General features: G+C 47.2%; 4 protein-coding genes across 8 annotated transcripts in view; 3 read left to right on the forward strand and 1 right to left on the reverse strand.

Annotated features, from left to right (window-relative positions):
• Positions 1-12,043: 12,043 nt before the first annotated feature.
• MPP3 (MAGUK p55 scaffold protein 3) lies at positions 12,044-35,924 on the forward strand. 2 transcript variants are annotated; one of them, XM_072939244.1, is made up of 20 exons: positions 12,044-12,126; positions 12,434-12,515; positions 13,320-13,382; positions 13,578-13,696; positions 13,887-13,964; positions 15,099-15,179; positions 15,418-15,555; positions 17,795-17,876; positions 19,328-19,413; positions 20,791-20,865; positions 23,695-23,891; positions 25,692-25,756; positions 27,079-27,099; positions 27,647-27,688; positions 28,793-28,957; positions 29,053-29,133; positions 31,498-31,591; positions 31,802-31,910; positions 33,325-33,447; positions 35,478-35,924. In XM_072939244.1, exons 3-20 carry the CDS (start codon positions 13,358-13,360, stop codon positions 35,652-35,654), a joined length of 1,758 nt encoding a protein of 585 aa, XP_072795345.1. In that variant the 5' UTR covers positions 12,044-12,126; positions 12,434-12,515; positions 13,320-13,357; the 3' UTR covers positions 35,655-35,924. The 2 variants fall into 2 exon arrangements, with proteins under 2 accessions (XP_072795345.1, XP_072795346.1); XM_072939245.1 differs by lacking the exon at positions 12,434-12,515 and having other exon boundaries at positions 12,075-12,126.
• CFAP97D1 (CFAP97 domain containing 1) lies at positions 32,657-48,222 on the reverse strand. The gene is made up of 7 exons (XM_006217430.3): positions 48,023-48,222; positions 47,413-47,483; positions 47,010-47,128; positions 45,940-46,063; positions 45,382-45,438; positions 44,752-44,880; positions 32,657-32,893 (listed from the first exon to the last, which is right to left on the reverse strand). The coding sequence occupies exons 1-5, from the start codon at positions 48,144-48,146 to the stop codon at positions 45,382-45,384; spliced, it is 495 nt and encodes a 164-aa protein (XP_006217492.1). The 5' UTR covers positions 48,147-48,222; the 3' UTR covers positions 32,657-32,893; positions 44,752-44,880.
• Positions 48,223-48,280: 58 nt separating this feature from the next.
• On the forward strand, positions 48,281-59,029 carry DUSP3 (dual specificity phosphatase 3). 4 transcript variants are annotated; one of them, XM_072939246.1, is made up of 4 exons: positions 48,281-48,412; positions 49,773-49,935; positions 52,919-53,145; positions 57,940-59,029. In XM_072939246.1, the coding sequence occupies exons 1-4, from the start codon at positions 48,343-48,345 to the stop codon at positions 58,143-58,145; spliced, it is 666 nt and encodes a 221-aa protein (XP_072795347.1). In that variant the 5' UTR covers positions 48,281-48,342; the 3' UTR covers positions 58,146-59,029. The 4 variants fall into 4 exon arrangements, with proteins under 4 accessions (XP_072795347.1, XP_072795348.1, XP_031541339.1 ...); XM_072939247.1 differs by lacking the exons at positions 48,281-48,412; positions 49,773-49,935 and adding exons at positions 50,900-52,236; positions 52,568-52,742; XM_072939248.1 differs by lacking the exons at positions 48,281-48,412; positions 49,773-49,935 and adding exons at positions 52,273-52,414; positions 52,568-52,742.
• Positions 59,030-68,000: 8,971 nt separating this feature from the next.
• The window catches only part of SOST (sclerostin), a 4,726-nt gene continuing 3,337 nt past the window's right edge, over positions 68,001-69,389 (forward strand). The window contains exon 1 of the mRNA XM_006217479.3: positions 68,001-68,244. Coding sequence (XP_006217541.2) covers positions 68,028-68,244 — 217 coding nt within the window. The 5' untranslated portion in view covers positions 68,001-68,027. The remainder of the gene's footprint in view (positions 68,245-69,389) is intronic.

Consider the following 69,389-nt stretch of genomic DNA (forward strand, 5'->3'; position numbering starts at 1 on the left):
GGTCTGTGTATAGAATTCAGGGAGTCCATGAATCTGGGTGGGAAAATACTACATCTTAACTGTAATTAACCTTTAAGTAACGTTTATCTTTTCCTTATGAGTGTAGTGTTCGCAGCACCGTGACTTTGTCACCAATAAAAACCACAGACACTAGAATATCCAGTTGTCACTGGTAGCTTGAAATACCGTGTACGCACCTCACTACTTGGATGATCATTAGTTATTAGACCTGCCACTAGCATTGTTATCTAAAGCAATAATAAGCACATGTATTACAGTATTACACAAATATTTTGATAACCACTTCAATACTGTTGGTTTTCTTTTAAGCATGTGTACTTTATTTTATATGCTCAAAAGGCCATTATTCTGAGACGGAGTCCATAAGCTTCACCAGACTGCCAAGTGGTCAATGGTACAGAGGTTAGGGGACCCAGAGACAGCGCTCACTGCCCCTCCTTCCCGTCGCCTCCCGGAGAGCGCAGTACCGGCCTCGGCCACAGGGCGGCGGTACAGGCAGGGGTGAGGGAAGCCGTTCTCCGGGGCTGATCCGGGTACCCGGAGCCTCTGGCAGGCCCCGCGAAGAGGCTGGACTCCGCAGGTGTGCTGAGTTGTCGTGGCCATTTAAAAAGTGAGTTAGCGGTTTTCCACCTCAGAACTGAATCCTTCTTGAAAGGAACAAAACAAACAAGCACACTAGAGGTAGCCGTGACATACTGTTTTTTCCAAAACAGCTCTGTCTGTCGTTTTTTCTGATTGTAAAGGTTATACAGGTTGTAAGCAAACTTACACAAGGCAGAAATGTTAAAAAAAAAAAGGGGGGGGGATGTGGAAGGTGGGGAACTTTTCCTGTTCTTCTCCTTCTCTCTTAGAAATATTTTGGCATATATACTTCCCTAGGTACAGTTGGAATTTTTACCCACTTGCTGGGCTGATATTTGAAGCGTTAACTCAGTGGTTCTAGGAGGGGAGATTGTGTGTGTGTGGTGGGGCGTGGGTGGGTGTGATTCTGGTGATGTGGGAGATATGTCTCAACTTCACAACTTTGGGGGTTGCTGCTGGCATTTAAGCAGACAGGGGTTCACGTGGGTGAAAACTCTGATCTCAGCCCAGGACCCGACTTCCCTTTCGTACACAGACTACAAAAGGTAATCAGTTTTTGTAGTTTTAAAAACACAGATTAAAGTAATATTTATTCTAGTGCTTAATAGTATTATCTCTGTTCTTTGTTCTGTCCTTATACAGAATAATTTCTGACCTTCTTACTTTTCTTAAATCCGAACTTATTTATTATAAGCAGAGCAAGCATCTGGCACTTTAGCCTGTTTTCTGATGGGAGAGCTGGGGTGGGGTGGGGTGGGGAGTGCAGAAGGACCAGTGGGCTTGTGGCAACCTCACCACATCCTCTTGACATCCATGTGCCCCTGGTTTGGCCATATCTGGTGGTACCATGGCTGGAATGAGGAGCTAGGGAGCCAGTGGGTGGGGTGAGGAAACACTGGACCACAGGAAGTCGGAGAGCCCAGTGGATGCTAGCATGGGCAGACAAAGAGGAAGGCTGCCTCCTACTGCTGTAAGCCCAGATGGTGAATAAAGACCTCCAGGAGTTAGAGCTCCCTTAGGGAGGAGGAAGGAGCAGGGAGAACCCTTCAGGCACTGAGTTTACTCTGAGTCAGCTGAGAAAACCCAGACTGAAAGCCACGTCCCAGCCATGGGGCAGGGTATAGAAAGGCCTATTGGTAGGACAGACAAAATCTGGCTCCCAAAGGGCCTAGCTTGACAGGTACCACTTTGTCACCCCAGTTCATTCTCTTCTGGTTTGGACTTGCTTGGACTAAGTCAATTCTGCTGATCTAAGATGGTCATTTGTTCCACTTAGATCAGGGTTTCTTAGTATCAGCACTATTGCCATTTGGAGCCAGATAATTCTTGCTTGTGGGGGCTGTCCTGTGTATTATAGGATGTTCAGCAGCATCTCTGGCCACTGCTTCCTAGATGCTGTCATTCTCCTCTCTGCCCTCCAAGTAGTGGCAATCAAGCATCTCTGTAGGAGATTTTTGTCCTGGGAGGCGAAATTACTCTAGGTTGAGAACCACTGCCTTGGATGATGCATGAATCTTTGGGGGAAAAAAGTGTAAGTTGTGTTCACACAGGTGCAGTAACCAGATTTTGGATACGGGAAAGTGGGCTTCCTAATCCTGACCCTCAGAGTTAGGCAGACTTTATGCATCGCAGGCAGCACAGGACATACTCTCTGCAGGCGAGCCAGCTCCCACGAGAAAGGGAAAAAAAGACGGCTGGGAGACATACCTTGTTTCTCCTTCCACTTCATCAATCATATAAGCCAAGGCGTGGAGAGAGACCAAGGGTGTTACATCCAACAAAGATGAGTGAGCCACAAGCTGGAAAGAGCCTGGATCCCTGAGTCATGCCTTGGAAAAGAGTTGCCTCAAGAGCTACCAAGCCAGCAGCAGACTTGGTGTGAGCAAGAGATAGACTTTTTATGGGTTTGGGCACTGAGATTTTGCAGTTTGTTTGTTTCCGAGGCATAACCTAAGCTACCACAGAGTGTTTTGTTTTCTCATATACATTCCATCCTCTCCTCCACCTACTGCTCCCCCAGCCCCAGCCAGTGGCAAACTCAATTGTTCAGCTTCTTCCACAGAAACAAACTTGAAAACTGCGCTCAAGTGTTTTATGTTGACTCTTTTAAGGATTTTTTTACTTCTAGGAATGCCAGTGAAATGATGGGGGAGGGCAGCAATGTAAGATGGAGTAATTAGGACCATCCTCCCTCGGAAGCTGGATGAAACAGACATATATTTTAAACTATTCTCAAATACATTGACGGCTAAATGCAATGTGGTATCTTGGATTGGATCCCAGAACAGAAAAAGGAGATTATAAAAAACTAGTGAAATACTAATAAAAGTCTGGAGTTTAGTTCATAGTAATATACTAGTGTTAATTCTTTAGATGTGACCAATGTACATGGTTATATAAAATGTTAACATGAAGGCAAACAGACAGAGTGAAGGATGTCCAGGGACTTTCTGTACTAACTTTGCAACTTTTCTGTAAATCTAAAATTATTCCCCAACATAAAGTTTATTTTTTAAAAAAAAGCAGGGGAGGGCTAACAAGAGCATGAGGGATTACCAGGCTGAAGTCTGCAAGCAGAAACCCAGAAAGCTGAGCTGAGTAGGCGAGGTGACTTTGTCGTTGGAAGCCTTTACTGATTCAGAAGAAGCAACTAAGGAGCTAGGCATGCAGGGCCCCCCAAGGGTGAGAAATCTGGTATATATGTATTTTTTTTTATCAGCTTAGGCTAGAACGCCTTAGGGCTGCACTTTGGGAGAGGGTGAACCACAGCTAAACCAAGCCACCACGGACCTCACGCAGCTTCCTGTCATTTGGGTGTCTCAGGCAACTTCAAACTTTGAACTTGAATTTGAATTTAAAATGGTCCTGATTTGGTCACACTCTCCTAACCCTTACCTCCAGGTACCATAAAGATACCAATGAAAAATACTTCCTGGAGGAAAACAGCATCAACCCAAGTCTTGAATTATTTTAAAAAATCAAAATTTTTCCAAATAAAGTCCAAAATACAATCAAAGATAACCAGACGTCTGAGGAGACCAGACGCCACCAGCGATACTGTGTAGACACAGGCGACAACAGAAACAGACCCCTGGAGACTCCAGGTATTGAAAATAGCAGGAACAGCCTTAATACAACTATTCTCACCATGTGCAAGGAAGTCAAATTCAAGCTGGAAATTTCTGGTGAGGAACTGGAAAGTATAAAAAAACAACAACAACAGTAGATTTGAAAAAGAACGGTATAAAATTCTAGAACTGAAAAAATATGATAATTAACATTAAGAATGCAGCAGATGAGTTCAGGTCAGACACAGTTGAAAGGATAATAGTGAACTGAAAGATGTATCAGAACAAACCATCTGGGATGAAGCACAGAGAAACAAAGGATGGGAAATAGAGACTCGAGGGAAAAAGAAATGGGGAATGAAGCGAGAATGTCCATCATATGCGTTATTGGAGACATAGAATGAAAGAAGACAGAGGATGCAGCAATGTTCGAAATATGAAGAAACACACTGTGTGTTCTTTAATACATTTATGTATGTGTGTGTGTGTGTGTGTGTGTATTTATATTATGTGGGATGCTGAATCCTGTAGCCTAGGGCAGGGACCCCTGTGCCCTGGGTCCAGGGGAGGTATAGTACGGACACTGGATGGATGACAAAGGTGGCACAGTAAAGAAGTGGGGGGAGGGTGGTCTTTTCAATGACAATTAGGTACCTACGTAGAAAAAATACGAGACCCGATCCCTGCCTCCCAGCCACCCAAAGCCAATTCTAGGGTGGCTTACAGAACTACATGTAAAAAGGCAAAATGATAAAGCTTATCAAAGATCATAGAGCATAACTTCATGGCCTTAGGGTAGGGGAAGAGTTCTCAAACCAAACACAGAAAGTACAGCCCACAGAGAAAAAGACTGATAAATCAGACTGCATTAAAATGAAAAAGTGTCCATTGAAAGATGACATGAAAGGGGAGAAGGTATAGCTCAGTGGTAGAGTGTGTGCTTAGCATGCACGAGGTCCTGGGTTCAATCCCCAGTACTTTCATTAAAAAAAATTAAAATAAAGAAATGAACCTAATTACCTCCTCCCTAATCCCCCCCCCCCAAGAAAAGGTTTAGAGGCAAATTTAAAAAAAGACATCCACAGAGTGGGAGAAAATATCAAGAGTGTGCATTACAGACAACAGATTACAGACAACATGGATAAATCATAAAAAAAGATAATGTTGAGTGAAAGAAGCCAGGCATGTAAAAGACTGATTCCATTTAGATGAACTCTGAAAACAGACCAAACGAAATGGCATTGTATTGTGATATATATATTTCGATGGTAAAACCAGAAAGCAGAAGTGATTCTGGTAAATGTCAGGGTAGTGGTTGTCTTTGTGGGAAGATGCTGTGATCTCAAGGGACGTACGAGGCTTTCTGTGGCTAGAAGTTTATTTCTTCATTGGGCTGGTGGCTACACAGGTGTTCCCCGTTTTATTAATCTGTGAAGTTGTCATGTTTGTGCTCACTTATTATGTTCATTTTCCTGTGAGCACATTCTGTATCACAAATCAAAACTTTTTTTTGAGATGTAGTAACAAAAATAACAAATAAGAAAAGTTATCAGAAATCTGAAAAAAAAAAAACAACCAAACCAGAGTTACAGGATGTTCCCTTGTTCTCACTGAGATGTAATAAACAGTCTGAGCCCATCCTTTCTTCAGACCTTCTGACTCACTCTCTTTTTTTTTTTTTGCTTTTAAGAAGACTTCAATATTTTATTGTGATTATTTAGACTTGATAGAATTTATACATTTTAAGGCATTTATAAAGATATTCTGATTCTGCAACAGAAAAATGTAGGTACATAAATACAGAACAGGCTTTTCAGTTTCTTCTGATTTCAAAGTTCTGTGGTTTTTGTTAGTCATGACTCACTCTCTTGATGGAAGTGAGTCCTTTTCTCCTCTTGGAATTATTCCCTGTTCCCTTCGGTGCAGGGACCTATAGCCTGAAGCAGATTCTTTCTGTCACCTCTGCAAGGATCAAGGATCATGATGCTATGTCTTTTTCAGAGCGTGCTTTCTATACTCTTCTGTCCCTGCGAAGATGGACCCCCAAGTCATTCATTCCTCTGGCATCAAGCTCATCTTCCTCTTCCATCTGTGGCTGCTCTGCTGGAACATCTTGACCAAGTCTTGGGTGGCTGAGGCGACCCTGCCTGGGCTTCTGGCCGTCTTGGCCAACTCTGCCCTGAGTCACCTTTGTCCTGGCGTGCAGCCCTCTCCCCAGCACTCCAGCTCTAAACTCGCATTCACCCACACATCTAACACTATGTCAGTTCCAGGTGTACAACGTAGAGATTTGATATTTCTATATAATCCAAAACTATCAGCATGCTAAGTCTAGTTATATCTGTCACCATAGAAAGTTACTACAATATTATTGTCTGTATTCCCCACACTGTACGTTTCATCTCTGTGACTCATTTATTTTGTACCTGGAAGTTTGTCCTTCTTAGTCTCCTTCACTTATTTCATTCATTCCGCAACCCTATCCCCACTCTGGTAACCACCTGTTTATTCTTTGTATCGATGAGTCTGTTTCTGTTTTGTTCATTTGTTCTGTTTTTTAGGTTCCAAATTCAAGTAAAATCATACAGTATTTGTCTTTGGCTTATTTAACTTAGCATAGTGTCACCTAGGTCCATTCATGTTGTTGCAAATAGCAAGATTTCATTCTTTCTTATGGCTGAGTAGTATTCCATTGTGTGTGTGTGTGTGTGTGTGTGTATACACCACATCTTCTTTATCTAATCATCTATTGATGGATACTTGGATTGCTTCCATATCTTGGTTGTTGTAAATAATGTTGCATTGAACATAGGGGGTGCATATATCTTTTTGAATTCATGTTTTTTCTTGTTCAGAAAAATACCCAGTTGCTGGATTGTGTGATAGTTCTATTTTTAGCTTTTGTAGGAAACTCTGTACTGTTTTTCATAGTGACTGCACCAATTTTCATTCTCATCAACAGTGCAAGAGGGTTCCCTTTCTCTACATCCTTACCAACACTTATTATCTGTTGTCTTTTTCATTTTGCTTTTTTTGGGGTGGAGGTGATGATAGGGGAGGTAACTAGGTTTATTTGCTTATTTTTAGAGGAGGTACTGGGGATTGAACCCAGAACCTTTTGCGTGCTAAGCACGTGCTCTACCACTTGAGCTATACGTTCTCCCTGTTGTCTTTTTGATAGTAGCCCTCTCCCAGGTGTGAGGTGATATCTTATCGTGGTTTTGATTTGCAGTTCTCTGGTGATAGTGATGCTGAGCAGTTTTTCATGTGCCTATTGGCCATCTGTATCTCTTCGTTGTAGAAATGTCTATTCAGGTCCTCTGCACACTTTTTTTAATTGGATTTTTTTGATGTTGAGTTGTACAAGTGTTTTTGGTATATTTTGGATAGTAACCCCTCATCAGATGTATTGTTTGCAAATGTAGTCTCCCATTCAGTAGGCGGCCTTTTTGTTTTGTTGATTGTTTCCTTTGCTATGTAAAAGCTTTTTAGTTTGATGTAGTCCCATTTGTTCATTTTTGCTTTTGTTTCCCTTACCTGAGGAGACATATCCAAAAAATATTGCTCAGATTGATGTCAAAGCCTTTGTTTTCTTCTGGGAGTTTTATGGTTTCAGGTCTCATAGTTAAGTCTTTAATCCATTTCAAGTTAATTTTTGTATAAGATGAAGAAAGTAGTCCAGTTTGATTCTTTTGCATGTAGCGACACTATTTTTTTTTTTTAGTATTTTCTCCCCCAACTTATTTATAATGTCATCTTTCTAAAAAGTTAAATTATCATATACATGAGGACTATTTCTGTACTTTCTGTTCTGTTCTCTTTGTCTAGCTGTTGATGGTTTCTTCTGTACTAAACTTTAAAAAAATTGTTTTCATACCAGAAACATTTCATATCTATAGGGCTAGCGCCACTGTACACCCCCCATCTCCCAGCTTGCTTCCATAACTTTTCTTTTTCAGAATTTTCTTGCTATTCACCAATGCTTATTTTTCCTGATGAATCTTAGTATCATTTAATGAGTTCCCTCTGCAAATCCTCTTTGTATTTTAATTGGGATCGCATTGGGTTTGGAGATTATTTTAGAATGAATTGACATGTTTACAGTATTGAACTGTCCTTTGTCCTTTTCCCTATGTGAGCTACAGTTTATTGTATATGTCCTTCACTAGTGTTTTAAAGGCCTCCCCTCCCCACCCATATAGCAATAGGTCCTTTACTGTTCCTATTCAGTTTATAACTTGGTATTTAATCTTTTGGCTGGTATTTTAATTTGGAATTTTTTTCTTTCATTATGCTTTATAATTATTTATTTTTGTTCATAGGAAAGTCATTGAATTTTAATATCAATTGTAACCCACCATCTTATTTAATTTTCTCATCATTTCTATTTCTACTTTCAGTCAATTGCCCTCGGTTTCTCGGTGTACCATGTATCATCTGTGTTGCCTCCTTCTTTCTAGTATTCATGGCTCTTTATTTCACATCTACTCATGTAGGAGTCAGGTGATGGTAGGCTCCTTGAGATATAATTATTATAATCATACATATTGAGGGTTGGTATGTTTTCTTTTTTTCTTTTCTTTTTTTAAATGGAGGTACTAGGGGTTGAATCCAGGACCTTGTGCATGCTAGGCATGTGCTCTGCCACTGAGCTGTACCCTCCTCCCCATTCATTTTCTTTTAACACATGTGTCTTTGTGTTTAAAATGAGCATATCCTAGCTAGCACATAGTTAAGTCTTTCTTTTTAAATCTAGACTGACAATCTCTGTCTTTTATTTGGGGGATTCAGACCATTTACTTTTTACAAAAACAACTTTGAGATATAATTTACATACCATAAATTTCATCCATTTAAAGTGTATAATTCGATGGTTTTTAGTATAGTCACAGAGTCGTAAAACCATCACTAGAATCTAATTTTAGAACATTTTCATCGTTTCAGTAAGAAGCCTCACACCCATTAGCAGTCGCTCCCAACCTCCATCACTCCAGCCTAGGCGACCACTAATCTACTACTAATCTACTTCCTGTCTTTTCTGTGGATTTGCCCATTCTAGATTTTTCATATTAACAAAATCATACAATATATGGTCTTTTGTGATTGGCTTCTTTCTCTTTGCATAATTATTTGATGTTCTTCCATGTTGTGGTATGTATCAGTATTTTATTCCTTTTTATTGCTAAATAATATTTCCTTGTATGGTTATACCCCATTTTGGTTATCCGTTTATCAGTTGATGGACCTTTGAATTTCTTCACACAATTTGGCTATTATGAATAATACTGCTTTAACATTTTTGTGTAAGTTTTGTGTTTTTATTTTCATTGCTCTTGGGTATATATATCTAGCAGTACACACACACACACACACACACACACACACACACTGTTAACTGTGTTTAACCTTTTGTTCACCTTCATTTTTGAAAGATATTTTTAAAAAGTCACGTATGAATGTCTTTTCAGCATCCAAAGACATAATAATATGAACATTTCACTTTTTAACCCTATTAATATATTACCTTACATGGAGTTATAGTAATAGATTTTCAGCTGTTAAGCCATTTTATTTACAAATATTAAGCCATTTTTAGAATACACTCTAGTTGATCATTTGTATTATTCTTCTCATGTTCTGGTGAAATTGTCAGCTAATATAGTTTTTAGGATTTTTTTAATAAGTGAGACTGGTTTGTAGGGTTGATTTGTGTGTGTGTGTGTGTGTGTGTGTGTGTGTGTGTGTTACTTTCTTTGACAGATTTTAGTCAAAGAATTTTGAAGATTTCCTTCTATTTCTATGTGCAAGAAGACTTCAAGATAATTGTTCCTTAAAAGTTTGGGAGAATTCTTCCTGATGCTTCTTGAGGGAGCAATTCTTTGACATCTCTACTCTAGTGAAATTGGTCTGTTAATATGTCTCTTCTGGGGTAATTTTAGTAATTTGAACAACAATAATAAACTGTGTTTCTGGTTCAGCCAAGTCAAGGCCTCTGAGTGCAGTGACAGATCACATTATCCCCAGGAATCATACAATATGTATTTTTCAAGTCTTCCTTCTTTCATTCCGTATAAGATGTTTTGACCTTCATCCATGTTGTTGCATGGTGGGGGTAATCGCTCAATAGTAGTTGCTCTTTACTGATGAGTCAATATACCACTGTACGGATGTACCACAGTTTATTTATCCACTCACTTGTTGATGGACCTCTAGATTGTTTCCCATTTTGGGCTATTATGAATAAAGATGCACTGAATATGCATGTACAGGTGTTGTGGACAGATGTTTTATTTCTCTCAGATAAACAGTTTGAAGTGGAATTGCTGGATCATAGGATAGATATATGTTTAACTCTTTAAAAAATCAAAGAGTTTTGAGAAGTGATTGTACCATGTGATTGTACTCTCACAGCAGTTTGAGAGTTCCAGGTGCTTCAAGTCTTACGTGTTATTTATTCTAACCCTCTACTGTAGTGTATGCAGAGTGATACCTGCTTGTGGCTTTACTTTGCGTTTCTCTGATGACAGATAATGTTGGATAAGCACTTTCTCATACGCTTGCTTATTGGCTATTTATATATCGTCTTTTGTGATGTGCGTGTTTACATCTTCTGCCCGGTTTTTGGTGGGTTTGTTGGTCTTTTTATTATTGCGTTACAGGAGTTCTTTCTTCTGGGTACAAATCCTTGTCATCTGTACATGTTATGAATAATTCCTCTCAGTCTGCAGCTTGTCTATTTATTTTCTTGACAATATTTTTTTGATGAATAGAAATTTTAAATTTTGATGAAGTCAGTTTTTCCTTTTTTAGAGGCCTTGCGTTTTATGTCCTTTCTCAGAAATCTTCTCAAAAGATTGAGAAGATGTTCTTCTATTTTTTTTCTAGAAGCGTTATCAATTTCGTCTACATTTATGCCAATGGTCCCTCTTAAATTGAACATTTTATGTGGTGTGAGGTGGCGATTGACCCCTCTCATCCCATGAATATCTAGTTGTTCCAGCACATTGTTGGTGCCTTGTCAAAAATCATTTGACCCTGTATCAGATGGCTGTTGATATCTCTCTAATTCTAAGCATCCCAGATAAAAATGTGTCTCCTGTAGGCTTTCCCTACTCAAAGTGAGGTCCTGAAACAAGCAGCATCACATCACCTGGGAGCTTGTTAGAAATGCGGAATCTGGCACCACTCCAGCCCTACAGAACCCCCAGATGATTCATAATCGCGTTACATTTTGAGAAGCACTGGTGTAGATAATTTCTGAGGAAGGAGGGGAAATGTGATCGTGACATATTCTGCCACTAACAGCTTCCCCATGCCCTGCAGGCTGTGGGGGCCTGTGGATGCATTTCTTCTCCTTGACGTGCTAAACTTACTCCCCCCACACTTAACCCTGGGTCCACATTCCCGCTATGTGCTGCGTGCTCTTTGCTGCGGGGAGTGTGGGGAGGGGACTCACTGGCCCACTCCTCACCCTCGAATACCCACAACCACCTGCTCATTCATCCAGCAGCTCCTGCCATCTCCTCCGTACACATCTTTCCACCCCTGAGCCTCAGTTTTCTCAGTTACAGAGCAAAGATAATAATGGTCTCTCTCAGGAGTTAATGCGATGCGAAGTGATCTGAGGAGTACCTCGGGCATAGAGACAGCACAATAAAAGTCGGTGATCGTCACGGCCATTTCAGAGCCCGTCCCCCAGGAGAAGCCCCTGCACACAAGCCGCCGTTTCCGCAGCAGATCCACCCCCGCCTACTACGCCGGGGCAGGATTCAGCCTTACAGTCTTCCTGGCTCGACTTCTCCTCTCTCCCTTCTCTGCGCCCCCAGGGCCCAGTGCACCGATAAATCTTTCCCAGTACGTTGCATTGTTACTGCGAGTTGCTCTCGCGTCTGACGGGTCTCTCGCCCCGGCCAAGGATCCAGAATCCTTGCCTTGGTGGTCTCGGAACCCCAGGCCCTGGCACAGCTCCTGGCACAGCTCCTGGCACTTGGAGGGCGCTCAATAAATGTTTGCAAAATCGAATTCTGTGTTAAGCAAGCGTCCACCCCTCCGCACGCGGGTGATGGTTTATGTGCAGGTGGTGGGGGCGGAGGGAAGGCTGGCTGTGTGCCCTGGGTCGGGGACACAGGCAAGGCGCTCTTCGGGGCTCGAGTGGGAGGACACGGAGGAGGGACACCACGCAGGAGAGTGGAGCCTGGGCTGGCAGAGGGCTGACGGTGCCAGACGCCGCGGGCGCCCTGCGCTCCTCCCCCTCCTCTCCGCGGGTCCCCCTCCTCCCCCTCCTCCCCGCGCGCCCCCTCCCCCTCCCCCTCCCCGCGCCTCTCCTCCTCGGGCTCCGCCGCCCCCGCCCCGCGCGGCCGCGGCAGGGAGGGGCCGGGAAGGCGGAGCCAGCGGCGCGGAGGCTCCCGACAGCCGCGCGGCTCCGGGTCTGGAGCAGAGATCCCGGCGCGCCCAGGTAGGAAGCCGTGCAGGGGATGGAACAGGGGCTGGGAGCCGAGGCGGGAGGGGCCCGGCCGGCAGGGAGAATGAGCCGAGACCCGCCCCTAGCGCACACGCAGCTCGCGGCCCACGGAGCCCCAGCTTGTGTGTTGGGGGGGTTACTCAGTCCCCGTCCCTCGGCCCCTGGCCTTCCTTCCCGCACCCACCCCCTCCCCGATGCGCCCCGCTCCTTTCCCGCCGCTCCACATCCTCTTAGATCTCCCCGAGCGTCCCCCAGGTCTCGCCTCGCCTTCTCCCAGCCGTTCTCCTTGTTGGTCCCACAGGTTCCTTCCCAAAGAGAGCTGGAGTCTGTGTTCGGCTGCCTGGGGGAGTGGCGGGGGGGGCACAACTAGAGGGAGCCAGAGGGTGAGTCTGGCGTAGGGGGGCGGGGCGGTGGCTGGAGGGCCGGGTACCATTCTTATACATCTTGGTGTCAGCATCTTGGTGTCAGCGGGACTAGGGCGGGCGAAATGGGGCTGGCTCCATGTTTGCAGAATAAATGAATCATTACTCTCCTTATCCCCTACTGAAGGAGGACTTTCTGAGGTCCACGTGCTACAGAGCACGTTGGGGGGCCTGCTGAGACAGGGCTCCTCCCGCCGGCATAGTAGTCACCGACTCACGTCTCTCCACCTCCACTCTACGCTCCGTTCTGGGAGCAGGCTCCCTTCAGGTTGGGGCTTGGGGATGGTGGGGTTTGTAGGCCCAGTCAGATACTTGCTGAAGGTGTGACAGGCAAAGGACTTGAGAGAGGCCCCTTAGAAGGTAACGGTGAGGGGGGCGCTGTGGAGGAGAGCACCCACTGTCAGGCAGGCGCCGCTGGGCACCTCTGAGACCCGCCACCAGAGTATGGATTCTGACCTGCAAGTTACTGAATCCTCCAAGCCTCTGTTTCTTCATCAGTAAAATGGGAATCTTAGTGTCCATTCCTCAGGGCTTTGATCAGATTAGGAAAAATGTCATATGAAATCACTTAGCACAATGCTTGACACATTGGGCGCACTCAGCAAATCTTCATTTTCTTTCCTTCCTCTCTGAAAAAAAATTGTTTGTTCCCATCCCCTCTGTCCCCAAATTGATCATGACAGACAGAGTACATGTGTAATCACTATTTATTGAATGAATATACTTGATGGAGTTTCACACCCCACTCCCCGCTTTTTCTCCCAGAATCCACGGACAGAGCTCAAGATCTGACCAGCACAGACATGCCAGTGCTGTCTGAGGACTCCGGTGAGTTCGTCCCCAAGCTGGGCCTGCCCAGCAACCTGGGGCTGTGAAGAAAGCTGCCAGTGTCCGCTCTGAGCCCTGGGAATGAGAGCCTGGGAAGAAAATGTGCACACGGCAGGGCTGAAGTTTTGCTGGAGGGCCCACAGAGCAGAGTACCCACTGCATTGACTATATTTTATTTTCTTACACTCTCCTCAGGTTTGCATGAAACCTTGGCGCTGCTGACGTCTCAGCTCAGACCTGACTCCAACCAAAAGGAAGAGATGGGCTTCCTGAGGGATGTTTTCAGTGAAAAAAGCCTCAGTTACTTAATGAAGGTAAAGCCCTTGCTGGCCCAGCAAGGTCTTCATTAGCCCACTGTGCAGGGCTTTCTCTTATACTGTCCCATGGACGACCCAGTCTGCAGCCCTAGACATCACCACAGCCCTGGGCAGGGTGTGTGGCATCCAGGGTAAACCTGGGCAGCTGGCTTGGGAGGTCCCAGCCTGAGATCAGCTGTCTTTGCAGATTCACGAGAAGCTTCGCTATTATGAGAGGCAAAGTCCAACCCCTGTTCTGCACAGCGCTGTGGCCCTCGCGGAGGATGTAAGCCCCAGGTTTCTTCTTCCGGCCTCAGCCCCTCTCCCACCCTGTAGCTCCTTCATCTGTCCTGCTTGCCATTGCTTAGCCAGGGGACATCGGGACGCGGGAGCCCCAAGGTGAAGAGCATCTCCTTCCCTTCGCCTCCTAACAGCCAGGGAGGATCTCATGAGCCTTGGACAGGGCCAGGGAACATGGTGACATGGTGATGCTCACTTACTGTGTGTTCCCAAGAAAGTCTGTTTCCCTAGCTGTGAAGTGAGAACAGCTCCCAAATGGTTTGCGGACTGGTGACACGAGCAGTCAAACACACACATTGTACCAGTGCTTCCAGGAGGCCCCGTGTGAAGTCCTGGGTCCCCGGATTTGCCGTGTGTCCCTGCTTACTGGCTCAGGCTATTTTTTAAAAAGGAATCCTTCCCCATTTCTTATGAACCTGTCCTCTGTATTGCATGGTTGGAAAAAAAGGCTGTCCCAGTTGAGTACTAACTCAGGCTTCTGAATTAACTCACATAACCCTAGGCAATGGCCTGGCGAGGAATGGGGGCAGACCGCCTGTCTTTCTTGGCTATGGAATGCCATTAGGATGGTGTTAGGTTGCCAGGCTCCCAGGCTCAGCGCTGCCTCTCTGACTAACTCTGTGACCTTAAACAAGTCACTCAGCCTCTCTGAGCCCCAATTTCCTCATCTAGAAAATGTGGTGAGGGCACAGACAACAGAACCAGATCAGCCCAGGTTGAAATCCTGGCTGTGCCACTTACCAGTTTTGTGATCTTGGGCAAGAGATTTCATCTCTCCTATTTACTTCTCAACTGTGAAATGGCGAAATAATAGTACCCGCCACATCTAGTTCACTGTGAGAGTTAAGTGAGACGGTCCACATAAGGCAAACAGCGCCCAGGAAGGGCTTAATAAGTTAGATCCCATTAGAATCAGCCTGCAGAGGCTGTTCAAGCTCTCTGGTTCCCTAGGAGCGTTAGTGCTGGGGTGGCTGAGGGTCCGATGCCCCTCTGGTGCTATAGTAGTTGCTGGGAGGGCCTTTGGGACTGAGGCCCAGAGAGCAGAGTTTCTTCTGGGTGACTCCCAGCAAGCTCGAAGTACCTGAAGCCGTCTGTGGCCACCTCTCTCCTTCCTCTCCAGGTGATGGAGGAGCTGCAGGCTGCATCAGTGCACAGCGACGAGAGGGAGCTGCTCCAGCTGCTGTCCACCCCCCACCTCAGGGTAGTCACGCCGCCGTCCCTGCTCACCCACGCATCTTGTGTCTCCTGGGATGGGGGCAGGAGGGAGCGCTTGGTCGTGAGACTAAGGGAGGGAGGTTTCTGAGTGGGGGCTTTTCAGCACCATCGTCTGGGGTGGTTGTGGCATCCAATCCAAGACCCCCAAACCACTGCCCAGCCAAGCTTCCCCAACCCCTGTGAGCTCTGGGGCCAGCCCATCATTTCTCTTGCTTTCCTGACAGGCCATGCTCATGGTACATGACACAGTTGCCCAGAAGAATTTTGACCCCGTTCTTCCCCCTCTGCCTGATAATATCGATGAGGATTTTGATGAAGAATCAGTGAAGATTGTCCGCCTGGTGAAAAACAAAGAACCTTTGGTATGTGGCCCCCACCACTCCTCCCTACCCTCTCCCAGTTCCCCCCCACCACCGACCCAGAAACCTAAGAAGGGACCCTCCTGAAGTCTTCCGAGTGAGTGATGGCAGCTTTGTCAAGGTGGCCACTGGTCCCTGCGACACCAGTGTGTGCAGAGTACCCCTTGCACTGGGTGGATATAGCCTCCCTTTGCTGTGGCCCTGCTCCTTTGTGCAGTTAATAACCTGGACAGCTGCGCAGGCCAGCCCTGGTCATCATGTCCTGAACCGGAGGTTGGCAAACTACGGTCCAAAGGACAAACCCAGCCCACTGCCAGTTTTTATAAATAGTTTTATTGGCGCTCAGCCATCCTGTTCATTTATTTATTATCTGTGGCTGCCTTTACATGGCAACAGCAGACTCGACGGAAACCGTGTTGCCCGCAAAGCCGAAGATATTTACATCTGGCCCTTTCCAGAAAAAGTTTGCCAGCTCTTGTTCTGAATTCCGAGGAAGCGCAGGGCAGCAGCTGCTCTTCTCCGCAGCTGACAGATTGTTATCGTTTTGGTTCTGGTTCAGCATTGATTGTCCGAGCAAGGGACGAGGTTGTTTATTAGCTGAAGGGAAGTAGTGACAGTCCAGAGGATTAAGGGCTTGCCCTAGCAGCTGGCCCTCTTTATTTTCAACTTCGATCAAATGACCTCAGATGAGCCACTTCTGCAAACGGACCAGGATTCTCCTCTACCTCTACTTCCTTACCTTCAAAGTAGGGCAGTTATACATGCCCTCTGCAAATGTATCATGATGTGTGCCAGTGCCAGGGACTGGGTTGGGTGCAGGCAGCTCAGAGGTGATTAAGACTTAGTTCTTGGCCTCTGGGAGTTCACAGCTAGAGGAGGACTCAGCAAAGGAGATGAATTGACACTGAGAAGAACTGGGAGAGAGGTGTCAGCAGGTCCCAGACTAAGAAAGCAATCCAGAGGGAGGGCAAAGCAGACAGATCAGAGAGAGAAGACTGAGGGTGGCGGCTGGGCTGGCAGCTGGCAGGTCATTGATGCTTTTGCTGGTGGATTTGAGGCAGAGGGGGAGCAAGTCAGAGGACAGGAAGCAGAGGGAGCAGGTATATGCTGCTTCTCTGAGAAGCTAGGAACTCTTTTGCTCCGAAGGAATGGAGAATGGAAGCTGCTGGATGGGGCGCTGGCTTTTAAATGATGGGAGAGACTTGACAATATTTTTAAGACCAGGAGAAGGAGCCAGTGGAGAGGGCACATTAAGAATGCTGGAGAGAGAGGGACGGGATTAGAGGGACCAGCCTAGCCAGGAGGAACTCCTCCGCTGAGATTGGAGTAAGGAGAAAAGGATGGTCAGAGAAGCTGGAAAGTTTAAAGAAGCCACAGGGTTCTTGGCTGCTGGCCTCTTTCCAGCAGTGTTTATCTTGTGGATTTCAAATGCAGTTAATAGTGAGTGTGCCAGTGTGCAGTTACAGCCAATAATAAGTGGTTAGCATTTATTGAGTGCTGACTGTGTGCTAAGTGCCTTGTGTGCATTACCTGATGTCATCCTTGCAACAACCATATGAGTTAAGTGCTTGCCCACACCACAGAGAAAATGGGCCCAGAGAAGATAAGGGGCTTCCTTGATGAGGCAACACGCTCTGAGTAAGACAGAGTGGATTTAAACCCAGGGCCATCCAACTCCTGACGGCTGCCCTGCCACAGTCCAGCCTGCCTGGTGCACGAACTTGAGGGCTTGTCAGTTCCTTTCTCATCCTCTGCTATGCTTCATGGGCCAAGAAGCTCTGGCTGGGACATAATTGGTTCCCCTTGGTAACAACAGAAGGCCCGGGAACTCTGACTGGTTAGAGGCGGGTGGAGAATTTGCTGGCACATTTTCTCCTTATTATTAAATGTCTGCAAGAGGCAGGGACTGTGATATGATGGAGAAAGCACTGGATTTGGCATCATAGAAAGCTTTACCAGCTGATGACCTTGAAGATGCTCACCTTCACTGTGCCCCAGTCCCTCATCCCTAAACTGAGATTGTGACAACTTTATTGCGTTTTGTTTAAACTCTGAAGTGCTGGGCTGTACTAATTTGAGATCTTGGTTTTATTGCGTCCTCAGCATGAGAAAGGTGTCCACTGATCTGCCCCATGGAGTGGCAGAGGCAGGGAGTGGGGGAGGCTCGGTTGCGTCCAGAAGAGTAGAGATCTGAGGTTTGGGGCTGCTTCTCAGGAGCCTGCCTGCTCTGTCTCCGATGCAGGGGGCCACCATCCGGCGGGATGAGCACTCAGGGGCTGTCGTAGTGGCCAGGATCATGCGAGGGGGCGCGGCAGACCGGAGTGGTGAGTGTCCTCGATGCCGGCCTGGCCGAGGTGGTAGCCATCATCCCCCAGCCTCCCTGCTTTGGCCGTGGGTCTCCTTTCTCCCTCTTGTGTGCTTACCTGTTTGGGCTGTGCTTTGCTTTCTGGGAGTGGGGCTGGAATTCTCTCCTCTTTCCTAAGCCTGGTAGAAATTTTAATTGTTTTGAAAAAACCTCAGGCACGGAATACTTTGGGCGTGATCAAAGGACTTGTGCATTGGCTCAGCCTGGGGACTATAGGTAGTTTAGCTTGGTGGGTAAACTCTGATTTGAGGGCAAGGACACCCTTCCCCCTAGTTGCCTTAGCAAGCCACTATTACCAAGGGGAGGTATTCATGTCCCGGACTGTCTGGATGGGAAACAGGTTAAGAGTCAACTGGTGTGTGGAAGAACTAAGTTGGGGGGCACTCCTGGAACAGAGGAGTGTTACCCCCGAAGTCTGGAGATCACTGTTGTGGAGAGTCCTAGACCAGTGCTTCCCAAACACTGACAAGCACTCGAAACGCCCCAGTGTCTTGTTAACATGCAGATTCTGATTCACAGGGTCGTGGGTGGGCCCAGGACCCTGCACCCCTTACTGCCTCCTGGGTGATGCAGCTGCTTCTGCTTCTGGGCTGGTGTCCACATTGAATAGCAGCAAATCGAGCCTGATATGCAGAGATGCTTGTCATTAAAGCAGAGACCCACAGACAGGGGCGCCTAACGCTCTTGAAGCCATCTTCCCTGGTGCTCTTAAGTTTTCTTGTTAAATTTGAGAAGGACATTCTTGGAGTATGTCTGTATACCCAGGAGGGTGAAAAGTTAATGATACATGTTTTTTTAATTTCTTTTTTTTATTGAAGTGTAGTTGATTTACAGTGTTACTTTCAGGTGTACAGCAAAGCGACTCAGTTATACAGATACTACATAAATATTTTTCTCTTTTCAGATTCTTTTCCATTATAGCTTATTACAAGAAATTAAATACAGTTCCCTGTGCTATACAGTAGTAGGTCCTTGTTATTTATCTATTTTATATGTAGCAGTGTGTATCTGTTAATCCCAAACTCCTAATTTATCTTGCCCCCCACCCGAAGAATTAGCAGAGGGCACAGCAAAACAAACACAGGCTTTTTACGGCAAAAGAACTGTGTCTGTGCACTGGCTCCATTATTTCTTTGCTGTGTGGCCTTGGGCAGGCAGCAGCATTTTTCTGGATCTCAGCTGCCAGTATGTAAAGTGGGGCTTTCATGGGGAGGTGGTGAGGCTGTGATGCCAGGTGAGGCACCCAGCACGTGTGGGGACTCCGTTCATCCCAGTCCCGTCCATCGTCTTTAAACCTTGAGTCTTCCCTGCAGTGAGTTCTGCAGGCGGGTGCCAGCAATGCCCAGAGCTCCGCGCTCCAGGGGCCGAGGCCCCCTTCTCTTGCTGATGGTCCGCTCCTGTGTCTCCTAGGCCTGGTCCACGTCGGAGATGAGCTCCGGGAAGTGAACGGGATCACAGTCCTGCATAAGCGGCCCGACGAGATTAGCCAGATTCTGGTCCGTGCTACACATGTGCCAGGAATGCTGTGGTTCTTCAGAGACCCAAAGCCGGGTGCTTCCTGGAGCCAGTGCTGATCTGGCCCAGTCTTCCTGGTTTCATGGGGAGGCTCCAGGAGAAGCAGCCTTACAGTGTGCCTGGGGTGGGGGGTGGGGGTTGGAGGAGTGGAGCACCCAGACCACCTGCCTCTCAGACCTCCTCTTCAGTACAGCTGTCCTCCCTACCCCCGGCCTTCTTTCCTGAAGACCCCCTCAAAAAGGTCCCCTCTTCCATAGGGCTGAGAATATGGAGTAAAAGGCTGCAGCACAGGGAGGACCGAAAGCAAGGGCTTCGGGGCCAGCTGATCCTGGGTTTTAGTCCTCCCTCTGTCACTTTTCAGTGGTGCAACCTTGAACAAGTCATCAGATCAGTCTGAGTTTCAATTTCCTTTCCTGTAAAGTAGGGGTAGGGCTGGTTTCTCAACCAGTGCATGGTTAATGGAAGCATCTGAAAGAGGATATAGCCTTTCCTAACTGCAAGTAGATGCAAGGGTAGCAAATGCTGGGATGGAAGCAATCTTCTGAGTCCATTCTAAGAGTTCAAGTCAAAACTAAAATTGTAAAAAGCCCCAATGGTACGTGGTTCTGTCCTCTTTATCCTCAGGCATTCTCTGCCAACCTGACACTCTTTGCTAACTTCTGATGGTCTGGAAGGCAGAAACACGATGAGACCTGAAGCTTGGAGGCCTGCTCTTTAAGGCCCCTACTGTAGGGGTCCCGAGTTGCTGGCAGACCCTTCAGTCTTCTTGCTGCCACTCCTATTTCTCTGGTTCTGAGCACTGACCTCCTTGTGTTCCAGAGCGATGCAGGGCCAGGGGCACCACTGGGAGAGACGTACTCTCATAGGCTGACAGCGTTCTTCCTTGTCGCCACCCCCATGGGGTGCGGGTTTCTCTTGGGTAGAGGGAAGGGGAACCCCTGGGAAGGTAGGAGTGGTCTCAGATTGGGGAAGATGCAAACAAAGAAGGAGGTACTAATGGGGAACCAGCCCCAAATCAGGCAAGAAAGAGGGAGATGAAACTGAACTAGGTTATTAAAATAACCCAAGAGAACAGAGAAAAGGGCAACCCTTTAGGGCACTGGCCGTCAGGAAGGATGGAGCGCTGAATTCAGTGCATGTGTTGTTCTCACGTTCTTATTTAAAATCTTCTGTCCCTTTGTCCCATGAAAATGCTTTAGTTAATTCAAACTGGTGCCACCACAGAAGGGTAGGTCACAGGGGAGGCAGCCTGTCCAACTTTCCTTCTGAACATGAGTTTCTAGACCTGGGAAGTAAGACATGAAGTCATGGAGGGTTAGACTTGGTAGATGATATGGCTGTGTGCTCTCTCCTTTCAGGCGCAGTCCCAGGGATCCATCACCCTGAAAATCATCCCAGCTACCCAGGAGGAGGACCGCTTGAAGGACAGCAAGGTATGGGGGAGTTGGAATTCCGGTGGGCGGGCTCCAGCCCAGCCTCTGAAACAGTCACTTGGGAAGAGAGCATCCGCCTGGTGCTCAGAGCATGTGCTCAGTAGAGAACTGTAATTCAGTCCCAAAGTGATTCATTTGTTTGTACCCAGCCTCTTCTAAACAGGCTTTGACGTAGCTTACTAATAAAAGACAAGGTTCTTTTTAATTGAAGTAGAAAATCAGGGCTGTGAAGAGGAGGAGAAGGTACCAAATGTTCCGGCTTTGGGACCAATTAAGTAACTGCCATTTGTTTAATTCCTTGTTGAGCCTACCTTTTGTGGGCACCTCCTCTGTGCCAGGTGCTCTGTCAGAGACCGAGACGGTTAGTAGCTTTGAGGATTCCTGGTTCAAAAAGAGAGGCCGGGAGCAAGTCTCTCCTTGCTATGTGATGAGTGCTTAGGAAAGATTCTGTACAGCGTTACAGGCACCTTGGAAGATGTCGCATGGTAGGGGTGCTGGAAGTGAGGCTTGAGGAAGATGGAGATGAGGACTTGCCTGGTGAAGAGGAGGTGGGGGGAAGTGTGGGCAGAGGGGTCTGCATACTCCTGGGCTCAAAGATGTGTCAAGGAGGATGGGGTCAATGAAAAAAGGCACTGTGGTGGGGCTCCCGGGGGCGGGGGAATATGCTGGGGAGGTGAGTGAAGGCTAGCTTCTGAATTTCTTTGACTGCTTTGTTAAGGGTTTGGGCACAATCCCTGCTTAGTCTAGGGTCTCAAAGCCAACCCTGATACAGGGGTTCGAGTATAAATGGTTTATTTGGAGGTGACCCCAGGAACACCAGGAGTGGGGAAGGGAAGGTACCCAGTGCATCAGAGGGTGTGTTCTCAAGCAAGTTACCACCGTGGGCAACCGGAACTTAATCCTGCTCCAGAACTTGGAATCCCCTGTAGACGCATGCCTCCATCATCCTCCCCAAGAGCTGGGGGACCCATATGCCAACTCCCACTAGGCTGCACCCTGAGATTAACTCCCAGCACTTCCTGCCTGCTGGATTAGGGGAGAGTAGATCCTAGTGGCTGAGAAAGCTGTTGGGCAGTCAGCCTGGGGCGCACTGAAAAGGTACTGCCCTAGGGCATGTGGGAGGGCACCCCACAGCCCAAGTTACAGCCCCATTATAGGTGATGAGAAGCTCTTAACGGTGTTTTTTGTTTTGTTTTGTTTTTTTGGTTTTGGGTTTTTTTTGTTTGTTTGTTTTATTTTCTAAATGCAACCACATTTGTGTCTTGGAAAACTCCCTAGGGCAGTCAAAGGAAGAGGGTAGAGTGGGTGGAGACTGGGGCCGGGGCACCTGGTAGGACTCTTTTGTAAAAGTCCTGGTAAGAGATTGTTAAGCCTGGAGTTGAGGCGGTGGGTGGGAGGATTGAAGAGGGCATTACTTTGATCTCACAATCAACAAAACAAGGCAGAAAGGAGAATGTAAAGAATGACATCTTTTCATCAGTGGATGGAAGGACGAATGCCGATATTTCAAGAAAGCTAATTCCCAGCCCCTGTCTCCCAGGACTAGAAGCATGAAAGATGGGACATGATAGCACTTGGCACAGAGTAGATGTCAGTAAATAGTCCGATGAATGGTGATTAATACTGGATCATGTCTTTGACAGTTTTTTATGGTAGATGAAGAAATAATCTTTATATGGCCATTTCTTAAATGCACCCTTCAGCTGAATCCCAGGGCACACATAATACCTGATGGAAGGTGGTTCTTCCTGGGACAAGCTAATGCGGTCACCAGTTGCAGCTTTTGCAGGTTTTAACTTGATACAGGGAGAGAACTTGATTTTCCTGGGGGACAAAGTGGGTAGCCTGTCTCTTAGCTCATCCTTTTCTAAATATTTCTTCTTGAGTTAGATGCTTGATCAGGGCTGGCCATTTAAGATTATACTCTCTTGTGAGTGCCTGGGACCCTGGTAGCATCTGTGGCTCAATGAGGGTATCTGTCCTCACAATATTTGGCCAAAAAGTTCTTAGAATTGTCTAACTGAATTTTTTTCTGCCTGGCACATAAAGGAAGATGAATTGGATTTGTCTAAGGAAACCTTCTGGCCTTTTTTTCCCTAACCTATTTGCTGTTAAAGTAATTGGGTCCTAATGTTCTGGAAATAGAAATAAATAAAATAAATCCATGCCACTGAATTATGGAAGAGGACAAAAAAGTGTGATGGAATGCCATGTCTTCTCCATCATCTTTAGAGGGATGACTTCAGGGTAGAGAGGAGAGTTGGGAGTTGGCCAAGCATATGACAGATGAGGCAAGATTGAGCCATAAAAGATGTGGATGTCAATTACCCACTGAAAAGTGATGATGGGGAATCAGGAACAGTAGTTTTGTTGATATGTGTTCTTATCTAAACATCTAGATTACTTATCTAACAGATGGCTGCTGGCATCATTGGGGGCAGTTCGCATATCAGAAATAACATTTGAGTTATAAATTGTACTTGCTTTTCATTTTTGCTCCCAAGATTAATGGTTGTGTTGTGTATGCTAAGAGGCTGTTATAAGGACAGCAGATCAGGTAAATAAAGAGATGTTTAGGTTGGAAAGGGAAATCTGTGAGGTCCCATCTATTCAATTTTCTGGTTCTTAATGGATTTCCGCACTGTGATATTCAAAATGGTTAAAGAACAGTAAGAGAATATGTGCAGTGGGTTTCTGATTAGCTCTGTGTTCTTGAGGCTGCTTGTGCATCTAATTGTGAACAGCGGTTGTCCTTTGGCATTCTGTGTGGCGTAGACATATCCTTGCTTACCCGGCGAAGGGCCACCTAACTGAGCCCCTCCCCTGCAGGTGTTCATGCGGGCCCTCTTCCACTACAACCCGAGGGAGGACCGGGCCATTCCCTGCCAGGAAGCAGGCCTGCCCTTCCAGCGCAGGCAGATCCTGGAGGTGGTGAGCCGGGACGACCCCACGTGGTGGCAGGCCAAGCGAGTGGGGGACACCAACCTTCGAGCTGGCCTCATCCCTTCCAAGCAGTTCCAGGAAAGGTGGGTCTGGGGTGTGTTGTAAGGGGGTGTGGTTCTGGAGTGGCCAGAGGCATAAATCCACGACAAAGCCCCTAATCTTTGCTGACACAGCCAGAGTGGCACACAGGGTGTCCTTCTCTAAGTACCAATTGTGCATGTGTTGGCTCTTCTCCCATGACCAGTGGTGATGGCTGTTTGAGATTTCAATAAATATATGGAAATCTATGTTATTCAATTAATCAATCTTTTATCATGCATACATAGGGCAAGTTGAGACATAAAATATACAAATATGGAAGAGGAGGACAAGGAAAAGAAAATTACCCAAAGTCTCACCTCTATCTAAACAGCATAATTTATTTCCTTCCTGTGCTTCTTATGTGAGTGGTGCACATAGAATTGGAAATCTTCCTTTTTTTTTAAATTTTTGGTAGCTCAACGTTTTGATATGAGCATTTGCTCCATTATTATCTATTCTTTATTGTGTAATTTTAATGGCTATATAATATTTCATCCAGAGATAGACCATTCATTCACAGGCAACAAGTATAGTTTCTGCCCTGGAGAAGTTTACAGTTTAGCTGGGAAGTTGCACATGGTTCAGACGAACACTTTATATAAATGTGATGGATGTGAGGAAGCAGGACCGGGCTCTGCAAGGTCCTAGCAGGAGGACTGGCCCTTATCCGGGCGTGCACAGAAGGTTTCTGAGGAAGGGTCATACCTAAGTGACTTCACTCCTTCCCTGTGGCTGTGCTTCTAAGTTCCTTCCAGCGTTTCCCGGCTACAGGCTGTGATAATTATCTTGCACATGGACTGTTTCTCATATTTCAAATTCTTTCCTTAGGATGGATTTCCAAAAGTGTAAATCCTAGGTCAGAGGGTGTGGCACTTATGCCTACAATGCCTCTCCTGAGGTTTGTAGCCCTCTTCCATCTTTTGGGGTATGGGATGATGCTGTAGCAACAGGCCTCAGGGTTCATCCGTTTCAGTGGCTCTCCTGGTGTGGTCCCCAGGCCAGGCACATCAGCATCCCCTGGGAGCTTGTTAGAAATAATATCCTTGGGCCCTGCCCCTGACCTGCTGGATCAGAAACAACAGGGGCGGACTCCGAGCCCTGTGTTCTGACAGATATTCCAAGTGATTCTGAGGGACTGAAGTTTGAGAGCTGCTGCTCTGTTTCCTCAGGGAGCCTCAGACCCGTCTGCGTCTTTGGCTGCATAGGTCTTGGGGGAAGGCTCCTTAGCTGCATTTAAACGTGGAAATCTAGACACCTCCAAGAGCCCTGGGCATTTTCTCAGCCCAGAGATAAGAGGCTTTGGAGGCTGCCTCTCCACTGACAGCTGCATTGGATGATATCCCAGGCTGTGCCTTCCTTTGCGGGGAGGACATTCAATCAGAGTCACTTTCACCCTTGGCTTCTCCTGGGAATTGTTCTGCTGTTTTCCAGCTTCCTCAGAGATGGGGAGGCCGGTAAGTATGGAGCAGGGGCCTCCTTTCCTTGAGAATCAGCCTTGGGGAAGTCACGACCGACTGCTGACCGTGCGCTGACCATGGGCTGAACCTCTGTGCGCGACCGTCTTGGGCTGGGCAAGCTTCTCCCAGGGCAAGAAACTCAGTTCCTTCTTTGTGAACCAGTGAGCACCTGTGAAAATGTCCCCCTTCACTGGAACTCACTATGAAGCAAGGAGGCCCTTGGCGTGCCAGGCTGTATCCATCTGTGGGATTCAGGCCTTGGTTTCCCTGAGTTTTCCAGAAGGTTCTCTCCCAGTGGTCCTCGGCCCTGCTCATGGGCCCACCCATCCTCTCATGTCCCCATAGGCGACTAAACCACCGGAGAGCCACAGGCACCCTGCCAGGCCCTGAGAGCCTCAAGAAGCCCCCCTGTGAGTAGACTGGTAGGACGGATCTTCAGGGAAGCAGTCTGGGCCGGGGCTGAGGTTAGGACTTGGGGGCTTTGTGCTGGGAAGAGGCAAGCATGGGGCTGGAGTGGGCACCAAGGGTCCTGTCTGAGCTCTCAGGCCTCCTGAGGGAGGAAGGGATGGGGAGAGGGAGGAGGAGGGGAAGTGGGGTAGGATTGGGGAGCGTTCTCTGGAGAGGAGCTATTTGGAGCCCCTAGATGACACTGGGGGGGCATGTTAACATCTGTCCCAAAATTGCGTGCAAGCTCTTGTGTGTGTGTTGTGTGTCCGCATGTCTGTGTCTGAGAGAGCCTTCACAGCTTTCCTTAGGTTTCCAAGGGGCTCTCTGACCCTGACAGTTTGAGAAGCAGTGACATTGGAAGGGAACGGGGATGGTCACGTTCTGTGTCTCTGTGTTAGCGGCCAGATTTGGGAAATAAAAATAAAGAATGCCCAGTTTAGTGTGAATTTCAGATAAACAATGAACAAGTTTTTAGTGTCACTATATCCCATGCAATATTTGGGACATATACTAAGAAACAATTTGTGGTTTATCTGAGATTCAAATTTAACTGAGTGTCTTGTATCTTACCTGGCAACCTGGCTCTGTGCACCTTTTAGAATACACACCCTCCTACCTTCTTGCCTTTGTAGTAGCAGAGTCAGGACATCCCTTTTTCCAAGATGGTTAAACAGAGGCTCATGAGGTCAAGGGAATGGGGCTGGCGTCAGGTTTCCAGAGGGCCTGGGTTCAGAGCCCCAGGTGAGAGCCCCGTGTGGGGAACAGGTACAGCCTCTTGGGCCCAGGGGGGCTCAGAACCGAGTAGGGGGCCTGAGCAACGCCAGGTGGCTGGAACACGGCTGGCCTACAGCCCTGCTCTGGGCCGCTCCATTCTCTGTCATCTGCATTTGCTCAGGCAATTCTCCAACCCCAGCAAAGAGAGAGCAGGTCCTGGTCCCTCTGCAGGCATCAACTCCCTTGGCTGGGCAGCCACCGCCAACAGCCACTTTTCTGGATTTGCTCTTAAGTCACAGGGGCTGCTGAGTCAATTGGCCTTGAGGCTGCTTTATGCCGGTGAGGAGCTGGCTTTCTTTGGGCCGCTAATGAGACACACACAGGAAGACTAATTAGAGCAAGTCTTGGTTTAATAATGCACTGCAGCTCAGATCACAGATTTGTTGGAGGAGAAAGAGGGGCCAGATGGAGGGCTCCTGAGGCACAGGAGGCTGCGGCTGCCTCTCAGCCACAGGGCCTCCCGGTTCCCCTCCACTAACGCTGTTCCATCTGTCTTTTGTGCAAACCGCAGATGATCAGCCTTGTGACAAAGGTAGGCCTGGTATTTGTCCCCTGTGCGCATGGACGAGGCCCCTTTTCCGTAGACTGTCTGGGGCTGGAGGGACTTGTCCTCCACTCCTCCGAGTCAGGGGTGGCTGTGCCCCTCTGGCTCTCAGCTCCGCTCTCCTGGTTCTGCCAGTCGGACCGGCCTGCTCCTTGAGGCCTGCAGAGCTGGTGGGGATGTGGGGCCTGGCTCTCCCTGGACTCTGGCTGGGCCGATCTTACGACCCGGCTGGGGAGCAGGCACGAGACAGGAGGGTAGGGCCGGGCAAGTGAGTTTCCTCTCCTTGTTCACTCAGAGGGGCTGGAACAAGGCCTGCTGGCCCAGAACCCTGGCCAGGCCTGTAAAGGCTATCTGTGGCCTAAGCACGGAGAACTGGGTGAAACAGAAGAACTTGTTGACCTGGGGTGGCCAGGACGCGGTATTTGCCCCAAGCCGAGCCCCTCTGAGGACTCCGCCGGGCCACCCAGGGCCCAGGTACCTCTGGGCTGGGGCGTGTGTCCAGCATTGCTCATTGGCCTCCCTCTCTGGTTCCCAGAGACCTGTGATTGTGAGGGGTACTTCAAAGGACACTATGTGGGTAAGTAGTGGGGACTCTCCCCCGATACCCCCTTCCCCAACCACACACATCCCACCGTGGTCTCCTGGGTCAGGGAGAGATCCAAGCCCCAGGAACCCCTAAAGAACCACTGAGCCTGTAGGACCCACATTTCGCTTCAGTCGCTGTCAGCCAGAGATGGGGCTGAGCCTGCCGAGGCCTGGGGTCCCCTACCCCAACTTCCCCCAGCCACTGGGAGCAGATCCCTGGCAGGACGGGGGCATGGACCCCTGTGTTAATACTGTTTTTATTATTACCGTAATTCCAACTGTGGTTGATTCAGTGTTTCTGTCACCCCTGTACAGCAATGGAGCCTTTGACCAATCTCCAAAGTGCTTCACTTCTTTTGTTTTGTTTAATATTTCCAAAGGCCTTAGAGACGGGCAAAGAGTTTTTTTTAACTTTTTATTCTGAAGTAATTTCAAACTTACTGAAAAGAACTCCCATAGACTCTACACCCAAATTCATCAGTTGTTAACGCTTTGCTGTATTAGCTTTTTCATTTCCTTTTTCTACTCACACACACATTTTCCCTCTGAGTCATGTGACAGTTAGTTGTGAACATTATGTCCCTTCACCCCTAAATAGCTCAGCCTGTGTTCTTACGTAAGAACAAGGACATTTTCTAATATAACCCAGGGCTATTATCAAATTCTGGGAATTTAACATGCACACAATTCTATTATCTACTATACTGTTCATATTATAATTTTGCTCGTTGTCCCGCTAATGTCTTTTAGAGCATTTCCCCTGATCTAGAATCCAATCTAGGAGCACCCATTGTGTTTGTAGATTTGTGTTCCCATTTCCTGGATAAGGGAACTGAGGCTCAGAGGGGTGATGACTTGTCTGAGGTCTATCACATGCCCAATAAGACAGTAGCCTTGAACCCTAATTTTTGGATGCCAAGTGGTCACCCTTTCATCATATTACTGTGCATCCCATTCAGCCCCTTTCTGTAGCAGAAGGTAGGGGGGAGAGACCAGTGGGTCTCAGTTTCACCTTCAGGTCTGACCAGGTAGAGAAAGTCTTTGTAGGAAGATGGGGGGACAAATGGTGCAGTGTCCCCTCGCCCTTCTCCCCAAGCTGGTCTGCGGAGGAGCTTCCGGCTGGGCCGCAGGGAGAGACTGGAGAGCCCGCAGGAAGGAAAGTTGTCTGCAGTGGCTGAGACTCTGGAGCTGCCGACCTACGAGGAGGTGACCAGGTACCAGCACCAGCCCGGCGAGCGGCCCCGCCTGGTAGTTCTGATTGGTAGGTGATGTCTCCAGGGAGTGGCCTGGTTTCCTACTTGGAGGGGTGGGGAGGGAGTTCAGCAGGGACTCATCAGCCTTCCTTTTGTTTCCCAGGGTCTCTGGGAGCCCGACTGCACGAGCTGAAGCAGAAGGTGGTGGCAGAGAACCCACAGCACTTTGGTGTGGCCGTTCCACGTAAGAGGGCCCACGGGTGTGCTTGTTTGTGTGTGTATGTGCGCCAGCCATGTAAATATTTCTTGAGGACTTGACTCCATGTATCCATCTTCATCCTCACTTTGGGTCTGAGGGACTGCCAGGCACTGCCTGCTATAGGCAGATCATGGGACAGAGGCACGATGGGAAGAGACCACTCTCAGTGATCCCCTAGGGCCCCCTGAGGCAGGAACTGGAAGACCACTTGCCCGGTTCCTGCCCGGGATGGGAGGTGAGTCTAGAACATGTTGTAGGCAAAGTGGCAACCTCAGCTCAACACCATTTCAGCCTCCTCTTCTCAATGACTCTGACTCCTATGGCCCCTGCTCTCAGCTTGGGCAAGAGAGTAGGCCAGGGAAGCCAGAGAGCCCAGTGAGTGATACTGCTTAGGTACTCCCTTGTAGCTGGGTCCAGCCCGACAGGGTGGCTGGGTGCACTGCCGAGTCCAGAGGCAGCTGGGGATGCTGAAGTCCGGTAGGTGGAGGTCCTGGTCCTGAATGTGATGAGGAAGAGGAGGCTAAAGAGTGTTAGGAGCTACATCAAGAGCTTTTATGTGCAGCGACTTGGTCAGCCTTCCCAGTACCCCTGAAAAGAGGGTTCTCATCATCCTGTACTGCAGAGGAAGACACTGAGGCTCAGAGAGGTTAAGTAACTTGCCCAATGTCACACAGTTGGTAAGTGGTGAAGCCAAGATTCAAACCCAGGCAGCCTGCCTCAGTCACATTCTTAACGAGGCCACACAACAGCCCTCACTTGCTGCCTGCCACTTCCTGTCCTTGGCTGTCCCTTTCCTCTCTGAGACTCTCTCTCAATCCTCTTGTTCAGAGGGACACAGTGTGGGCACCTGGTGGCCATTACTCTGGTGGAAGTAATGGGACCTTTTCTAGAATGTTCTGAGGAAGGGGAGCTACAAATCCTTTCTTTTACCATATCATTCCCCTGGGCCCATAACCCAGTCTGTGGGTGGTCGGAATTGTCTTTTGGAGCCCTAGCTGAAGTGGCAGGGATGTGGCTGGGGGTGGGGGCGGCAGCTGGGGAGGCCATTCTGGCAGCACACCTGTGATGGACCTCGGAGGCTTCTGGGGGCCACAGACTTCCAGCTCACAGGTTGGGCTGAAACAAGACATGTGGCAGTTGTTCATATATGGATCCTTCAGAAGACTTCAGATCCATCCCCTGGGGGAGGGTACCTGGATGGTTCAGCCTACCTGCTCCCAGGCACCCCACAGATAGGTAACTTTCTCCCAGCTATTGGGAACTGGGCGAGGCAGTGACTTTTATGCTGGGTTTTGAAGCGTAAATAGGAGTTTTCCAGGCAGAAGAGGAAGAATTCTCTATACCAAGGGAAAAACTTGTAAAGGGACAAAGTGTGACTCAGCGTAGCAGTGTTAGGGACTGGGGAGTTAGTGTGAGTGATGTGGGGGGAGGTGAAGCTGAGTGGGAGGCTGGGTTGGTCACGAGGGGCTCAGATACTCATCTAGGGTGTTTAGAATGTAATACGTGGGTGAATAAAAGTTTTAAAGCAAGGGAATGACTTGGCGAGAAAAGTGACCCTAGCAACTCTGCCAGACATTGGACAAACATGCTACATGTTAGCGCACAGAGCATCCTCTGGGTGGCTCCCAGGGGCCAGAAAACACTATCCTCTGAGACTCCCTTTCTTTGGAATGCTCTGGGAGAAGCTGTGTGTTGCTTCATGGGTGCTCTTGTTCTGTGGATGGAGGACCTGATTTTTCCCCAGACGTGTGTGCCTTGATTCTATTATGGAAATCAGAGGGGAAACACTGTTTTCAAACTGTGGGAGAGTCAGCTTTGCTGAAACACTTAGTCCATAAAGAGAGGGTCTGTCTTCACCTCACCTTTCCTCTCAAAGTGGAAAGTGATACAGAACTAAAAGCATACAGCAGGGTCGTATGAATTTTTGCCCCCTTGGCTCTCAAAAAGAAAAGTAGAAAATAAAAACTTGGAGGACTAGGAATTCCTTCAGCGAGTCTTTAAAAGCCGCAGTGTCAAACGAGGCAGTTTGGCAGAGCGGTTAAGAGCATTCGCTTGGCCTGAGACAGAGTTCACCTGGCTCTGCTCCCTGCCGGCCGTGGGACATCTGTACAGTGTCCCCATCAACCACTCGGCACCGCTCAGTTTCCTCACCTGCAGAACTGGAGGCCTCGTTTTGCCTACATGGCAGAACTGTGCACATCGGGGATGTGGCCGACACACGCGGACACGTGACTGAGGGAAGAGGCTGGTTTGCACACAAATCAGTGATGAGCTCCTGTGAGAAGCGAGCGCCCAGACTCCCGGGATGTGACACCTCCGCCCAGCTGTCCTCCTTTCTTTCTTTCACAGATACCACCAGGCCTCGGAAGAGCCACGAGAAGGACGGGGTGGAATATCACTTCGTCTCTAAGCAAGCATTTGAGGCCGACCTGCAGCACAACAAGTAGGTTGGCCTGATGGGCCGGTCGGGCCTCTGTGCTGCTCAGTGTGTGTCCTTGCATCTGTCCAGCCTTCCCCTTGACCTCCTGGGAGGGCTTCCCGAAAAGGCAGCGGGGAGCGAGAGGGAAGTCGTGGTGGGCAGGCTGTCCTGCTTCCGAGATGATTTAGGCAAACTCGGGAGCTGAAGGCCTCTTCCCCTGTGGTGGCGTTTTAGGTTCCTGGAGCATGGTGAATATAAGGAAAACCTCTATGGAACCAGTCTGGAGGCCATTCACGTTGTGATGGCCAAAAACAAAGTCTGTCTGGTGGACGTGGAGCCGGATGTGAGTTCTTGGGCCAGTTGATGGAATTTATAAACTAGGGGGTTGGACATTTTACAGAACATTCGACTTCCATCTTGGGACTTTTTATTCCAGAGCACTGGATGTTAAAATTTCCTTGGGTCTTCCTTTGAGAAGCTAATGAAAACTTTGTACCCCAAAGTGTGCACCTTTGTACGTAACAACTACATGGATTGGAGGGACCCTCTTGGTGGCCCACAGACCTAGGATAGTAACCTCTGCATGGAGAAAATCAGGCCATAGATGGTGGCACTGACTGGTCAATTGTGACGGGACAGTCAGGGCCTTAGATGTAAACACACAGGTGGAGACTGGGCCACCCCTTCCCCGACCAGGACAAGTGAAATCAGTGGCTTAGGGAACTACCAAGGGAGGTGGTCAGGAGAGCAGTTTGAAAGAGAAAAAGGGCAGACTTGCCCCTGTGGAGTTCTTCAGAAACATTTCCAGTCCTGCACGCCCCACATGCTGTGTGCTTGACAGGGGCTTAACCGTCTTTTTAACCTTGTCTTTGAGAAAAACTTCTAAGCTTTCAATTCAGTCTGGGCATTTTTTTTTTCCCCTTGATAGTAACAGAGCTCTGATTTTAGGATCTAAACTGTAGGCTTTATTTTACAGAAGTTGGCTTGAAATGGATTGCAAAAAGCACATTATGTCCCTGAAGGAAAACTCTCACTAATTTGGACTTACTAGAAGTTGGTAGTCAAAATTAAAAGTCTGAATTTCAAAACTGTATTTGGAAAGTGACTTTATTGATTTGGTGGGGGAAGGCAGATTGGACATAGAGAAGTTTAATACCAGTGTTTCCAGTTTAGTACCAGCACTTACATTATAGATAAAATGCACTAATTAACAGGATGATTTGCATATTGAAAACCTTCTAAAGTCTTTACAGTTTGCTTCAAGTGATCTCTTAGTCTCTTCATTTGCTTAGCAAACCCTTTCTTCTTTGAATATCATAAGGAGGCCTGTGTGATAGTACAAATTTTGCATTAGTGTAGTCCAAAATGATGACATTTGACTACATAGATACACACATTGACTCCAGCTGGTTCTTCCATCAGGACTAGGCAGGCAGAGAAGGGCATACAAAGGCTAATCAGGGCTCGGGGGAAGGGTGATCAGAGCTAATAGGGATGGCAACTCTCGGAGCTGAGGCTTTGGAACCTCCATTCTTGGTGAGTGAGCCTTCGGGACCCCAGCTCCGTAATGAAGGATGGGAAAATGGGCAGGTGGTCTGCACAGTAGAAGTCCATTGTCATATGACCATGGACCATATGATCAGGACCTTTGCCACTGGGTGATGTAAGGGAGCTCACCGTGACTGGGCATTCAAAAAGTATGTTTCACAACAAGATATATTCAAAGTATATGATGTTCCTGAACTTAACTTTCTCAGGCACTGCAACAACTGAGGACCTCAGAATTTAAACCTTATGTTATATTTGTAAAGCCTGCAATTCAGGAAAAAAGGAAGACACCACCCATGTCCCCAGCCTGCGAGGATGCAGCGGCCCCACTTGTAAGTTGCAAGTTGATCATTTCATTTCTGATGGCCTGAAAGGGCCTGTTACAGCTGCATATGAGCGTGGGTACCTTCTGCACAAGATCATCTTTCCTTTTGGCCTGTTGGCCAGACTTAGGTGGTCACGTGAATGGAAGGCTCCAGATGGGGCAGCCAGAAGTGCCTCCCAGTTCACAGAGGGGTGGCTCTGCCTGGGCTCCCCACCCCTCACTCCCTCACAGAAGCACCCTGTCAGAAAATAGGGGTCTTACGTTTGTCAAGAACCTGGTCTTAGTGACAACCACAATCATTTGTGGAACTCATAAGCCAAACCCAGGTAATTTTTAACTGAAACACCAACTTCAGATCCAGCAGGCTAATCCAAGATGGAGACAAGGGGTGGCCTGGGGTGGGGGGCAGTCTTTCCTACATGCTGTTCAGGACAGTGACTCTCTTGCTGAAGCCACAGATAGCTGAGTTCCACCTTTCAGGCCAGGGAAAGGGTTCAGGGGATTGTTGGCTGCAAAACAGATGTCACACACTCCATTAGAGATTTACTTAAGTTTTTTCAAGATGCGAATATTGATTAGGAAGATTCAGGGATTCAGGGGAGAAAGTGTTCCTTCTAGAATTTCTCAAATAGCTAAATGCTTCCAGGATGAACAGTGAGAGTGCCTGGAGGAGGGGAAACTCCAGAAACAGGAGAGATCTATAGGATGTGAGTGTGCAAGGGGGCAGGGAAAGTGGGGCCACCCTGGGACACTGCAGGGTGCTTTTGAGTAGGAGAGGAGCCCTGCGAGATACCATATAGAACTGGGAAGCTTTGCTCAGTTTAATCTAGCTTTTTCCCTGCTGGGGGAAAAAGGTAAGGAGAAGAAATTATCTCAGCCTTCTCATAGTTCCCAGCTGTCTCTGTGGTAGCCTGCAAAGACTGCTTCCTAGATCTTTAGAACATATTTTCTGAAAGTATGGATACTCTCACTAAAGTAGAAAGCTGGTTTTGACTGGGGACAGAGAGAAGAGGAGGGGGGAATATTTTGGAATGTGGGTCACTTTAGTGGAGGACAGCTTATTCCCCCTCCATGGCAGCATAGAAACACTGAGCCCCTCAAAGCAGAGGAGAGAAGGCAACAGAGGTCTGGAAAGCAGTAGAAAGGGAGGTGGGTGGAAACCACTGACAAATTTCACTTTGCAGTTTAACTTAGAGTAGATCCTTTGACTTCCTTTTCTCCCAAAAACCCAAGCTAATTGTTAGTGAACTACCTGCCTGCAATTCTACTTCTTAGAGGTTTTTTTTGAATGAAGAAGCCAACCCTGCATAAAGGTTGGGTAAAGGAGGGATCATTGGCTGTCTGAACCATAGTGCTGGGTGTCAGGAAAGCAATATGATTAAAGAAGTCAGATATCCTAAGGAAGTAGGGGATTGGATCAGGGTTATCCCAGCACTTTCTGAAATAACTCTACTTTGTCTGCTATGCTCGTATTTGGCTGTTATGGGAAAATGCAAAGAACCAAGTTCTACATTATGAATTTAGGAGTATTAAGAGGGCATTCGAGTTACTTATTCTCTTTTTCCCCCTAGTTGACTCCAGAAGTGCTTGCTTTGCTTTCTTTAGTTAAAACTATTTTATTTATAGTTCTTTTCTGTAATTATTTAACCAACTCGCCATGCGACACAATAGTACTACTGCTTTGGAAATACCTTCAGGCAGGAAATGTGATGTTGACATATACACACACATGGATGTAAAATCAGCATCTGCTCAGAGCACTTATCATGGCCTGCGGTTAACAGGTCCTCAGTAGGTATCTTGTGGGTGAATGACTGAGCAATGATTGTGGCGACTGCCCGTGAACTTTCTTGAAAGTTGGATAGGATATCATCACTACACTGTGCTTGTGTACCCAGTTGGTTATTCATGGGCTAGATTCATCCACTCATCAGTTGAAAATTAGAGGTTGGAACACTGTCCAAGATGAAGGCTGCAGGGTTTCTTATTTGTGGGGAGAACAACCCAGTTGTTCCCTAACTACCCCTTTCCTTGCAGGATGAGGAGCAGCAAGAGATGGCCGCCTCCGCCGCCTTCATAGACCAGCATTATGGGCACCTGGTGGATGCTGTGCTTGTGAGGGAGGATCTCCAGAGCGCACACAGCCAGCTCAGAGTGCTCTTAGAGAAGCTGAGCAAGGACACTCACTGGGTACCTATTAGCTGGGTCAGGTAACTGCATCCTAGAACAGCCAGGTTGGAGGGGACCTGGAAGAGCCCAGCCTCCCTCATGTGACCATCAAGCAAGAGGGGCAGAATTTTCCATCAACTCCATCATGAAGAAGAGTATTTGGGAAAAATCTTGCTTGCGTTGGCTTTTGTCTCTTGTTTTTCACTGCACCCCTCTGGACCAGAAGACATGAGTCAAAAGGGGGCATACCGCAAAATAACACGTGTCATTTATTAAAGTATCATAGGCAAGTTGACCCTGATTCTTTGTACCAAAGTGAAGTAGGCACTGTCTTTTGGGGGAGGGGGTGGTGGTGAATTGAGACAGTACCAATTTACGGAGGTGTTTAAGCTTTATAAACCGAGTGACCCATTTTTCCAGCTTTATTGGAAGTTGAGTTGTTTTAGTCAAGAGGATTTTCCATGCGATTGAAGTTCCCCTATCTTCAGGCACTAAAATGTTGATTTTTCCCTTTTTGATGGTGTGTGTTTGCTGGGCAATGGAAAACTTGGTTCTCTGGTTTCTTAAGTAGTGAGTATTCACCAACTTTTTTGGAAGCCTAAGGCAAGCTTCCCTGTCGCCATGAGTTACTGTACCCTTCTGTGACGCAGTGGTGTTTCCAGGGACCCTTGAGGAACGTGAGGCTGCTTGTGCCTTTTCTAGATACACTCAGACTCCTAAAACTGAGCCCTTGCTTGCTTTGATTTATTCTGTTCCATCACTTGTCCCTCTTGTTACTGACAGTTGGCCCTGGTTCTCACCTGTCCTAGCTACAGATTATAGGCGCTCCTGTCATGCTGCATCATGGGAAACCGGATGATCCCCCATCGAAACTATGTCTAAGCCACAATAAATCAGTCCTGACTGTCAAAATCGAAGCATGTAGACTCTGAGTGTGGGCCTAATGGGTTGTCTCTGAGCAAGAGTGTTTAATGTCACACAGGGTTTGTGACATTTCACAAATTGTGATATATATATATAAATATATATTTATATATTTGTGATTATGTATTTATATATTATATATAATTTATATAATATATAAAATTAAATATATTTATATATTGGTGATGTATATCACAAATTTGTGACATATATATATAGAAATATATACTTATATATTTATGATATATATTTTATATATATTTATATATAAATACATATTTATATATTAGTGATATATAGATCACACATTTGTGATAGATCACAGATCCTTCAGAGAATTGCGTTTCTTATTAATAATTATTCTGTGCCAGGAGCTATGCTAAGACCTTTACATACGTACTTTGACAAACCCACCAAGCCTATGACTTAGGATTCTTATCATCCCTATCATACAAACGAGAGAAGCAAGGCTAAGAAAGTGTCCACGTAATAAATAATGTGTCCAAGCTCACACAGCTTTAAAAAAATGACAGAGCTACAGTATTTGAGCCCAAGCGTCCCCAGTGCCAGAGGTGGTCATTAATCACTATATTTACTATACTGCCTTTTTTTTTTTTTGTGGTCCCATAATTGAGGCTACCTGTTAAATGACTGACTTATAAGTAAGGAATGTGTTCACAGCTAGAATTTACAATAATATGCAGTGTGGCTGAACTTCGAAGACTGAAACGAGGCTGCTGTTACACATGTAAAATTTCAAGCCCAAGTGAAGGGTGAAGCACCAGGGAGGAGGTTTGCTGCCCGTTGAGACATTTCCGTTTTGCCTTCTGACACAAGGATACCTTTGCAACTTTCTAGCTCGTGAACCTGGTAGGTCCACCTAACAGGATCACTTTCTTCAGACTTTTCTAGCAAAAGGATAAGGACTTCTTTGCCTTTACAGAATACTGGATTCTTATCAACTGAAATTAGTCTTGAGCTGTTTCACAGAGGACCAGGGCAGGGAGAGCAGCTGCCCTTGGAAGTGGGATGCATGTGCCAAGGTGTGTATATTCTACAGGACAGTCAGGATCTAACTTTAGCTCTCAGGCCAAAACCACATAAGTCCAAATTATTCTCGAAAAATCCCCTAGGGAGGTACCTTGTTGGAGATCCTCTTAGCAAGTTCCATCTGGGTAGTTTTCCCCTCATTGTAGGAGCTCAGTTGAATACCAGGTGACTTTTCTGTTTTGCATTTCATATTACTCAACAGACATTTTGCTGCTTAATATTTTCACACAATTGCCAGGTGAAATGGTAGTAATCCTCTTCATGTATGTTGTGAAGCTAGGCATTAAAATGCGATGCCTGCTTTATTTCCAGTCAAAGTAGCTCCCCCCCTGCCAAGGCAAGCTGTGTCAACAGCTGTTTGTCTGCTACTAAATCCGTTAAGAGTAGAACGAACAGGGCCCCACTGTAATTTGTACAGTGTTTTTGCTGTTCATAAAAAGCAGAAAAGTCTTTATTTTAAAAAATGCACCTGTTTGCAATTATGTATTGGTGGAATGTGTATAAATTCAATTCCCAGTCCCATTCTAGCCCATAGTGCATACGTTCTGAGCCCCTGGGCAACATTTCTGCAAAAGTCTATCACTCTTGGCCTCACACCAAGAAATCTGCTTATTTCATACCTCTCCAGCTGTATCTCTTTTTCCCCCTGGGCCTTCAAATGCAGGTAAGCTCTCTGCCTGTGTCTACAACCAGACAGCATGTGAGCTCTGGAGGACTTTTCTAGTCAGGGATGTTCGATGGGTGGAGCATATGTGCTGCTATCACCCATTCTTGTACCCACGGCAGACAGTACTAATTGATCCCAGCACTCTCCTGCTGAAGTTAGGCACTGCTTTTGAATTTTTCAGGATATAGTATCCAGTATCAATTGAGCAGAATTGGCAAGGGAGTTCATCCTGTTTGCCATCCTTGATCCAGCAATTTGTAACCTCCACCATCCACTCCACTCCCTGCAGGGGGTGGGTTTAAGAAAATTGCAACCATCTGTCCTTCACAGGCAATGCTTAGCTATGTTAAATATTAGCCATTTGTGCTTTTACCATTGTGTGTATGAATATATACATGCTTTAAGAGATGTAGCCCATCAAAGTTTTACATCCACTTATCCAGGACTACTTCGTTTATGCCACCAATCATAGGATCATGCATCCAAAACAATGTTAGCACTTGGAGACTTATTGAATAACTACAGATCAGCATATGCACAAAGCCCATTCTTGAATCATATAGTTTAGAATCAATAAGCAGCCTTTCTCTATTTTCCCCCCTGCCCTTTGAATACAGTCTCAAACCATTGCTTCCTTTAAAAATCAGGCTTGTCATTTCAGAACAGGATGACGTAGAGTCATTTTTCCTCTAAATACAACTTAAAATCTTGGAAATTTATTAAAAAGACAATGATAAAAGGACTCTGAAAACTGGAAGGAAGATGGTGGGTTGCCTTGGGAACCTCAGGACTTGAGGAACAACAGTATGGAGATTTTCCTGGGTTTTCTTTTCATCTCCCAGACCTGACTGGGCTCTGGAGAGGCCTGTGACTCAGAACCAGCAACAGACATAGACAAGGAAGAAAAAGAAAAGAAAGAAAGGAAGGAAGAAAGAAAGAAAGAAAGGGAAAGAAAGAAGAAAGAAAGAAGGAAAGAAAGAGAGAGAGAGAAAGAAAGAAAGAAAGGGAGAGAGAGAAAGAAAAAGAAAGAAAGAGAAAGAAAGAAAGAAAGAAAGAAAGAAAGAAAGAAAGAAAGAAAGAGAAAGAAAGAAAGAAAGAAAGAAAGAAAGAAAGAAAGAAAGAAAGAAAGAAAGAAAGAAAAGAAAGAAAGAAAGAAAGAAAGAAAGAAAGAAAGAAAGAAAGAAAGAAAGAAAGAAAGAAAGAAAGTTGCTTTCTCTGCCAAAAGACAGGAAAGGGGATCCCAGTAGAGACCCACTGGGGAGCCCCAACCCCAGCTTCACACCAAGGCACCAGCAAACGGCCCAATTCATTCATGGCGGGAGCAAAGCCCTATGTCTCCCTGCCCTCCACCCACTGACATAAGGAAACCCAGACCCAGCGGTGTCTGCTCGCCCCACTGCAGAAGGTGGCCCAGCGACACTATGCGCCCCAGGGAAGCACCTTCCCACACTGCAGAAGACACCAGCAGGGACTGAGTGGGAGTCCTGGCAGCACGCAAAGAACAAGCAGACCAGAATAGTATTGCAAAGGCTCAGAAAATTGAACTGTCCTTGGAAGTAAAACACACAAAAGAGGCAAGAACCTGTACACTATACCTAAACAAGACTCCTACTTGCTAAAATAGAAGATGTAAATAGGATTAAGAGATCCCTAACATATTTACCTGAATGTTCAGGATACAACAGAACACCACTCATTGTATCTCAAACCAGGAAAACTCCAATCTAAAGAAAAAGACCAGTCGATACCAATTGATACCAATACGATACGATTCAGACATTGGCATTTATCTGACAAGGATTTTAAAGCAGTTGTAATAAAAGTGCTTCAATAATCAATAACAAATTCTCTTGAAAAATAGAAAATCTTAGCAAAGAAAGAGAAGTTATGAAACATAATCAAATAGAAATTATAGAAATGAAAAGTTATTATACAATTTAAAACTGAGATAAAGTTGCTAGTAGTGTGGAAATGATAGAAGATCAAATCAGGGTACTTGAGGACAAATAACAAAATTTATTCATTCTGAGCAACAGACTGGGAGGGTAAAAAAAAAAAGAGCCTCAATGACCCGTGAGGCAATAACAAAAGAGCTAACACTTGTATCATCAGAGTCCCAGAAGGAGAGAAGAAAGTGTGGGACCAAAAAGTTTTCAAAGAAATAAAAGTTGTAAACTCCCCAAATTTGGTGAAAGATATAAACCGACAGATTTAAGAAGCTGATAAACTCTGAACAGATAAACCCAACGAAATCCATACCAAGATACATCGTAATTAATCTTCTGAAAACTGAAGACAAAGAAAAATCTAAAGAAGAGGGAGAAACAACAAGGAAGGAACACCAATTCAAGTTCTAGTTTAGTATTACTATAAAGGAAAGTCAGGAGGCCAGAAAAAGTGACACATTTATCACATGCTGAGAGCAGACTATTAACCCTGAATCCGATATGTGATGAAACTGTCCTTCAGGAAGGAAGAAATAAAGGCATTCTCAAATGAACGGAAACTAACAGAATTTGTTGAGACTGACCCTTAAAGCATGGTTAAAGGAAGCTCTCCAAACAAAGAAAATAGCAGAAGGCTGGGACCTTCAGAAAGGAAAAGAAAAAAAAAAAAAGAATAGATAAAAATAGAAGTAAACATAATATTTTATTTTTCACCTCTCGAGTTTCTTATTTTCTGGTTGAAACAAGAGTTACAACACCATCTGATGTGGTGCTCAGTGTATGTAGAGGAAATACATAAGGTAATTGTCCTTTAAAAGTGAGGAGGATAAAGGGACCAATTAAAAGATAGATTGGTACAGTGGATAAAAAAGTATGACCAAACTATATGCCATCTACAAGTGTACAGAGGTAGTTAGAGAGTAAGCATAGAAACTGATATATTATGCAAACAATTTTTAAAAAGCAGTAGTGGCTATGTTATTATCAGATAAAGTAGACTTCAGAGAAAGAAAATTACTCAGGACAAAGAGGAATATTATATAATCACCGCAACTGGTAGATACAGCAGTTCTACATGTGTATGCATCCAATAGCAGAGCTTTAAAACACATGAAGGAAAAACCGAAAGAGCTGAAAGGAGAAATAGACAAATCCACCATTATAATTGGGGATTTCAACACCCTACTCTCAGCAATTGATAGAACCAGAACAGAAAGCCACCCAGGCTACGGAAGAACTGAACGCCATCAACCAACAGGATCTAACTGACATTTATAAAACACTCTCTGCAACAGCAGCACAATATACATTCTTTTCAAATGTCCATGAAACATTCACGTAGATAGAGCGTTATTAACAAAGGGAAAAGAATTGGAATTATAGAGTACGTTCTCTGACCATAATGGAATCAAACTAGAAATCAGTAACAGAAAGACAACAGGAAAATCTCCAGACATTTGAAAGAATACCTAATATAAGCTGAGCAGTTCACGGAAACTTCCTAGAGAATGGACTCTCTTCTACACATGATGAACAAATGTTGTCCAGGTAGAGGTTAGAACTATGGATTTTCCAGCTGGAGGGGACAACAGAAAAATGAATGGGGTGAAAAAGAAAACATGTCTTCTGTTAGTTGAAAAAGGCAAGGAGTGATGAGCTATAAAAAGTTGCAGATATTTGTCATTTTTGTGAAATTCTAATATCTGAGCCTCATTCTAACTCGGGGGAAATTTCCTATTCTGGTGAGAAACAGAACCCTCATCCAGAATTGGAAAAAGGCAGATTCTCATTTTCCCAGCCTCCCTTGCAGATAAGGAACGGGCATATGGTTTCGCTTACACCAATCGGATACACACTCACTGACTTGGAATTGGGAGCTCGTGACACAAAATGGTGGGGATAATAATGACTTTTCGAAGGCATCACTAGCGGATCAGCAAGATCCAGTTCTAGACAGAGCAGGGACAGCAGCATGATTCCAGCACCACAGACCAGTTCTACAGCAAGATCTGGGGTGTTGTTCCTTGATGTGCAGCTTGAAGCTGGGTTCTGCAGTTTTCTAGCAAATACTGTTAACTAATTCATATTCTTTCAATAAATTACTTCACTACTTAAGTCAGACACAAGTCAATTTCTGTTGCTTGAACTAAGTATTCCTTTTGTTTTTGGACAACTTTTTTTTTCAGGGTGGAGGAGGGAATTAGGTTTATTTATTTTTAATGGAGGTACTGGGGATTGAATTTAGGATCTCATGCACACTAAACACGTACTCTACCACTGAGCTATACCTGCCCTCTAAGAATTCCTATTGATAGAGGCTGCCAAGACAGGAGGAACAGGATCATGGCGGCAGGGGTGGGGGTGTGTGCAGGGAGGGTGGCATATTTATATATTTTGTATGCCAAATTTAAAAGTGCAGCTCATTCTGGAAGGAATGGCAAATCATTGAAGGTGCGACGCTGGAAAGTGATAAGGGCTTATTTTTGCCTTAATAATACCAGTTGTAAATTACAAATGCCTGAAATGGGCAGCAGCACAAAGGCGGAGAAGTAGGACTGGTGGATTTCAAATACGTAGGGGAGGTGAAGGGATGAAAGAGAGGGAGTAAAGGATGACCGCCAGATTTCTCATCTGGATGTCTAGAAGAAGGGTGGTTCCTCAAACTGGGATGAACTGGAACCAGTTTAATAATGAATTTATATTTGGACATGTTTTTTCTTTAAACTTTCCATTTTAAGATAATTGTAGATTTACACATGTGTAAGAAATAATACAGAGAGATCCTGCCTACCCTTTACCCAGTTTCCCCCTGTGGTAGCACCTTGCTAACTATATACACTATCACAGCCAGGGTATTGATACTGATAAAGTCAGGATACAGAACAATTTCATTGTTGATAAATTGAATGCCATCAAGTTAAAATGCTTTGTAAGATGAAAAAACAAATTACAGAGAAAATATTTTGCAGATCATGTATCCAACAAAGGACTTGTATCTAGAATATATTTAAAAAATGAATCTCAAAATTCAATATTTAAAAAAATCAATCCAATTAGAAAATAGGCAAATGCACCAATATTTCACCAGAGAAGATATACAGATAGCAAGTAAGCTTATGAAAGATATTTAGCTTCATTAATCATTAGAGATATGCCAGTTAAAACCACGAGATGTTACTGTGTACCTATTATAATGCCTGAAATTAAAAATGGTGAGAATATCCAATGTTGGTGAGGATGTGGAAAACTGGATTAGTCATCATTGCTGGTAGGAATGTAAATGGTACAGCCACTCTGCAAATAGCTTTGTATTTTCTCTTAAAATGGACTTAGCATACAACCCTGCAAGTACATTCTTGGGCATTTATCCTAGAGAAACCAAGCTTATTTTCATGCAGAAACATGTGCATAAAAGTTTATAGCAGCTTTATTCATAGTGTCAAAAAACTAGAAACTAGTCAACTGTCCTGCAATGGGTGAATGGTTAAATAAACTGTGGTACATTCATACAATAGAATACTACTTAGCAATAAAAAGGAATGCACTTTTTGGTACACACAACTTGGATGAACAACAGAGAACTTGTACGGAGTGAAAAAAGCCAATCTGAAGAGAATGGACACATACTGCATGATCCTATTTATGTAGCACTCATGAAATAGCGTAAATACAGAGATGGAAAACAGATTCTTGATTGCCAGGGCTTAGGGCTGGGAGGAAGAGGGTGGCTGTGGCTAAAAGGGGTGGTACAGTAGGGTCTTTTGATACAGATGACAGATAACAGTACAGTTAACTATCTCAAATGTGGTTGTACTTCCACAAAATTACACAAGTGGTAAAACCTCACAGAGCTATACACGCACATACAAATGAGTGTACGTATAATTGGTGAAATTTGTGGATGCTCTGTGGATTGTACCAATGTCAACTTCCTGGTTTGATACTGTACTATATTTGCACAAGATGTTAACATTGGGGGAAGCTGGATGAAGGATGCAGGAGCCCCTACCCCATACATTTGCAACTTCCTATGAATCTGATTATTTTAAAATAAAACATTTATTTATTTGTGATAAGAACACTTAAGATCCACCCTCTTTCAAAATTAAAAGTTTAAAAAGTGAGGCTCAAAACCAGCATGACCAATCACCGAAGCCATGAATCATTGTCTTGTCGTATGTTTTGAGATATTTTTGACATTTTTCAATCTTGCTTCTCCCTATAAATGAACAGGGTCCATGGAATCCTCACCGAATCATTCTTTGCCAATTCTATATATTCACAGAGGAACTAAGGGTGTTTGTTCTGTGTTGTCTGAACCTTAATTTCCTCATGTGCTTTTGTTTTCCATTTTGACAGATCATCTCACCTCACCTATTCTTCCCCCCAGGATGGTGGTGATGGTGTATGTTTTTAAAAGTTGTTTCTCTCTCTCATTAAAACTTTTCATAGCCCCCAATAAAAATGCTTGTTGCATCTTTCCTTCTGCCTGCCCCACTCTGTCTACATTTGGGGATGGGACTTAAAGCCTTCGGGCACTTTAAATGTAACTTACTCATTTTATGTTCCAAGCTTTATTGTAGCTTCCTAAGATTGAGCATTCAGCCACTTAGGAGTGTCTTGAGATCGTAAGCAGCTAAGAAATCCTAGGGCCTTCTCTTGTGTCTTTTCCGTGGTGAGTAACCTTGTATTCAGGGAGAGGAGAGGGAGGGAAATGGAGAGCCATCAATTATACAGAACTATTCTTTGGAAAGCCTGAGCATCCATTTACCCTTCTCCCCAGAGGCAGAGGGGGCAGGCGGGGGAACTTAGTCACTACTAATAATGTGAAATAATACAAAATGCCAACATAACAGTACTTTTGAACAGTGACAGAGACCCGTGATGTAACTTTAGCTCTACATTAAAGCCACAAGACCTCCTGTTTATGTCTTATTGGAACAAATCACTTCCCCTTAGATGCACATAAAGCCTCTAAGCTGATGACAAAAGGCAGTCATTTTCTACTTGTACAGAGAGAGGAAACAAAGAGCTCTAGTCCCCAAATAGATGGCCAATCAATATCACAGAAGAGCAAAAGTCGCCCCTCATTGGGCCCCTTGTTCTCCATCTACACAGCTTTTAGGGCTTTGATATCAACTGTGATTACCATGTTCTCTAACAAAGAGCAGCCGCGTTGACATACCTATTCATCTCCGGAGAGAAGATATCTGGTTGTATTTCTGATGTAGCGCCTCGAATTCTTGAAGGAAAAAAAATCAGAAAGATTTATGCCAAGGTGCTGGTGCGAAAGTTAAAGTTCTCAGTCTTAAGGATGGCTTAGAAAAAGCTTACGGACCAAAATCAGGGCGTGGGAGTTTATAAAAACACTGCAGAGGCCTTTTATTTTCCTTGAAGGATCATCCCTAAATGAGGCAAATCAATCACATTCTGAATTGTAAACCCTTCATCCTCTTTGCTTGTACATTCAGGCTGAATGATATAAGGGATGAGGGAAGATGCTACCAGATACTGTCTGAAGCTGACACGTAATGACTTTGCTACCTAGGAGACGTCCTTGGCTGGTGTGGTGGATGCTTTGCGCCTGTTGTTAGCTTTGTATGCTCTGGGCGGCTTTTCTTTTAACAACTGTTGCATTTCTCATGATTTTGCCCTCAGCCATTTAGGGGTCTTTCCTGAGATCGACTCTACTCTGAAAACAAACTCTCTGCATGCACTGGAATATCACAGAGTATCCACGTGCCTGCCAGTCTATCTCTGACGCCCTGCGGTCATAGTGGGGTTTGCGATCACCAAGCCTCTTCAGAATGCCCTGGTTTTCCACGGTGATTCTCACTAGCTCCCGGTTCCTTGTTTCTCTGTTTAAGCTGAAAAACACAAAACGCCAGCATGCATGAAGAACAAAATTCTCCTCCTGGAGGGGAGTGGGGGAGATGAAGTCGTGATGTCACAAATCTGGGGTGCCTAAGTGCAGGGAGCCAATTGTCCCAAGGAGCCCTGAGACTCTGCACACCTACTGAACCAGTCCGCTCTCTGGGAAACATGTAAAGTCTTTTTAGGTTCAGATCGGTGGTTCTCAGTCCCACTGTCTCCCAGAAGATGCTACCTTATCAGTCTGGGTTGGGGCTCTGGTATCGGCATTTTGCAAAAGCTCCCCAGGAATTATGTGAAACCAGGATTGAGAATCTGGTTTGGATGAGGGAGCATGGTCTTGCCTATGGATAAATCACAACTGGCTGGTGATAGGCTTGGTTCAGCTCAGTCCCCTCAGCTTTCAACTCAATTTCAGATATATACAAGGATAGAGGAAAGCCACCTTGACCCTCCCCTCTACACACACACACAATTCTGTCCCTGCATACGCTTCTTCTGTAGCCCTGATCACAACTGCATAATTATTTACATAAATGTCCTCCCTGCCTGACTTGGAGTTCTTTGAGGTTTAGGAAATAAATATCTCATTTCACCTCTGTACTCCTGGTGCTTAGCACGTAGTAGTTACTCAGGAAATATTTGTAGAAACAGTTTTAAAAATGCTGTGTAATACTCCCAGCTCTGGTCACCATTTTACAAAAGTGCTTTCTTGTGATAAACTCTGAATAGGACCTCGAAGAGTCTCTTCAAGGGAATAAAAGTTAGCTCTTTGATGCTAGAGAAAGGTCCCCGTTTGAGGTGGTTTTCTTTCTCCTCAACGTGGTCTCTTTGAAAGTTATTCCTCAAGTAACCTCCATTAAGTAGTCCTACTGCACTAAAAACCCAATAAGGGGAAGGTCAGTTTTGACATTTGGGAAAAGAAATGAGAAGGAACACTACCTCCTGGAAAAATACTCGTTCCAGCAATCCACCTTGGCGGGGCCACGGTGGGCGTTGGCGATTTTCTGACACAGTTGCTTGTTTTCGTATTCGATTTTGTCGATTCTCTTTTGTTCACTCTGGTGAGAAACCCCACCCCACCATGGTAAGGCCATCGCTCCATCCCACTCCATCACACAGTGGCCAAGCATCCCTCCTTTTCTGGGATTGTGGGAAAGGGACAAATCGAGGACCTCAGTGGAGACGGGGAGTGGGGAGGAAACCAGGGGTGGTGTGTATGGGGAGGAGGAGGATGAATGAATCTTTGGCTAGGTGGGTATTTGGAAGCCTCTGGGAAACTGGATCTCTTTAGGACATGGATAAAAATCAGTAAGGTACATCGGCAGATGGCAAGAACGAATACCTGAAGTTTGCTCAATTTTAAAATGTGATGTGTGTGCGCCGCTGGGGGTTTGGTGTCAACAGTAGGCTTCACTGGAGAGGAAGGAAAGAGAGCAATGTTACATCACAGGTGTCCTCTTAGCTACTTCACATTCTAGGCAATGACCCTGCTTAAAACATTACAACTTTGAATTCTGAACTAATCCAGGTCAGAAATTTTGGTTTAGTATGATTTCCCAAACTGACATCTTTTGAAGAGTTTTGAGCAGAAATACAAGAATGGTGAGGGCTGGGAAAAAACAAAATTTACAGAGATAAATGTCCTTTGAATCCAATGAAAGGGCCTGTCTCCCACCCTTTTCCAATACAACTGGCCTGGCTTTTGGGTGCTGAAGTCTTATCCTCTGTCTAGGTTACTTTGGCTTTAAAGAGTTTAAACGAGCATTTCCATCAATGAACTCCCTGGTGGAAGATAAATTTTGTCACTGACGCTAATGCCCTCTTGACCAGATTCAGCAGATAAGGCCATATCACTGCAAAGTCAGGTACTGGCCTGGTTTATTGTCACTATCTCTAAGGCGGGCCCTTCCAGAACCCTAATCACAGTGTCCAGTCCAAATTGCCCCACGTACCTATTTGTATTCTATTCTTATGAAATGCATAGTGGCCAAAGTCCAGTTTCTTCCTGAATGATGTGCTCTGCCTATGATTAGAGACAATTACAGGGTAGGCTAGATAATCCAGGGAATTGTTCATCTTCTCTTCCTAGTCTTACTTCAGAAATGAGGCATCCAGCTTCCTCTGTGAGGTACTTAGTTGTCCCCATGATGGGTTGTCATAGTTACCCACTTATGACATCAAGGACAAGTCTTGGGGAAGAAGGAGGAGCTGCAGATCGTGATTGGCTGTCCCTAGGCCTCTCTTTTGAAAACTAACCTAGGTCCAAGTCAAGATGAGGGCCGAGGCTCTGAAGCTTTCCCACCTGCCAGGAATGCAGGTGCCACCAACACCAGCAGGAAAAGGTGTGGTGTCTGGGAGGGGTGGGAAGGCACAGGATGGGGCTGCGAGGAAGGAGACATCCAGCCCTGGTTACACACCTTGTGCTATAAACTAAGTAGTGTCCCCTGCAATGGTTTCCCTGAATTTGTGACCACAGCTGTGTAGGGAGGTCAAAGATGACCTTAATGATAATTTGATCCAATTTCTTCATTTTGCAGATGAGGTAACTGAAGTCCTGAGCAACAGTCAGGAGTTCTAGAGTTCTAGCTCTAGAACAAGTTAGTGGTAGAGTTGGGCTCAGGATGTGAGTTTCCTGAATTCCCAGGACTACAGTTGCTTTTTGGAGAGGTCAGGGTCAGGGGAGAACTGCCATTTTCATGACAGTGGGGGAAGACCAAGCAGGTCTTTTGCTGGTAGTGGGACCTCTGTGAATGTTGAGTTGCTGATATTGTGTGGCTCATAGTGTGCTGGCAGCTGCTCCTGGAAGGGCTGCAAAGGAGCTGGATTCGTCTCCACATTCGCACAGGGTGTAGCACCTAATGGGTGCTCAACACATTTGCTGATGAAGACAGAACACCTATCTAGTGCTCACTGTGTAGTGCTGGGCGCTTTCCTGAAATGTCACATTTAATCTTTCAAACAACCTTAGGAGTTAGGTGCTATTATTACCCCCATTTTTTTCCAGCAAACGGGCTCAGAGAGGTTAAGTCATTTCCCAAGGCCACAATGCCATTGCTTCCTTGCACAGAGCCCAAGCTTTAAGCACGATGCCGACTCTCACCGAAGTTTGGAAGAAATGTGCCCCAGAATCGGGCTTCTCAAACTCGAACCTTCGAAGGGATCCCGGGGCGTGGGGGAGGGAGGACGGGGGGGGGTCCTTTAAAATGCACATTCTCACTCAGCAGGTCTGAGTTTGGGGGGACAGAGATTCTGCACTTCTGACCAGCTCCTGGGTGATGTCAAGGCTGCTGGTCCGCAGAAGGCAGGCAGAGCTCACAAACAGAGCCCAGGTGTCCCTGTAAATCCTGAAAGAATTGAGCGACACTTGGACACCTGGACACGTGGACTCCAGTCAGGAGGAACATTTATTGCGCCCTGCATTTAGGCCAGTAGTTACTGCAAGTCCATGCCTTCGCTGGGGGTGGGAAGAGGACTCCCGAAACTCCAGAGTGGCGGCATCTCGGCCCCCGGAAACAAGCCCAATGGTCTTCCCGGGCGTCCCCCAACCGGCGCCCGGCGGCGCGCGTACTTGCTGGGAGCGGAAGGCGCCTGGCCGCCCGCGCATCGCCGCTACGAGCGCCCCGCGGGCCCGCCTCCGGGGCGGGACGGGGCGGGCCCCAGCTTCGGAGCCCCCGCCCAGCTGACCCGGCCGCTCTCCCCTAGCTCGCGGCTACCCCGGCGTGCAGGGTCCGGCCGCCGCCATGTCGGGCCCGTTCGAGCTCTCGGTGCAGGATCTCAACGACTTGCTCTCGGACGGCAGCGGCTGCTACAGCCTCCCAAGCCAGCCCTGCAACGAGGTCACCCCCAGGATCTACGTGGGCAACGCGTGAGTCGCCGCTCCTCGGGCCCAGCCCTGAGGGCCCCTCCCCGGGCCGCCCCGCCCACTCGAGGGCTGGGGTGGGGGCGTCGGCGGGCGGGGGTTGGGGGGGCCGGGGCGGGGTCGCCCCTCCGGAAGCCACCGCGGGGTCTGGGCGGGGTCTGGGCGGGGGCTGGAGTCACCGCCCATCCCTGCGCGTGGGGCGAAGCGGCTGGATCCCGCCCCCGCCCAGCGCTGTCCTTCCCTTCGGGCGGGTGCCTGGAGTCCCGGGGGCCACGCGGCCAGCCCGGCGTCCGGCCCAAGGCCGCCACCTTCTAGGAGCTCGGCCTCGGGCGGGGTCAGGGCTACCAGGTTCACTTAACAGGTGGCCCTCTGTCGCCCTGCCGGACTTTGGCCGGCTCGTCATGTGACAGCTGCCTGGTTCTGCAGTGAGGTCACCTCGGAATGTCTGCCTTCGCTGCCATGGCAACGGGCTGACGTCACATTTCGGGCGTGGAACTTTCCCGGCCGGGCGGACCCAGATAGGGGAATTGAAATATCCCAAACTAGGGGTCCAGTGACCAGGGCCTGGGTTTTCTCGCTCCTCCTCTTGCCTTCCAGATAGGGTTTGATTTACCAGGGATTCTAGAACAAGCCAGTGATAAACCCACTAAGGACCTGAGCCATCACTTAGAAAAGGCTGCTGACCTCACCACTGGGAAGTGCATTTATTATTTATCACTTAGGAGTTCTTACCAAATTGATTTTCTCATTTTCTTGTAGTCAAACTATTAGTAAGAATTTCTCAGCAGGAGAGAACCAGTGTTAACCATCCTGAGAGGTGCTGAAATACCAGCCAAAAGTGAAAAATTAGATTACCATCCCTGTACAGCCTTGGGAGGGTGCAGACTGGATTTTCATGAGACCCTGAACACCCAGTTACCAATGCCCTAAGCTCCATGGGCCCAGAGACCACATGTCTAACCCTGTTCTCTCCTTTTGCACAGGAAGAAATGGTGGCCCAGAGTGGTTGAGGGATTGTCAGGGTAGGGTCGATGTCTTATTCATGTCTGTATCCCAGGTCCTGGACTAGGGCCTGATGCTTACTCTGGCAGGGACTGCCACAAAAGTGGGGGTCATCGGGGAGCTGGGAGGGGTCTGGAGGGCAGGTCCCAGCCCTAAGGGGGCTGGTCTCGTTCATTCCATCATTCATTCGCCATATTAGCAGCACTGTATGTCAGGCATTGAACAGTGTTCATTCACAGTAGTGACAGTAACGAAGATGGTAAAGTTGTCGAATGTTGACTTAGTATGAGAGAAGGGAGATGAATGGTAGTGACCCTTCAAAGTGTTATTTTGGTGTTTTTTAAAATGAGCCACTGCTTTACAATTTTGTGCAGTGTCATGATAGCTAAAACAGGATCCCAGAGTCCTCAGTAATTGCTGAGGCTAAGCCCCTCTCCAGCCAACCAAGCAGCAAGTGGCCTTAGCACTCCCTGAAACCCTGCTCTCTTGGGCACTTTGTCACCGTCACTTCCCAAGTGGGAACCAAGGTTGTGAACATCTGGTGATAGACAGGGTGACAAGTGCTGATGGCCACTGTGAAAACATATCTCTTGACCTCAAGCACATCTGACCTTGATGTATCAGGGGTGGTGGGGAAGTTTGTGCTCAGCATGGAGGATTGACTGAGTACCTGGATGCCCCCCCCCACCCCAGAACCGGGAATGCCTTAAAATCAGGGCTCCTGATAAGGGCTCCCTGGGCAGAGAGGAGCCTGGATGAGCCACGTTGCTAAGTCTCGGGATTTGCTGTTGATGTGAGCATGAGAGGCAGTGTGACGGGGAAGACAGAGCAGGGCTGCATCAGGAGGAAGGAGGTCTCCTTCCAGCCCTGCCTTGAAACAGCCCATGTGAACACAAGCATATCATTCTGCCATCCTGTTGGGCCAGAGTTTAAGCTTTGTCCTTCCTTCCTCACAGGGCTGCTATGATAGGCAAACGAGATCATGCAGGAGAAGGCGTTTTGTAAAGTATAAACTGCTGTTTGAATTGGGATGTTGTTGTGAGATGAAATAAAGGAGCCCTTTGACTATTCAGATGAATGTTTTATAACCCCCACAGTTCTGTTAGGGCCACTTCCTCCCCAAGTGCTTACTCACCCAAGAGGGCTTCAGAGACATGGCTAGTGGACTGTGGTAGGAAGGATCCCTCTTGGGGGTGGGAAGGGGCTGCTGCACTTTTTAATCCAAGGAAGAAGGCTGCCTGGGATGTGCTGATTTCATTCTTCACTGACTCACCACCTATTTATTCAGCACCTACTGTGTGCCAGGTACCATAGCACATACTGGGCATACAGACATTAAGCAGACATGGTCCCTCCCTCACGGTGCTCACAACCTAGACATCTAAACAGATAAGCACACTCAGGCATTAAAATAGTGGCACTGACTACAGTATCAGATTCTGTCCATAAAATAGTTCATTTCATCCTCGTAACACCCCCAGAGGTAGGTACTATTGTCCCCATTTTACAGACAGGGAAACTGGGACACTGAAGAGTTCAGTGACTTGTTGAAGGTTGCTTGGCTGGTTAGTTGAAGGTTGCAGGGCTGGATTCAGACCCAGGCAGCCTGGCTCCAGAGCTCATTTTTAACCGCTAGGCTATACCAGCACCACAGTACAGGGAGCACGATGTCGAATGAAATGGAGGGGAGAAGAGGAGATACTGCCAAGGGTGGTGAAAAATGAGAGGGTGTATGTCCACGAAGAAGAGCATTCCAGGCAGAGGGAGCAGCACAGATGTGAAAGTGCCCAGTCTATTTGGGGCAGCCACTGGTAATTAAATCCGGCTGGAGTGAGGGCAGAAGCTCATAAGACGGGGCTGGAGAGGCCAGCAGGGGCCAGAGCGTGGAGGGTTCCTTTCAGAGCCAAGAGGCTTAGGATCTTCTCCATCTCCCTCCCACAAGGGCGGCTGGTCAGTTGATCCTCCCCTGCTGCTGTCTCCTGTCCAGGTCTGTGGCTCAAGACATCCCCAAGCTGCAGAAACTGGGCATCACCCACGTCCTGAACGCGGCTGAAGGCAGGTCCTTCATGCACGTGAACACCAATGCCAATTTCTACAAGGACTCCGGCATCACCTACCTGGGCATCAAGGCCAATGACACGCAAGAGTTCAACCTCAGCGCCTACTTTGAAAAGGCGGCAGACTTCATCGACCAGGCCCTGGCTCAGAAGACCGGTAAGGAACCTGCTGCCCCAGAAACTATGGGAGGCAGCTGAGACTGGATTGCTTCTAGAAAATCGGCCCGTGACAAGCCACCTCTTGGAAAACCTGTTGTTTCCTGTCTCTTATGTCGAATGACTGAGAGCTTTAGGTTTCTCTCTCTCTGCTTATCCGGCTGCCCACCAGGGCCACCTTTACTTTACCTTAATGTGGCCCTACATTAACACAAGATGTACAGACCTTTCACACAGTGGCAGCCCCGGGGTCCTTGTGTTTGGTTTGACTTTGGCTGAGGATTGATTGCCAGCCCATCCCCCCATTCTGATAGCTGCAATAATGAAGCTTGATTATTTTCCATGATAAGAAATCCTGAGGCGAAGGAGCTCTCCCGGGCTGGGTGACGCATACAGCAGCTCTCTGGTGGCTTTGGGACTCGGTGCTTTCCTGCTCTCTTTTCCCGCACTGATGGAGACTCCCCTGATGGTCCCAAGAGGACTGTGGCAGGTCTGGTTACCACCTCCCAATAGGACAAAGTGCAGCAAAAGATGAGGCAGCCAGCCCTTCCTCCTCTTTTCCTCTCTTTTCTTAAGAGCAAGTAATACATTCTCTCGAATCCCCCTGATGGAGTCCCCCTCATGTCTCACTGGCTTGTGTTGGGTCCCATGGAGACCTGGCAAGGGGAGTGGGGCAGCCGCTATTGGCTTGGGCCGGGAGTCAGCAAACTTTGCCCCAGATTTTAACTTCCGACAGCTCCCAAATATAAGGTAAGACTGAAGCAGGACTGCTGAGATGCCAGCTCTGGAAGCAGGGCATTCCAGAAAGAAATCTTAGAAGGCCAGAGGGCAGACATCAGCTTAGCAGGCGGGGCCACCTGCCCTTTCTGCTTTTAGCTTGTTTGTCTCAGCAGCTGCCCTTACCTTCCTGCTACTTCCTCCAGCCTCTTCCTTTCTCCCCACCCCACACCTTCCCAGGGAAAATCACCCCCACAGAGGTGTGATCGGCCCCATCCCCCTGTTTCAAGCCTGTCTCTGCTGCCCTGATGCTGCTGGTCCCAGCAGCCTCCCCACTGGAATGAGTTCCAGTGACCAGAGTTTACTAGAGGCTGGTTTTCACATGTTTGGAGCCCCGGAGAGAAGTTTCATCACCTGGAGAATCTGTAGACTTCATGTCAGGCCCTTCATGGCCCTCCCTGCCCGCGTATGTGTCACCCGCTGCACTCCAGTTATACTGAGCTCCCGTGTAGAAGAGAATGAGGTGCCCAGTTAGGGGGATGGCTTTTGCTCTTCCTGTGTATTGATTGATCATCCTTTCAGAGAACCTAGAGCTCTCTGATGATTTCCTCTTTCCAGGCAACTAGGAACATCCTATGAAAATGTGTGACCTCCTTCCTTAGTCCACATGGGTTGGGTCATTAGTTGGGAAGGCTCTCTCTGCCTCTCCCCATGCTGTCCTCTGGCAAACTCCACCTTGTGCCCGAGCACTGGGCATTGTGTCCTCTCTTCCTTTCAGCCCACCCTCAGGCTGGGTCCACTGTGTCCCCTTGTCTGTCTCCCCAGCCCCTTATGTAGATCGGGCATGTAGCAGGTACACTGGAAATCATTACTAAACCAGTGACAAAAATGAATTCCATGGGTTCTCATGCCCAGTATAAATGCTTCTAAGATTGATTGGCCAAGTGAGTCAACAGAAACACCCTGGCCTCCAACACTGTGCAGGGCTCAGGGGAGCCAGGGACCCATCACTTCAGAGAGCTTATGGGGAGTAGCCGGGGTGCTCAGAGAAGGCAGCAGTCACTTTCAGCCAGGAAAATCAAGGGAGGCTTCTTGGAGGAGGTGGCATTTGGGTGGGGCTTGAAAGGATGGGTTTTGAACCTTCCCCTTCCACACTGGCTCTGTGAGCCCTGGGCATACTGAATCGGTTCTAGGTGGTGAGGCAGCTGCTCTGCAGAGGGTCCCATTACCTGAGAGGGGGCAGGGAAAGCCCTACTCTGGAGACTTTGGGTCCACTGGCCAGAGAGTGAATGGGCAGGAAAGTGGAGGACTCCCTGCCCCGTTCCTGCTTTGGGAAGCATTGGGGAAATAGGGCCGGTTGTGGGGGATAGGGTGATAGGAACAGAAGAGACTCTGTCTGACTCTGGGCCAGCAGACTCCCTTCAAAACAATGCCCGTGTGGAGGTGTTGATGGGTAATCCTTCACTTGGCTGGTCAGCAAATATTATTGAGCACCTAGTGTATGCTAGAGATTGCAGGGCATCCAAAATCAATGCGCCACAGTCCTTGCCCTTCAGGAACTCAGCTCTGGCAGCAGAGGGTAATCTTTTCATGGCCAACAGTCCCACAGGGCTGGTCTGCTGTAGGAGAGGAGATGTACCGGGACCACCAGAGGACTCGTAGTGTTGGCTAATATTTATTCATTAAGTGTCGGCCAGGCACTAGCCTAAGGGCTTTACACGTCACTTCCTTTAATCTTCCAACCATCTTGTGCTATTAGTACTATTAGTACAGATGAGGAAACTGAGACACAGTGGGTTTAGGTGAGTCATAGAAAAACAAAAAACAGAACCAATAGCATATATGTATTATTTATTTTAAGGAGTTGGCTCACACAGTTACAGTGGCTGGTAAAGCTGCAATCCATAGGGCAGACTGGCAGGCTGGAAACTCAGGTAAGACTTCTGTGCTACAGTGCAGAGGCAGAATTCCTTCTCCAGGAAACCTCAGCTTTTGCTCTTAAGATCCTTAAATGATTGGATGTGGCCCACCCACATTATCAAGTGTAATCTCCTTTGTTTAAAGTCAACTGATAGTAGGTATTAATTACATCTGCAAAATACCTTCTAGACTAGTGTTTGACCAAGCAGCCTGGCATCATAGAGAAGCGAGGCCGATACATTTAACTATCACAACCAGCAAGTTAAACTTTAAACCCAGATTCACACGGCTTCAGAGATTTGGGTTCTATATCCCTACGCTGACAAAGGAAATCCTTGAGCTTGGCTCTTCAGGGATGAGTAGGAGTTTGCCAAGTAGCCAAGAGGGAGAGGATGTTCCAGGTAGAGGGAACAGTATGTGCAAAGGCACAGAGGTAAGAAAAAGCCTGGAAAGGTGTCGAGGCTGTGGACGGTTGGCCTGGTAAGCCTCACCCTGGAGACTAGACTACCCGCGAATGGTGACAGGTCAGCGTGATATTTTAGAAGTTGTGGCTGCCGGGGCCTCTCCGCCCCAACAGCTGGGGACTTCATTGATGACACCTCTGGCCTTTCCTCAACATCCCTTCCTTCCTTCCCCAGATGCTGGGGAATGCAGCAGGGAGCAAAACAGACGGGCATCCCTGCCCTCGTGGAGCTTACGTGGCAAGGGAAGATGACAGTAAACAAATGACAAAGATGTCTGGCTCACCAGGGGGTGAGGGTGGCTAAAGCAGGGAGGAGGGGGTGAGGGGTAAAGGGAAAGGGCTTGTGGCTTTAGAAAGTGGGCAGGAAAGGGCTTCCTGGGACGATGACCTTAGAGTCAACACCTAGGAAAAGAGGGGCTGGTTGGAGTGCAGGGGGCAGGGAGAGGAGGGGAGGACAGGTTTAGTAGAGCCTTGTGGGCCATTTGGGGGATCACGAGAAGGTGCTGTTGTTTGTGTGTTTGTCGTGATTTTTTTTTGTCCTTGTGTTTGTTTTTGACATGCACGTTCCTTTTATTTTTTAAACGGCTGTGCTGAGGCATAATTGACATTCAGGAAACTACACATAGTAGTTTGGTAAGTTTTGACATAGGTATACATCCGTGAAACCATCACCACAACCCGGAGAGTGAGCTTATCCATCACCCAGCAAATTCTCCTCATGTCCCTTCGTGGCCTGTCCCTTCCGCCCTCTCCCCTCAGTTCCTAAGCAACCACTGATCTGCTTTCTGTCACCGGACATTAGTGTACATTTTGGAGACTTTGATATAAATGGAGTTACGCAGTATGTACAATTTTGGTCTGGCCTCTTTCACTCCGTGTAATAATTTTGTTTCTTCTGTGTTGTCACATGTATCAGGAATGCCCTTTTAATACTGCGTAGCATCCCAGAGGATGGATTTACCGAGGTTGGTTTATCCATTTACCTGTTGATGGATATTTGGGTGGTTTTCTGATTCTGCTTTTGATCAGAAGATAAACTGTATATAGAGAAGTGCTCGTATCACAGTGTGTGGATCAGTGCAGCCCCCAGATCAAGAAATGAAGCATGACCAGCACCCCAGAAACCCCCCGACACATTCCCTCCCAGTCTCAAGTTCCCCAGCCCCTTTACTGCTATCCAAACTTCTAACAGCTTGGATCCCTTTGGCTGGCTCTCCTACTCTGTGGGCTCACATACATCCTGTTTGTGTGTTGCACCCATGTCGTAGCTGGGAAATTGTAGATTGTTCATGCTATTTATCTATTCTGCCATTAGGGCTATTATGAATATCATGCCTGTGACCATCCTGGTGTGTGTCTTTTAGCAAGTGTGAGTGTGCAGTCCCGCAGGGCGTGGGTCTGGGATGGAATTGCTGGGTCCTGGGGGAGGCATGTGTTCAGCTTGAGTCAATCCCGCCCCACAGTTTTCCGAAGCAGTGTGCCAGTTTACACCCCCCTGCCAGCCACATGTCCAAATCCCAGCCGCTCCACATCCTCGCCAACGCTTTGGATCTTCTGTCATTTTCATCTTAGCCGTTCTGGTGGGTACACAGTGGCCTGGCGTTGTCGTTTTCAGTTGCATTTCCTGGAAGAGCTTTGCCTGGAGTCGTGGTGTGATTGGATGGGCAGCTCACTGTGTCACCCTATTTCTTGCAGGCCGAGTGCTGGTCCACTGCCGAGAGGGTTACAGCCGCTCACCAACGCTGGTCATCGCGTACCTCATGATGCGTCAGAAGATGGATGTCAAGTCTGCACTGAGCGTCGTGAGGCAGAACCGTGAGATCGGCCCCAACGATGGTTTCCTGGCCCAGCTCTGCCAGCTCAATGACAGACTAGTCAAGGAAGGGAAATTGAAACTCTAGGGCACCCCCACTGCCTCTTCTCTAGAGGACGGACAGGGGAGGCCCTGGTGGAGGTGTCCCAAGCTGCCATGTTTAGGAAACACAGTGTACCCTGCTCCCAGCATCACCAGGCACTTGCCCACAAGTCTGTCCCAACACACCCCTGGGCCATTTTTCCCCCGGGGAGCATAGAGAGAAGCTTGCTGAGGAGGGCATTCTTGTCCTTGGTGTGACCTGTGCCTGCAGTTTGCAATGTCCTCACCCTGAGGTGGGGACGCAGAGGGGGATGGCCTGGGACAGGTGTGCTTCTCCCGGATGACCCAGGGCAAGAGGTCTGAGATGCTCACAGGGGCCCGTCCTGCCCTTCTCCACCCGTCACTCCCCACCCCTCACCCCTGGGCCCTCTCATGAGGGGGGGCCACAGCCCTGTAAAGGAACTATGCAAACGCGGGCCCCTCTCCCCCAACCGTGTGTGTCTCCCCGTCTCCTCACAGCCGTCCACATCCTGCTTGTAGGCAGAGGCACATCCCGAGGGCTGAAGCTGGCTCGGGGTCAGTGATCAGGAGGTGGAAATTCCCAAGAAGAGACTGTATTTTAATGATTTCCTTAGGATTAAAGATACTGAAACAAAGGGGCCCTGGAGTGGGCAAACACATCCCCCAGGAGGACTTTCCTAAATCAATAGTTTTAAAAATGTGAATCCTTGGGAGGCTTGAGTTCAGAATCCACCTGTTTGGGCTATTCGGCTCTCGGTCACTTGGTCTGTTAGAAGAGCTATGCCTTGGGCCGAGTTTTATTTTTCTTTTTTAGAAAACAGGGTGTTGAAGTCCAGCCTATTTAAAAACCCCACCATTTGGAGAATTGCAAGGGTTTTGTCCTGAATTATAGTGTTGGCGAGCCCAAGCCACTCGTGCTCACTGCTTCTTGTCTTGGTTGCTATTCCGAGACCAGGAGGAGGAAGTTGGCCAATTATAGTGTGTGTGTGTGTGTGTGTGTGTGAGCATGCGTGTGAGCAGCAGAGCCTGAGACTGGACGAGCAGGGAGATGAGCAGGCCCAGGCTCACACCTTGGCCGCTCACAGGTAGCTCTTACAGCTCTCTGGTGCCAGGAAAGATCCCGGAGCCTTGGCAGCAAAAATGGCTCAGCGAGGCAGAAGGGAAACATGGCACAGCATCCAAGTGGAGCCTTTATTGGTGGCAGAGCAAACAAACAAAAAGAAACAGCCTTTGTCAGGATTCTTTTTTAGGATGACATCAGAACGCTCTAGCATTCACTCACACGGGTGTGCACGTGTGCCAGGATATAGGAGTTTCGTTTTGAACACAGTCTTGTTAGGACGTGGCAGACTTGTCACCAGGGCAGGTGATGGCGAGGTGATCCTCACAGCTTTGCCCTGGGTGTCTAGCCCATAGGTGTCCCAGAAAAGTGTGTGGAGTTAAACCTTTTTTTTTTTTTTTGAACACCAAATATATGCAGGACGTTGTTCTGGTGGGTGTATCCAGCTCCCAGAAGCCTGAATTTGTGGTCGGATCCCTTGCAAGGATTTGCAGAGGAGTCTTACCTGAAATGAAATATCAGGGACTTTTGTTGAATATTTAAAATTCAGTTTTGAATTTCAATTCAGGTAGCGTTAACATGTCGAGGAAGGGAATGTGCCTTTTCCAGGGCTGCCCGGGAGCTGCTGGCTGGGATGGGGAGATGCAGGTGTGCCCCGGGGCTTCCCTCACAGGGGTGATGAGCTCTCTCCGGGCAAAAGTAGGGGCAGCGCCTCACAGCCTGGTTGTCCCCTTTTCTCTGTGACCACAGCAGCCCTGAACAAATTAGGATCTGTCTTCTTTTTCAGATACCAGGTTGCCCAGATAGACCCACTTAAGTGAAGTGGCCACCCTCCCAACTGGGTGCCTCCCAGTTCTCAGATAACTCTCCCGCTTAATCTGACTCGATCCTCACAATAACCCTAGTCACTTGGTAGAGCTTATCCATGTACTGTTACATTTAAAAAAAAAAGGAACCAAGGTTCAGAGTGATCAGGGGTGCGGTGCTCAGGGCTGCTCAGCTCTAAGGCAGAGCTGAGGCAAGATTTCAGGTTTGCTGTTCTCTGAAGCAGAATTCTTTCTCTCATTCTACACTCATCCTCAAGAAGTGATTCCCCAGGTGTGTCCAGGTGTGCTGCACGTGCCCTTGACCCAGCCCATGTTCACAAAGGCCAGTCAGCTCTGTGGACAGAGGACAATTCAAGCTGTGGTGTCAAGAGCGGCTCTGTTCCAGGGAAAGGCAGTAAAAAGCGCAGGTCCCCAGTTGGGTTGGAATGTGGGGCTCTTCCAGGAGACCCGTAGCCTCCCTGAGTCAGAGCTTTCTTCTCCACTTCTGGAAGAAGCTCAGGAGCTGGGGCTGGGGCCCTGCCCACCTCCACGCCCAGGCGGTGGTCACCCCACAGGATAGCACAGCTCCTTAGGTTAGTTTACTGGGACCTCTTGACAGCCTCTTTGTGGGGACATGAGGGAGAAAAGGCCACGGGGAGAATTACTGCCTTCACTCTGGGGCTACTTTTATGCTGATAACTTGGGATTTCTGGATAGTCCTTGGTCCTAGAATCTCCATGTTGACTTTATGAGATGTAGCTTCTAGTTCTTTGAGTAAAGCAAAATCAAATTGTGTAAGAGCCAACACGTGCCCAGCTGTGAGTGGAAAGCTGTCTCTGGACCGCCTTCTACCCCTGGGAAGTAATGGAATAGGAACTCAGGGTGCCCCTTCCCCCTCCTCTGACCCGATCCTTTTCTTTGACTAGTAGACCCTGATCTAGGCCAGATTAGAGCACCAAATGGTTTCTTCTCAGTTCTAAAGCAGTATGCCTTCCACAGGCTGGTCTGCTCCCCTGCCACTCTGAGTTAGCTGGAGAACAGAAACCACCATTTGTCAAACAAGGGGACTCATCTTGAAGACCTCTAAGGCCCCTTTGGACTCTGACACTGTACGGTTCTCTAAGAAGCCCCGTTGACCTTGAATACCACTGGGAAATTATAGGGTGTGTAACAGTGTGATGACCAGCAGGTGGCGTCATGTTCCATCCATGGTGATGGATGCTTGGAAAAGGAATGTTGGTGCCTTTTGGGTCACAAGTTAATGTTAAGATGCTAATGTTTTAATAAAATAAGCACTGATCTTAAAATATGAAGATATTAGCTTTCTCGCAGGAAATTTTCTGTCGTAAAACCGGCATCAAGAATCACTGAAGACCCAATAATGATGGTCCTTCCAAGTTAAGATTTTATTCTGATAGGAAAGAGAGGCCATCTCTGGTTGAGAGAGCTGCTTGGTTGGAAGCTTAACTTACCTCCTGTCAGCTTTTAGGATAATTTGATTGTGCAAGTGTGAATTTTCTGAACAGAAAAGGGGAAGGTATTTAATTGATTTTTTAAAAAAGTAAGTTTCATGTCTGTTGTATCACAAATCAGTGTTAAAACACTAAAACTGTAACCAAATAAATGTCTTACATTAAGAGAAATGGCCATTTTTGTCCTTCTTATCATAGCTGATTTTCTTTTATGTGTTTATGCTTGGCTTTTATGTTTGCTTTTTCTAAATTTTAAAAATAGTCATCGTTTAAAAAGTAGGCCTCCAGAGCTAGTTATAATTTCTGTGGTGATTATATTTATGTAGTAAATATTTGTTGAACATCTCTCCAATACCAGAAATTGTCTGTGTTAGGAATAATCTTTTTATTTATTTGATTTTTTAAAAATTTCAGCTTCATTGCAGTATAATTGGCTAGACTTTTCTTGATTAGATTGGCCCATACCAAATGAGGGAGGTAAGACTTGTGTTCCTAGGAAGGAAGGGACAGGGATGATAGTCTGAGGGTGGCCTCACATGAAGATGATTGGGTGGCATTTTAGGATTTGAATGATTCTGCAAAGAAGCAGTCTCAAAGCATCCCCTGCTCCCAGATGTCTTATAAATTCCTCCATTAGCCCTCACTCCTTTATGGTAAGCATTGTCTTTTTTTCCCTCTAAATAAAAAACTTAGACGAGTCTGGGTACCTTTTCTCCAGACAGAAAGAGCCTCTCTGGTCTCCAGTTCCCTGTCTGCAGCAGGAGACAATTAGACTAGCTCAGTATTTGTCAAACTTCTTGCGCAACATAATCTTTATATTCTTACACAAAATCTTAAGGCACAGCATTGATGTGTAAAACTGGTTTTTGAGTGTAACTTAAAAAACATTTTATTTTAAAAGGTACTACTCTATATACACAGTAATAAATCCAAACAATACAAAAGGCTTAGAACAAAAAGTGAGTCTTCAATGCCTCTCCCCCAGGGGAAGCCACTACTAAGTACATCCTTCTAGAAAAGTGCCATGTGTATGTCAGTGCACATATATGGATACGTGTGTGTATGTAGAGATATCCTTTCCCCCATAAATGGAAAATGTTCTGCACATTGCTTTTTTTGCTTAACAAGATACCCGTCATTTCTTATAGTCCTATTTATTTTAACAGCTATTCTATTATGTGTAAATGCATTGTGATTTCTGTATATTCTTAATGTAAAGGTGCAGGCTGTTTTAATGAGCACCAAGTATAAAATGAGATTTGTGAATGATAATTGCAGTGTTTTACCAGCTTTGTATCCAGTTAATTTCTACCAGTCCACTGCGGTGGTCCAGAGCTAACGAAGGGCGGGTGTCCTGTGCTCCCTTGTGTAATTTCGTGGGTGTGGACATACCCAAGCCTCATTTTAAAAAAGACAGCCTCTGAGCTGTGGCTTTCTGAATTGATGACCCATTTATGCGAAGTTCAAATGCACAGATTCCATTTCTGAAGACTATACCAAAGTGAGTTAATTTGAAGGCAACACCATGAGTGGGTCATTCCCGGTTCATTCAAAGCAGATGTAGACTACATTTAGGTGATGTGTGTGTTTTTATTATGTTTTGTTATTATACTTAAAAATAATTGAAATGTACCTATTTTTTTAACTGTAAGACATCTCTGTGGAAATCTGGAATTTGAGAGACCTAGTTTGAAAACCCACAAACTAGAGGACCTTCCAGTTCAACGTTCCTGGTGCCCAGAGAACCTGGGCGGCCACCCTGAGGAGTGGGGAGGGGAGAGAGAGGAGGAGGGAGGTGTGGAGTGGGTGCAGCTCGGTTTTGCAGGGGGAGATGTCTCTGAACACACAGGGTGACCGTCTTCTCTGGTCGACTTTAGTCAGGCTCCTCTGAGCTCTTTTTCAGCTGCACCTTGACTTTTGGACTTCCATGCTTGTCTCTCTATTGTCCAGTTTTAGCAAGAATCCCGCCAAGTCACTTTAGCCAGAACCCCCCATCCTCCATATCTGATCATCCTCAAGCACTAATCGGGTTCCGCACCCCCCCACCATCCCCTAGGTGATGTCTGACCATCCTGGCCTACCTTTAGCAAGAATCCTGTTAGGTCCCATTAGCCGGAATCACCCTAATCCCTGATGTTTCCATCCACTGACCCCACCCTGCTACTTGGCTATAAATTCCTATTTTCCTCGTAGTCAGAGTTGAGCCCAATCTTTCTCCCTTACAACACAACCCTGTTGCAGTGCCCTCTCTACTTATCACAATGGTACCCACTTAAATAAAGTTGTCTTTACCATTTTTAACAAGGGTTTGCAGATAGAGGCCGTCCTGAAGGATGGGGAGGTTCTGGGGATGAGTAAGTGCCCCCCCTTAAAATGCCTCGTCTGCCAGGCAGAAGGAAGCAGAGATTTTATCCTGTTAAGGCTGGAGGAGATATTTACCTATTCTAAGCAGGAGGGTGAGTGACGCAAGCTCTTTGGGGGCGGTCCCTGTAGATTTCCACCTGTGCTGAGACTCTGAATAAAGACATGGTGACTCAGACCTCCCTCAGTGCAGGCAACTGCCTATAAACAGCTCGCCCTCCAAATCCAGATCCTCCATTGTGACCACTGACCTGTGGCAGCAAAATCTATTTAAAAATGCAGCCAATAAGAATCCTCAGTTTCCACGAATTAGAAACAGAGGGCATGGGAACCAAATAGAGAGTGAAACTAACTTACCTTTGAGGTTCCTTTCACATCAAATATTCTACAATCTGAGGAGTCAGAGGAGCATCATTCGCTTTCCAAATTTGGCCTGTCCCTGAGAGTCTGGTCCAAATGCCACGTCTTCCTGTGAGGATCCCAGATCCACCCCAAGGGGAAGACATTGTTCTCTAAAGGCCCATAATACTTTGTCCTTTTAAAAGAATATATCTGAACCTTTTCTTTGTGGCACCAATCTCTTTCTACCTGGTATTGGAGTCAACGGGGTGAAGAATTTCTTCCTCCCCTGGTACCAGAGCTCCCGGATGGGGAGCATATATCATTACATTGTGCCTGGTAGGAGACTTTGTTTCATTAAATGCTTGACAAGTGGACTTATGAACAGGCAGCTTGTCATAAAAACCAGTCAATCATCATGTAGAAAAACAGCCTGGCTAGAAGTTTAGTTTCAACTACTAAATCATTAAATTCAGCTAAAAAAAAATTTAATAGCCTCAGGGTTGGCAGCCTTGTGGAGACACATGCTGTCATGGGTTGAACTGGGTCCCTCCAAAATTCGCATGTTGCATCCAAGTACCTCAGAATGTGACCGTATTTGGAAGTAAAGCCATTGCAGATGTAATTAGTTGAGATGATGTCATCAGGGTGGGCGATAATCCAAAATGACTGATGTCCTTATAAAAAGGGGGAATTAGGACATAGATGCGCACACAGGGAGAACACTGTGTAAAGATGAAGGCAGAGGTTGGCGTGAAGCTTCTGCAAACCAAGGAATGCCAAAGATTGCCAGCAAGCCCCCAGAAGCTAGGGGAGAAACATAGACTCATCCTCACAGGCATTGGAAGGTACCAACCCTGCCAACACTTTGATCTCTGACTTCAGCCTCCAGAACCAAGAGACAAAAAATTTCTGTTGTTTAATTCACGCAGTCTGTGGGACTTTGTTTCAGCAGCTTTAGCAAACTCAGGCACGTGCTCACTTGTCTGTCACTGATGGGCCTGGGGACCTGCAGTACGTAGCAAACTGTTCACCTTCTCAGACCCAGCATTCACTTCTGAAATAACCCTTAAGTTAAAAAGAAAAAAAAAAAATTACTTCGTGGACTACTACTCAGCAACAAAAAGGAACAAATTGTGGATTCCTGCAACAACTCAGATGAATCTCAGGGAATTATGCTGAGTGAAAAAAGCCAGTCCCAAAAGGTTACATCCTGATGGATTCCATTTATATGACATAGTTATATAAAAATGACAAAATGTTGAAATGACAAAATTATAGAAATTGAGAACAGATTAGCGGTATCATAGGTTAGGACTGAAGAAGGAGGGCATGATTATAAAAGGGCAAGGAGAGGGGTCTTTGCAGGCATAGATGAGTTCTTTGTCTTGGCAGTGATAGTGGTTATTTGAACCAACATGTGTGATAAAGTTACATAAAACTAAACACACACATACAAACAAAACCAGAAAATCTGAATAAGACTGGTGGATTGTATCAATGTCAGTATCTTGGTTTCTGCAAGGTGTTACCATTCAGAGAAACTGGGCAAAGGGAACAGGGAATTTTCTCTGTATTATTTCTTATAAGTGCATGTGAATTTACAGTGGCCCCAAAATAAAAAGTTTAATTTGAAAAATGACTTTTTCCAAAGATGTTCATGGCATCCCTACTGAGGATGGGGTGCACGAGAAATAACCTAAACTACCCACAACAGGAATCAGCTAAACCCCAGGGGTTTAACTCCAGAGAGTATTGTCTGGCTCTGAACAATGACAAGTTTGTGGACTAACAAATACTAGTTTGAATGAATTAGTTTTGAGTGAAAAAGCAGGTGGCATCATAGCAGATTGTCTCTGAGCCCTTCTATCAAAAGCACAGGTTATACCTTGGCAGAGAGTAATTCAAAAGAATGGAAATATTTTGGAGGGTCAAGTCCACTGGATTCTTCCCCCCACCCCAGACATTACTTCAGTTTCAAATAAAGTAACAAATCCTGAGCCTCGCCATTCTCTGGTCGCTGGCTCTTCCTTCTGTCTCCAGCAGGTGACATAATTGTTCCAAGGATGGTCCCCATGGTCTTGGTTTCCTGTGGATGGGAGGCAGGTCCAAACAGCAGGGGGCGCTCTAGCATCAATCCCACCAGCTCAAGGAATCCAGGCATCAGAACTGCCCTCTCCGAAGTCCAGGGCAAAAAGACAGTTGTCCGGCCACAAGAGGGTTAACAATCCACATTCCAGAGCAAAGGAAAAAGAGGCCAGAGGGTCACAGACATGGGGAGGGGGCTCGGAGGGCTTCTCACAACACCGCCAGCTCTGTGGGGAGAGATAGATCACCCCCAACAATGGCCACAGCTGTTTTCGTCTGCCCTGAAGGAAACTGACTTAGGAAGCAGGTATCAGAGAGGGCCCTTCCTGCAGGGGCTTCTGTCTGGCTTGTAAAACTGTCAGAGCAGCTGCATTCATGTGTCGAGTGATGGATGATGGGAAGAAGGGACAGACGGCCGCAGATGGACACAGCGACTTACAAGTCAAGGCAGGTGGCAGAGGCTTTGCAGAGGCTCTGCAGGTGGGTTGGGCTGATTCATTGCTCAGTGAAAATACCAAGGGGACCTGGGCCACAGCCCTCTTCCCAGCCTCCTTCGGGGCTAGGAACGGGTGCGGCTCCTCAAACAATCTGCAATGAAAGCTTCCCCTGGCCCTCCTTTCTTTTCCTGCACCTCAGGTGTGAACCTTCTTCCCCCACGCCTCTACCCCTCTGAGGCCCCTCATTCTTCTCCAGGGCAGAGGTAGCAATTCCTTTTGGTTTCTTTGTGGCTAGCTGGACCTGGGATGGCTTCACAGAATGCACCCCATGCTATGCACCAATATATTTTCCATATAGGACTTGCCATATAGGACTTGAAGCTCATTTTGAAAAATATAATGGGCTGAGAGACAAGAAAAAAAAATGTCAGCACTAAAAATGCTGGCTTTCACTTTTGCTAAGAAAAGGAATTTTGTGCTCTCTGCTCCTACCCACAGCCTGGCCCCGGAAATAACTGCCTTTGGCAGATCAGCCTGCCAAGAAGTGCCTGTCACCAAGTGCAGGATCCCCAAGGATCATGAGCTGAGGTTTCCTCCTTGTCTCCATCACCAGGGCCTGTTGACGTCTCATCCTGGCCTTGAAACCAGCGTCCCTGCCCCCCTGGCCAAGTGGGCACCCTCACTGCGGCCCTCCAGTTTCCTCTCTTCTCTTCCAGAGGATGCCGAGAGGGCTTTCTCAGTTAGAATCATGGATGCTGAGCCTCACAGAGTTGGGACCAATGATATTTCTTAAAAAGCATCCTTCTGCCTTGGCCTGGGTCTATGGGGGCCAAATAGATACCCGAGGGCCATTTTCGGGGGTGGGATGACAAATAAACTTGACCCGAGAAATGGGATCAGCTGGGCTCAGACCCGTGGAGGACTTAGAGCTGCAATTTCCTTCGTTAAGCTGGCCCCAAGTTTGTTTTGAGAAAGCCGGAAGGGCCCAGGGAGGTAGAGATTAGGAGCTGGAGCTCATTTTGATATCTGGAAACCCCAGCCGCCTAGAAGTGGGAGGCGCTGAGTGCAGGCTCGCCTCACACGCCCCCCTGACTGTGGGTCACCTGGGAGCACCAGCCGCAATTTGGGAGATTTCTGAGCTCGAGAAGTCTTTGGGGGAGGGCTTGATCTGAGCACACCCCGTTCCCTCCCCCTGGGCCGAGGGAAGCATGGGACCAGCCCTGCCTCAGCCCGTCCTCATTGGCTGGCATGAGGCAGAGGGGGCTTTAAAAAGGCCAACGTGTCCGGGCTGGGGACCAGAGCCTGTGCTACTGGAAAGCCGGGTGCCCTCCTCCGGCTGGCACCATGCAGCTCTCTCTTGCCCTGTGTCTCGTCTGCCTGCTGATGCATGCAGCCTTCCGCGTGGTCGAGGGCCAGGGGTGGCAGGCCTTCAAGAACGACGCCACGGAAATCATTCCTGAGCTGGGCGAGTACCCTGAGCCTCCACCAGAGCTGAACAACAAGACCATGAACCGGGCGGAGAATGGAGGGAGGCCTCCCCACCACCCCTTTGAGACCAAAGGTAGGAGGTGGAGGAAAGCATTTTTAGCATAAGGGGCCTGGGAGGGTCCTCTTTGGGAGGTTTTGAAGACTGGGGTAGACTGTCAGCTGCCGCCAGCACCAGTGGAGGCAGGGGACTGATGGCATGCCAGCGTAGACTTGGAAGTCAAGTGCAAGGGCGTGAGGTTGGTAGAGGGGCCAGCAGTGAGAGCCTGGAGCAGGAAGGAGGCTGAGGTGGTGAGAGTACAGTGCTGGGACAGGCTTAGGGGCTCACAAAGGAGATTTCAAAGAATCCCCTCCTGAGAATAGAGGAGCCGAGTCCTGCTGCTGACACCACTGGGGAGGGACAGGGCAAGGAGCCTGACATCTATGAGCACCTGCTGGATGCAGACACCTCCTGGGCTGTGCCTGAACCATCCCCCAGGGAACTCCCAAGTTGATGGTGAAGAAACGGAGGCTTCAGAGATTAAGTCACCAGTTAGTGAGGAGAGAGCTGAGATTTCAACCCAGTTTGATCCAATTACAAGACAGCCCTTGTCGGGGGTTTGGGGACAAAAGCCAGAGCAAACTCCTGCAAAGCGGTGGGAAACGGATACCTGAGATGCACCCCTTCAGTTCCCACTACCCATGATCTACCCAGCAAGCTGACACTTGGAAGGAATGGGAACTGCAGGTAGTTTTAGCTTCTGACCTGGTAGCAGCTGGGTCCAGGTCCTGGAGGGGAGGCAGCATCCTCTGTGCAGGGCATGGGTGCAGGCGGCACCATCTGTCCTGAATCCCCACCCCCAGGCCCAGCTTTGCCTCCTTCCTGGGGTGGGAGCCTGATCCTAGCATGCAGGCAGTGGTCCCAGTGGAAGGCACACCTGGGTTCCTGGTCAGGTCTGCACAGAGAAGCCTGGGGGGCAGTGTGCACAGCTGGCTCTGCAGCTGGCAGGAATGGGTGGGGGCGGGGGCTGGAATGACACTTCAGAGTGAGGCCCTCTGGCCATTGTCCAGGTGGGGGATGAGCCCACTGCCCAGGCTCCTGCATCCCATCCTACTCTGCTTTACATCCATCTGGGAATGGGGGCTCTGCAAAGGGCACCCCCAGAGAAGGCTGGCGGGACCATGAGTCTTCACATCCAGAGGGCAGGAGTGCCTTTTCCCTACTCCAGCCCAGAGAGGGTC

Source organism: Vicugna pacos, chromosome 16, assembly GCF_048564905.1.
Source record: "Vicugna pacos chromosome 16, VicPac4, whole genome shotgun sequence".
NCBI classification, from domain to species: domain Eukaryota; kingdom Metazoa; phylum Chordata; class Mammalia; order Artiodactyla; family Camelidae; genus Vicugna; species Vicugna pacos.

Excerpts from the sequence above, each read along its gene's own strand:
- CFAP97D1 (XM_006217430.3), bottom strand. The coding sequence starts at position 48,146 with ATGAACAATTCCCTGGATTATCTAGCCTACCCTGTAATTGTCTCTAAT. Across the intron at positions 47,129-47,412 it reads TAAAATTGAGCAAACTTCAG|AGTGAACAAAAGAGAATCGA; the intron begins GTATTCGTTCTT and ends GTTTCTCACCAG. Across the intron at positions 45,439-45,939 it reads CGTCAGAGATAGACTGGCAG|AATTCGAGGCGCTACATCAG; the intron begins GCACGTGGATAC and ends TTTTCCTTCAAG.
- MPP3 (XM_072939244.1), top strand. The coding sequence starts at position 13,358 with ATGCCAGTGCTGTCTGAGGACTCCG. Across the intron at positions 25,757-27,078 it reads GAGCCTCAAGAAGCCCCCCT|ATGATCAGCCTTGTGACAAA; the intron begins GTGAGTAGACTG and ends TGCAAACCGCAG. Across the intron at positions 29,134-31,497 it reads CTTTGGTGTGGCCGTTCCAC|ATACCACCAGGCCTCGGAAG; the intron begins GTAAGAGGGCCC and ends TTTCTTTCACAG.
- DUSP3 (XM_072939246.1), top strand. The coding sequence starts at position 48,343 with ATGAGGGCCGAGGCTCTGAAGCTTTCCCACCTGCCAGGAATGCAGGTG. Across the intron at positions 48,413-49,772 it reads ACCAACACCAGCAGGAAAAG|CTCGCGGCTACCCCGGCGTG; the intron begins GTGTGGTGTCTG and ends GCTCTCCCCTAG. Across the intron at positions 53,146-57,939 it reads GGCCCTGGCTCAGAAGACCG|GCCGAGTGCTGGTCCACTGC; the intron begins GTAAGGAACCTG and ends TATTTCTTGCAG.